This window comes from Lactuca sativa, chromosome 3, assembly GCF_002870075.4.
Source record: "Lactuca sativa cultivar Salinas chromosome 3, Lsat_Salinas_v11, whole genome shotgun sequence".
Lineage (NCBI taxonomy): Eukaryota > Viridiplantae > Streptophyta > Magnoliopsida > Asterales > Asteraceae > Lactuca > Lactuca sativa.
Genome location: NC_056625.2, coordinates 69,298,349 through 69,370,437, shown reverse-complemented (window position 1 = coordinate 69,370,437; position 72,089 = coordinate 69,298,349). Strand labels below are relative to the sequence as shown.

The 72,089-nt window shown below is 39.2% G+C and overlaps 3 protein-coding genes across 3 annotated transcripts; 2 read left to right on the top strand and 1 right to left on the bottom strand.

Annotated features, from left to right (window-relative positions):
• Nucleotides 1-26,819: 26,819 nt before the first annotated feature.
• LOC111888408 (protein NRT1/ PTR FAMILY 2.13) lies at nucleotides 26,820-30,348 on the top strand. Its single transcript, XM_023884589.2, has 4 exons — nucleotides 26,820-27,039; nucleotides 27,296-27,513; nucleotides 28,334-28,914; nucleotides 29,318-30,348. The coding sequence occupies exons 1-4, from the start codon at nucleotides 26,919-26,921 to the stop codon at nucleotides 30,192-30,194; spliced, it is 1,797 nt and encodes a 598-aa protein (XP_023740357.1). The 5' UTR covers nucleotides 26,820-26,918; the 3' UTR covers nucleotides 30,195-30,348.
• A 3,949-nt stretch (nucleotides 30,349-34,297) lies between these two features.
• Nucleotides 34,298-39,050, top strand: LOC111888369 (probable AMP deaminase). The gene is made up of 18 exons (XM_023884558.2): nucleotides 34,298-34,798; nucleotides 35,200-35,387; nucleotides 35,478-35,685; nucleotides 35,777-35,955; nucleotides 36,058-36,109; nucleotides 36,173-36,300; nucleotides 36,384-36,563; nucleotides 36,665-36,732; nucleotides 36,810-36,952; nucleotides 37,035-37,096; nucleotides 37,184-37,297; nucleotides 37,521-37,661; nucleotides 37,739-37,891; nucleotides 37,978-38,031; nucleotides 38,138-38,248; nucleotides 38,336-38,509; nucleotides 38,592-38,672; nucleotides 38,752-39,050. The coding sequence occupies exons 1-18, from the start codon at nucleotides 34,375-34,377 to the stop codon at nucleotides 38,917-38,919; spliced, it is 2,628 nt and encodes an 875-aa protein (XP_023740326.1). The 5' UTR covers nucleotides 34,298-34,374; the 3' UTR covers nucleotides 38,920-39,050.
• An 8,251-nt stretch (nucleotides 39,051-47,301) lies between these two features.
• On the bottom strand, nucleotides 47,302-53,885 carry LOC111888380 (uncharacterized). The gene is made up of 3 exons (XM_023884565.3): nucleotides 53,202-53,885; nucleotides 48,124-48,816; nucleotides 47,302-48,029 (listed from the first exon to the last, which is right to left on the bottom strand). The coding sequence occupies exons 1-3, from the start codon at nucleotides 53,817-53,819 to the stop codon at nucleotides 47,706-47,708; spliced, it is 1,635 nt and encodes a 544-aa protein (XP_023740333.1). The 5' UTR covers nucleotides 53,820-53,885; the 3' UTR covers nucleotides 47,302-47,705.
• Nucleotides 53,886-72,089: the final 18,204 nt, after the last annotated feature.

The following is a 72,089-nucleotide window of genomic DNA, read 5'->3' as shown; positions in this document are numbered from 1 at the left end:
TAGTGAGTCCAGAAAGCAGTCTTCTGTACATCCTCATCCCTGACTCTCATCTAGTGATAGCCTGAACGTAAGTCGATCTTAGAAAACCAAGATGTCCCCTGAAGCTGGTCGAAGAGATCGTCAATCCTCGGGAGTGGGTAACGGTTCTTCACCGTTACCGTATTCAACTCCCGGTATGCACATCCGATGTGATCCTTCTTCTTTACAAACCTAATCGGGGCTCCCCAAGGTGAACTGCTCGGCCTGGTAAATCCCTTGTCTAACAACTCCTGCAGCTGTGTAGACAACTCATGCATCTCGGGAGGAGCCAACCGATATGGTGCTTTGGCTATCGGAGCCGCACCCGAAACTAGGTCAATATTCACCTGTCTCTCTGGAGGTATGCCAGGCAACTCCTCCGGAAACACATTCGGGTACTCCCGCACAATTGGAACATCGCTCACGGTCACTTTACCTACCTCCCGGGTATCCATAACGTAGGCGACATAGCCTGCGCAACCCTACTAAAGGTAGCACCTAGCCCTCATTGCTGAACACAAAGCTGGCCCACGCTGCGGCCTCTCGCCCTGAATCACCAACTCTCCCCCACTTGGGTTCCTAACATGAACCAAATGCTGCTCACAGTCGATCACCACCCCATTAGGGCTCAACCAATCCATGCCTATGGTGACTTTATTCCCATGTAGAGGAATGGGAACCAAATCCACGAGGTAACGCTTGTCATACATCCTCAAGACACAATCTCTATAAACCTCTAATGCCCGGACGGATCGATCGTCCGCAATCTCGACCTCTAAAGGAAAATCCAACATGCCTAAAGACTCACCAAACCTCATGCTGAGTGCAAGAGATACGAATGATCGGGTTGCCCCTTAGTCAAATAACACCTGTACTGGGATGCCGTTCACATGGAACGATCCTAAACAAAACACATAGAATATAAATATCAAAACTGACATGTAATAAAGGTTAGGGAGAAGAAAACATACCCGTCACCACATCCGGTGTGGCATGCGCCTTCTCGGCGGTCAACTGGAAGGCTCGACTCCTCACCACTGGAGCATCTGTCTTGTCCTATCGGCCATCCGTGATCCGCAGGGTCACTGGAGCTGGCGTCGTCACTGGGGCTCCTGATGTCAATCTAGGGCAGTTAGCCTTTTTGTGGCCCCTTTGATTGCAATGTAATCAAATCAGTTATGATGTCTGAATGGTGGGGGTACGGGCTCTACAATCCTTGCTATAAGTGCGGCACTAAAGTGCCCAGTCTTGCCGCACTTATAGCAACCCGATCCCCCAACTCTGCACACTCCCTCGTGTGGCCTACCGCATTTCCCACAGCGGCTCTGACCCTGGTGGCCCTTCGACCTTGATTCGGATCCCTTGGGTTTCTTCACCAAAACCCCAGTCGTCTGCCCAGCCTCTGCCTTGCTCTTCCTAACGTGCTCTATGTCAATCTCCCTCTCTTGTGCCCTGGCTATCATGTCATCAAAATTCGGGCATGCCGAGTAACTGACATGTTTCTGAATGTCAACTCTCAACATGTCATGGTACATGGTTTTCTTCATCTCCTCATCACCCGCATACTGAGGCACCAAGAAGGCCCTTTCCCTAAACATGGCAGTAATCTCCGCCACCGTCTCAGTAGTCTGTCTCATATCCAAGAACTCCTTGGCTAGTTGCTGAATCTCCATAGCTAGTGCAAAATCGGCCCGAAATATGGTCACAAAGTCTGACCAGGTTATAGCCTCAATGACTGGGGCTCTCAACATGTAACATCCCAAAATTCAAGACTAAAAATTTCTTTTAATAAAACATTACTTAAAGCAAAATCATCAATCCAAAACATAATCAGAGTATTAATTTCCAAAACACATGTTCGTTATCAGAGTAAAACATTCCTAGGCTGTCTAATCTATGGTGTGTGCCATGCGATCACCCCGAGCTCTTCCCTCCGCTACCAGAAGTACCTGAAACCAAAACTGAAAACCGTAAGCACGAAGCTAAGTGAGTTCCCCACCTTACCACATACCATGCATAACCACATACTACACATATTGGGCCACGCCCGCTATTCTGGGCCTCACCCCCTATCTCGGGCCTCGCCCGCTACAACGGCCCCGCCGCTCCAGGCCTCGCCTGGCTTCGAACCCTGCTCAGATACAGATCTGTTTCACTTAGGCATCGCCTATCACTGGGCCTCGCCCGCTAAAACATAATAGCACATAAACATATCTCATCACATAAGCTAAACATATACTAAGGGATCCTGTCCTAAGGCCTCGCTTATCTTGGGCCTCGCCCTTGTCCTGCTACTGATGAGTCATGGAACCTCGTCGATGCTCCTACTAATAGTGAGATACGGGCCCAACCCACACTCACTCTTTCCCTAACTTGGGCCTCGCCCCTGATCTGCTGCTAATGAGATGTGGAACACCATCCACACTTTCCTATTGGTGAGATACAGGTCCTCGCCCACACTCACCTCCCTACCAGGCACATACGAGTATCACACAGAAAACAAGTATAAACTATCATATAAACCATTCCTTGGGCACCCGCCCGCTATCATTGGACCTCGTCCTGAATATCATACTAGCATACAGTTCCTAGGGCTAACCCCCAGGTCTTCTACTCATAACTACATGGGCCGACATTGTGGCCTTAGACCCATTCACACAAAGGGAAACTCATCTGCACTTGCTGAACTTGCTGATAACCCCTCTAGCTGCTGCCCGACAACTCTCTGAACTCCTGCTCCACTAGCTCCCCGAGCTACCAATATCAATGCAACACTTAGTTTAACAGTCCCCCAAAAGTCAACTAAGTCAACTCTGGTCAACGTCAAAGTCCTGGTCAAATTCAACCTTCCATGTCAACCCTACTCGCCGAGTCTGCCTACTGACTCGCTGAGTTCACCGATTTCCGAGTCCTGTCCTGTCCAACTCACCGAGTTCTCACTCAACTCACTGATCCGAGTCTTAACTCAAAGGTTTTAGGGTTTCGCGACTTGAATCGCGGAGTCCGAGAACATACTCGCCGAGTCCAAGGCAAACTTCAACAGACTCGCCGAGTTGTTCTTCCAACTCGCCGAGTTCCTGCCCAACTTCATCCAACTCGCCGAGTCGCTCCAGTTCTTAATCCATACAGTGGCTTTTCAAGCCATGCAGGGGCTCCAAATCATAGATCCATACTTCCAAAGCTCAATCCTCACGTAAAGTTACAAACTTTACGTATAACTAAAGAGATCTAGGCTCAAAACACTCTAGGGCAAGGTTTAAGGACAAAAGGGCTTCACCAACTACTCGTCTTCTGATGCTTTACGACATATTGGACCATCCCAACACTAGATCTGAAGTGGCAACAACATATCTAAGCCCCAAACTCGAATTGGGTCTCAAACAACCATAAAACCCCCAAATCTCATAACAAAAATAGATCTAGATGCAAAGGAGGGAAGATAGCAGCTTATTACCTCCAAGATGAACATAAACTGAAGTAGATCTCGAATCTACACCTCCCCTATGAGGCAACCTTCTTGATCTTCAAGTTCCTTTCCAAAGTTTCCTTCCTCCAAAGCTATTTCTCTCAAATGATGGAAGCTCACACGAAATCTAGGGTTAACAGGTTCTCTAGGATGATATGGAGGCTGAGGGAGGGACATAACACCCTTTATATAGGATACAACTCCCTGGATTAGGGTTTTCCTCGTTCACACCAGACTCGCCGAATCCCCTTAGCCAACTCTCCGAGTCGGTCACTTACTCCTTGACCCGGATCCCCTTCGGACTCGCCGAGTTCCTCCTTGGACTCGACGAGTCGGCCCTTTAGCTTAGGGTTTCCTATCCTTTCTTGGCCTTCCTGATTTTGGGTGTTACAACTCTCCCACACTTAAAGTAAACTTCGTCCTCGAAGTTTGCTATGGCCAACCGCCTACGATCTGCTTCCAATACTCTACTTATTAATCCAACACCCGCTGCCTACCTTCGCTGGCCTTTCGCCCGGTCTTCCTGACGACCATTAATCCTTGCGGATAATAATCTCGGGTCAACCCTGACCCTGAACATTCTGGAAACACAACTTACTCAACCAACAATCCTTCTGATACTCTCCGAGTATTGCAACTGAACCCATAGGGGTTCACCCCCTCTTTCCTTGTGCGTTTTCCTCGCCTTTCCAAGGCGATGCTCCATAACCAACTATTTCCTTTGTCACTGTGAAGGTCCTATCCTTCACCAAATCCATTACTCCCACTACCTCCAGTACGGGTCATTATTGCCAGTATCCACTGGGCATTCCTCTCTACTATAATTGGGTGTCGAGCACCCCACGATCAACTAAATGAATTCCACCATAGACCGCTTACCAGCACTGCTACTGGCTAGAAATTTCTGCTATTCCTTATCTGCCTTTCGGATGAATCGAGACCACCCTGGTCCCTACCAATCTATCAATATCTGGATTACCGGCTCCCACCGGTCGCTAGCCCCAACACAACTCCTAGTCGCTCCCAGCGACTTCCGAAGAAACTTCGACCACTTATAACTGCTCAATCTATTCTACCATTCAGGCACTACAATCCTGGGATCCTCGATCCCCTATCTTGACACTAAGGTCCTTACCAGGTCCTACCTGTGCTGCTAAAACTCACGGGCCTCGCCCACGGGTCTCACCCGCCTCTATCCTTCGAGTCCCACTTGTCTAACCATTCTCGCTCGGGCCTCGCCCACGGGTCTCACCCAACCATACTACTGAGCAACCCTACTCTCAGGTCTCACCTATACTGCTACTTTCATACGGGCCTCGCCCACGGGTCTCACCTAACTATATCCTGGAGCGGCCTCTCCCAAGGTCTCACCTCTCTAGGGCTATATAGGCAAACTCCCTACCATTATCGTCCATTACCCATTCCTGATCCCTATTTGACCACTAGGATATAAGGGCCTCGCCCCAACTCCACCAACGAAGCTACTATGGAATGTTATGGCTTACCCGCAGTCTTACATCACCTTCCATCATTGACTGCTAGTGGATGCTACGGCTGCCCCGTAGTCTTACAACACTTTCTACCACTGACCGCTAACATGAAAGAACCCCATGCTATCAGTTCTCAAGATCCTCCTTCCGACTCACTCGAGTCCTACAGGCGATCCTCTAACCTGAATTCCCAACCATGTACTAACCATCACCATTACATGCACTAACTGATGGGGAGTTTCTCAAACTCCCAACCCTGAACTCCTCGATCCATCAAACGCTGTACTACTTCTTTTCCTTCTCAGAGACCGCGTACTCATTCAGGATCTGCGTGCTTTCACCCTTGTACACTCAGAGGATTCTCCCCCACTTCGATCTTGCTTACACCTCGCCGCTCAATGCTCGAAAAGAAATCCTAATCCTTGCTACCATTCCATAATCAATCTATTGAGGAACCCCCAAGCTTACCATAGCTAGGGATCTAACCAGTCCATTTCTAAAACTATACGACTCCACACTAGCAAGACACACCAAGTCCCTCCCAGACATGCTACAGTTATTGCATCCTAAGTAACCTTCTCCAATAGAGCCCATCCCTTAACTACCATTCAAATATCCAAGGTATGCAGATGGCATATAACTCGATCACAATCAAGCCACACAAAAATAAAATACTCATATCGATAATGATGCAGAACCATAACAATATAATCATACACAAATAAAAGAACTGAAAACGGAAATCGCATACCTGCAACGTCCGATGCTGCTCGCGTCTCCAAGGTAGTCATCTGAAAAGCCCTGCCTCCTACCACAGGCGCCTCTGCTCGGCCCTGACGGCCGTCCATGATCCTCAAAGTTGCAGGGGGCAGGTGCCATCACCCGCCCTACCGGAAGCAAACTGGGGCACTGGGCCTTCTTGTGGCCCCGCTGATTGCAGTGAAAACATATTAGGTCGGATCCAGAAGTGGTGGTAACAGTACAATCCCTGCTAAAATGACCAGTCTGACCGCACTTGAAGCAGCCAGACTCACCACCGCTACCACTCCTGCATGCGCCCCCGTGTGCCCTGCCACACTTCCCGCACCGACTACGGTCCTGATAATCCCTCAATCTCGAATCCGAACCCCTGGGCCTTTTGCCCGAGCCTGTGGCTGCCTGAACCTCATCCGTCTTCCTCTTCCGAATCTGCTCCAAATCAATCTCTCCCTCTCTCTCTCTAGCTCGTGTGATCATATCCTCCAACGTTTTGCAGCTGGACCCGCTCACAAACTGCCTGATGTCATCCCTTAACATCTCATGGTATCGGGCCTTCTTCATCTCCTCATCCGCGACACACTGTAGTACAAGAAGAGCCCTCTCCCTGAACTTTGTGGTGATCTCCGCCGCAGTCTCAGTGGTCTGCGTCAAATCCTGAAACTCCCGTGCCAACTGCTGCACCTCAATAATTGGCGAAAACTCCGCCCTGAACCTGGTCGAGAAATCGCTCCAAGTCATCGCGTCCAACGCGACATCATCCCCCAAAGCATGATAGATCTCCTCCCACCAATCCCTCGCTCTGTCCTTCAGAAGACAGGAAGCGATTCTGACCTTGTCCCCCTCAGGACACCGACTCATACGGAATGCGTTGGCAACATCAACCAACCATCTGTTGCTAGCGATGGGGTCACTAGCCCCATGATAATCTGGTGCCCCGCAAGCCCTGGACTCTCGAAATGTTAAGGTACGCGCTCCCATCAAAGCCATCATCTCGGTATGGAAGGCTCCCAGCCTCTCATCCAAAATCTCCAATATACCCTCCTTGACCGTGCCAAAGATCACAGGAGTCTGATCTAGAATACTGCGCGTAACCTCAACTGATATCAACTCCCTCATTCGCTCCCTGAGCTGCTCGGCTCCTGAACCCGAGCCTGATCCCTCTCTGGCACCTGATCCGCCCACTGATCTCTCTCGCAACGTCACCATGCTGAAAATATCATACATCCACTATCAGAATACTTATCACTGCTGCGAGACCAAACACACGCACTACCAAGTTCCCGGTCTTGTCTCGGCCTTTCCCGAATCGAGTACGGACCCTCTGCTTTTAGTAGTGCGGGACCATACTACCTTCCACATCTATTAGTACTTTCCTCAGGAATTGCTTCGACTCCACCAGGTCCCTTTTCCACTACTACTGCTCCCAGCACTATCTCATCCTAGGATTACCCTAGGGAACCTCCGACTCAACTCAAACCAGTCCTCAGCTGCTGAAGGCCTCCTTGTGATGCCAATTAGCCATCACCTGAATACCATCACATGTGACGAGGCTCAGATAATCCTTCGAGTAAAAGACTCGTCCCTACAATGGTTGGACTCAGACAAGAGCTGCGTAATAGGGCCAAATCCAGTACTCTGAGATTATTCAACCCTGATCACATGTGACGTGACGTATTCACCTAATGGCTAACTCCCATCCCTCATAATCCCACAATGCACAAAGCAAGCAACATTCAGACAAGGGAAAATCTAACCATAACATACTCAAGAAATCATATCCACATAGCAAGAATCTGTACTAGCATGAAACACAAACTCATAACTCAGGCATAACCTAAACATGCTATCCTACTACTGTCTAACCAACATTATCATGCAGCTCAAAAGCACATATAACAGGCACATAAGGCATCCCCCCTAGATCCTTAGTACTAATCTAGCATGCTGTTCTACTAACTGATAATCAAATCATAAACTTGTATGGCTATTTTGGGGTACTAACTTGAGCTTGGTTGATTGCATGCACCACACCCTTTTTCTCCTTTCAAAATTCTTTTCTTTCTGAGTTCTTTTGCTTTTCTAAAACTGTTTTCTTTCTCAAACTCATTTTACAAAACTGTCTTTTCATTTTGAAAAATTGCATACCAATTCCTTAGTTTGAGTTCAGACACACCCAAGAGTACGTCCGAATCCCTCAAACCAAGGCTCTGATACCAACTTGTAATGTCCCAAAATTCAAGACTAAAAATTTCTTTTAATAAAACATTACTTAAAGAAAAATCATCAATCCAAAACATAATCAGAGTATTAATTTCCAAAACACATGTTCGTTATCAGAGTAAAGCATTCCCAGGCTGTCTAATCTATGGTGTGTGCCATGTGATCGCCCCGAGCTCTTCCCTCCGCTACTAGAAGTACCTGAAACCAAAACTTAAAACCGTAAGCACGAAGCTTAGTGAGTTCCCCACCCTACCACATACCATGCATAACCACATACTTCACATACTGGGCCATGCCCGCTATTCTGGGCCTCGCCCCCTACCTCGGGCCTCGCCTGGCTTCGAGCCCCGCTCGGATACATATTTGTTTCACTTAGGCCTCGCCTGTCACTGGGCCTCGCCCGCTAACATATAATAGCACATAAACATATCTCATCACATAAGCTAAACATATACTAAGGGATCCTGTCCTAAGGCCTCGCTTATCTTGGGCCTCGCCCTTGTCCTGCTACTGATGAGTCATGGAACCCCGTCCATGCTCCTACTGATAGTGAGATACGGGCCCAGCCTACACTCACTCATTCCCTAACTTGGGCCTCGTCCCTGATCTGGTGCTAATGAGATGTGGAACACCATCCACACTTTGTTATTAGTGAGATACGGGACCTCGCCCACACTCACCTCCCTACCAGGCACATACGAGTATCACACAGACAACAAGTATAAACTATCATATAAACCATTCCTTGGGCACCCGCCCGCTATCATTAGACCTCGTCCTGAATATCATACTAGCATACAGTGCCTAGGGCTAACCCCCAGGTCTTCTACTCATAACTACATGGGCCGGCATTGTGGCCTTAGACCCATTCACACAAAGGGAAACTCATCTGCACTTGCTGAACTTGCTGATAACCCCTCTAGTTGCTGCCCGACAACTCTCTGAACTCCTACTCCACTAGCTCCCCGAGCTACCAATATCAATGCAACACTTAGTTTAACAGTCCCTCAAAAGTCAACTAAGTCAACTCTGGTCAACGTTAAAGTCCTGGTCAAAGTCAACCTTCCATGTCAACCCAACTCGCCGAGTCTGCCTACTGACTCGCCGAGTTCACCGATTTTCGAGTCCTGTCCTGTCCAACTCATCGAGTTCCCACTCAACTCACTGATCCGAGTCTTAACTCAAAGGGTTTAGGGTTTTGCGACTTGAATCGCCGAGTCCAAGAACAGACTCGCCGAGTTGTTCTTCCAACTCGCCGAGTTCCTGCCCAACTTCATCCAACTCGCCGAGTCCACCCATATGACTCGCCGAGTCGCTCCAGTTCTTAATCCATACAGTGGCTTTTCGAGCCATGCAGGGGCTCCAAATCATAGATCCATACTTCCAAAGCTCAATCCTCACGTAAAGTTGCAAACTTTACGTATAACTAAAGAGATCTAGGCTCAAAACACTCTAGGACTAGGTTTAAGGACAAAAGGGCTTCACCAACTACTCATCTTCTGATGCTTTACGACATATTGGACCATCCCAACACTAGATCTGAAGTGGCAACAACATATCTAAGCCCCAAACTTGAATTGGGTCTCAAACAACCATAAAACCCCTAAATCTCATAACAAAAATAGATCTAGATGCAAAGGAGGGAAGATAGCAGCTTATTACCTCCAAGATGAACACAAACTGAAGTAGATCTCGGATCTACACCTCCCCTATGAGGCAACCTTCTTGATCTTCAAGTTCCTTTCCAAAGTTTCCTTCCTCCAAAGCTATTTCTCTCAAATGATGGAAGCTCACACGAAATCTAGGGTTTACAGGTTCTCTAGGATGATATGGAGGCTGAGGGAGGGACATAACACCCTTTATATAGGATACAACTCCCGGGATTAGGATTTTCCTCGTTCAGACCAGACTCGCCGAGTCCCCTTAGCCGACTCACCGAGTCGGTCACTTACTCCTTGACCCGGATCCTCCTCGGACTCGCCGAGTTCCTCCTTGGACTCGACGAGTCGGCCCTTTAACTTAGGGTTTCCTATCCTTTCTTGGCCTTCCTGATTTTGGGTGTTACACAACATATCACTGACTTCCTCCCACTAGTCTCTAGCACACTCTCTCTAACAACCAGCAACATACCTGACCTTCGACCCCTCAGGGAAGAAGCTCGTCAACTGTGCAGACTCGATGTCTGCAATCCATCTCCTGGCCATAATGGGGTCCTTCACCCCGTAGAAGTCTGGCGCTCCACATACCCTGAAGTCCTTGAATGAGAGTGTGCGAGTCCCTGACTAGCCTGGTGCCATGTCACTCCTAAGTGCCCTGAGGCGATCCTCCATCAGCTCAATGGTACCTTCCTTGATCGACCCAGAAATCATCGGGTTCGACTCAAGGATGCCTCTCGTAATCTCGGATGCGATGAAATCGCGCAATCCGTCATCAACTGGATCAGAACCTATACCCGAACTTGACCCAGACCCTGAACCTCCTACTCCATGACGTGTCATCACCATTCTGAAACAAACCACGCAATCATCAGAGTCATACATAATATTGAGAGACCTCATACCCACTACAAGTTCCCTGGTTTAATCTCAGCTTTCCTTGATTTGAGTACGGATCCTCTGCTTTCAGTAGTACGGGCCCATAATACCTTCCACATCTATCCGTACTTTCCTCAAGAATTACCTTGACTCCATTAAGTCCCTTTTCACTACTACTGATCGCTGCCTAATCTCATCCTAGGCTTTCCCTATGGTACTCTCCAACCCATACTCCGCCATCAGCTGCATAAGAAGTCCCTGCTACCTTTCCCTAGCTAGCTCGCGAATACTATTACATATTACTAATACTAAATAATTCTTCGAATGAGAGGTCTCTCCCCACAACGGTTATACTCAGACAAGAGCTGCGAAATAGGGCTAAACCTAACCTTCTGAAATTATTTAGTGCTCACAATATGTAACTTAACATATTCGTTTACTAGTTAGTTAAAGGTAACTAGAACTCCTAAGAGCACAAAGCAAGCAACATTCGGGCATTGAGTAACCGAAACCAAGCATATCCTAATCAGGCTATCATATCACTGACTAGTCAGTACTATCATGCAACTCTATAAGCACATACAACAAGCACATAAGGCATCTTCCTAGATCCTTTACCATAATCTAGCATGCAGTTCTCATACACATACAATAGGCATATAAGGCATCTTTCCTAGACCCTTAGCCTTAATCTAGTATGCAGTTCTCATAATCATATCATATATCATAGTGAAGATATATGGGTATCTTGGGGAAAACTTACTTGAGCTCGGCTGATTGCACGCATCACACACATTGTTCTTTCATAAAACGCTTAATTTTTATTTTTTGAAAATTTGTTTTCTTTGTATTTTTTTCCAAACCCTCGATTTGAGTTCAGAAACCCCCGAAGGTGTGTCCGAATCCCTCAAACCAAGGCTTTGATACCAACTTGTAACATCCCAAAATTCAAGACCAAAAATTTTGTTTTTCATTTAACAACTCATAAAACAGATTACTGAAAACATCATCAATGTTATCTCATATCATACTAAAACCCATGTGTCAAATATCTCAAAACATATCATAGAAAACTAATGTCAGAGTACATCTCCCAAGATCTCATGTGCGGAAAATCATGTGTGATGCGTTGCTATCATGCCGACTCCTTTCCCTTCGAAGAAGAAGGACCTGAAACCAAAACTGAAAACTGTAAGCACAAAGCTTAGCGAGTTCCCCCAACATACCACATAAACACATACTGCTAGGCATATCTGGGTGCCCGACCTACCCTGTCAGACATATCTGGGGTGCCCGACCTACCCATGTTAAGCATATCTAGGTGCTCAACCTACCCTGTCAGGCATATCTAGGGTGCCCAACCTACCCATGTCAAGCGTATATGGGTGCTCAACCTACCTTGTCAGGCATATCTGGGTGCCCGACCTACCCTCCGGTTTATCTCAAACGACTACAGGGACTATTTCACCCTACCACTACCACATAATACATAGCATAAACATACTGTCAGACATATCTGGGTGCCAGACCTACCATCCGGTTTATCTTAACCGGCTACGAGGTCTAACCTACCCCTCCTACCACTATCATATAATATCATAACATACTAACGCACAAAGCATAACATATAGTGGCATACCAGACAATTATCATAAAGACAATCATCTCAACTATAATCAACTACTAGTGGGCCGACATTGGTGCCATCGACCCACTTCTACTGGAAGGTAACTCACCTCAAATGTCATGAAGTAGCTGGACTGTCCTCGGCTCTGAAATCGACCCCACTCAAACTCCTACACATAAAAGATGTCCTTTAATTCCTCTTTCATACTCATAACCCCTTACAGGTCAACTTTGGTCAAAGTCAAAGTCAAGTCAACATTATGGATTGACTCAACTCGCCGAGTTGACCCATCAACTCGACGAGTTCCATAAATCAGAAAACCCTGAAATCGCGATCCAACTTGCCGAGTTCTTTCACAGCTCGTCGAGTTTCTCCTATTAACAGAATCGGAACACTTCAACCCAACTTGTCGAGTTCTTCTATGAACTTGCCGAGTTCTTCAGTCTGTTAAGATAGCTTAATAAATTAAGCCCTTATCCTTCAGATCCAAGCTCCATACTTCATACGCATACTAAAAATGTCCTTTTAAGGGTAACGTTTCCACCTTTACCCGTTAATACTCCTCCTTAATGGATTTAGCTCAAACCCTAACTCTTTAAGACTTAGATCTTGATCCAAAATCCATAATACTTCAAGTTATGGCATACAAACTGAGATCTAGACCCTAGACACTATATGAACACGTAAAGTCTTTGACTTTCTCTCCATGCATGGCCTTTTGGAGCTTAAAAGGCCAAAATGGCATCCTAAAGCTTGCATGAGGCTTCAATGGCCATAAAGTTTGCACTATTATGCCATGAAAGCCCTTTAAGGTCATAGATTTGAAAGTATACTCACTTGGGACGTCTATTTCCCAAGGATCAAGATATTTGGACCAAAGACTCAATAAAAGTGAAGATGAAGAGATCTAAGTAATCATTAAGCAAGTTTGAGACTTGCTTACCGGAAAGTGCTGCAAATGAATTGAAGTTCCTGGATCTACTCACTTCTTCTTGAGTCCTCAAGCTTCTTCTTCTTCGACAAGCTTCAAATTCACAAGTTTTCTCTAAAAAATGACTCACAAGCTCACACAAGGCATTAGGGTTTTGAGATTTAGGGTTTGGGACTTGGAAGCTGTAAATGAGGCAAGCATTTGGGGGTTAAGGTGTTTAAATAGGGTGCAAAACCCTGATAATTAGGGTTTCATTTTGCCAGTCCTACTCGTCGAGTTGAGGCTCTCAACTAGTCGAGTAGACTTCACAACCCGCGTCCAAATTCCATCCCTACTCGAAGAGTTTGGGGCCTCCAACTCGTCGAGTTTCTATACATAAATGAATAAATTTTGAATTACATACATACTAAGAAACAGGCGTTACAAGATTAAATTACTTTCTTGGAGTTCGAATTACAAAGACAGCTAACGGTCTAACTTTATCATAAGGGAAATATATTAATGATATTCTTATTCGTAGCAAAATGCTTGACTCCAAATTAGTCACTACTCCTACAGATCCCTCCATTTGCCTTGAGCTCCATGGTGATCCTTTTTCTGATCCAAAGCTATATCGACATACAGTAGGCTCACTCTAAAATGCAACCATTCCAAGACTAGATATTTCCTTTGTTGTCAATCATGTTTGTTAATTCATGCATGAGCCAACAACTCTCCATTGGCAAGCCATCAAAAGTATCTTATGTTATCTCAATGGTACTTTGCATCATTGTCTACATTTCAAACCACACAAGGCTACTTCTCTTCTTCAATATTTTGATTCGGGATGGATTTCAGACAAATATAATAGCATATCTTAATATGTTTTTTCTATATTTCATGGCACTAACATAATAAGTTGGTCGTCTCACAAACCACGAGTTGTTGCTCGTTCAAGCACTGAAGGTGAAGACAATGTCCTTGTCTACACCACTACTAAACTTATATGGATTCAACATTTACTTTGTGTTCTTTATGTTCATCTTCCAAAGCCTTGTGTTCTACTATGTGATAATGTTGGACCTACCTTTATGTGTAAAAATCCAGTGATCACTACAAGATCCAAACATATTGCACTAGATTTTCATTTTGTTAGGGAATATATTGGAACAGGAGCTCTTCAAATTTCTCAAGTCTCATCTGTTGATCAACCAGCTGACATTTTTACTAAAGCCTTAGGGAAAGATCGCATAACTCAGCTGTGTTTCAAGCTTCAAGTCCGTCATGCACTTGAGCTTGCAGGGGGTGATAACGGATACATGTATTCATACTCTGTTCAATATACAAATACTTTTATTACCATTCTCTGTTTATCTTTACCATTACCAGTTAACTGGTTCACAATCACAACAATTGCCTAAACTATTCTAATTTCATATTATAGGTTTCACCCCTAGACTGATATACATATATGAAATTCTGAATTATAAATCTCCTTAGTTTCCAACTTTCCATCATTTACATTCTACACAATCTGAGTCTAAAACACTAAAACATTAGAGTAATTGCAATCTTGAAGCTGACAACAAAGTTGAGTACAAACCCGAGAGAGTAGAGATCAGAAGGGGTGAGAATGAGATACCTGGTTCAAGACTTCAAATAATCGCAACCTTTGACCTTAAATTCCGTCGAGTTTGAAGAAGGCTTCAGGGCTTCAAGCATCTACAATGTACAATATTCGACTTTGTGTTTGTGAGTCCGGTGAAGAGGAGAGAAAAAATAGGGCTAAGGTTCGTCGTTCCCGTTCACCATCGTCGATCTGTAGGATTTTAAGTTAGGGTCAAACAAACGGACAAACAGTTAAGGTCAAACAAATGGTCAACACACATAGAATCGGATCATATACGACTTTACAACTTTACGATTGGATTCCGCGATTTCACTGCGATTCTACCTAAAACAAGTTTACTAAGATCGGAATCGAAATACACATGTAAGATCGTAGAATCACACAATTATACGATTAAAATCATGTTTTTTATAACCACAGTCTAATTCACATTAACTTTATGGTTACTGTTCAAACAAAAAAGTTATAAACGACTAAAAAATAACATGTTTTTCATATTTTTGTATTTTAATATTATAGAATTTTGATACCTACAAAGGACCCATCACACTGTACCAATAATGACGTCGAGCGAGACCCACCATATTAGATATTATATTTTTTGTTTTCATAAAACCCTTAACATATGATCAAGTTCCAAATGTTAGACAAAAACTTGTGGTTGTCATCTCATCATCGCTTTAGAGATTGAATATAAACCAAACTTCATTTAATACTTTTGGACGTGAAGTTCATATACACGCCTCAAAATTCCACCCATTATAAATTATAAAAAGTACATGTCAATCATTGTAACTTTTGGCAGTCGATATTAGACCATCTCAACATTTTATCATATATCCCACCTTACAAAGTGCATCATCCTTTGAATCTCCACAATATTTAGAAAGGTTTATATGCTTTTAGGTCGACCACTCTATATATTTTTCATCTTGATGATTGATTTTCTAATTGGTGTCCATAAACATTCTATGTACTACAAGATTATATACATATACATATACCTATGTATATACATCGATAATCTTTATATAAATGACCATTATAAACGTTTGTATTCTATGTATTTTTGTTGGAAAGGTAAACCAAGTTAAGCTTTCATTTGCGATGACTAAGTTGAGTAGTCATGGTACCACAAAAAAAGCACTAGCTCATGATGTATTTTGGGTCACATGAAGTGCTCAAGTTTCCTAGGCCAAGTCAACTGGATTTTGTTCACACATATATTGTTTTGTTTTCTTTGTCTTGTTTTCTTGCGTTATTCCTCTTTAACTCGTTTGTGTGAATTTTTAGGACATGACATTTTTGTACTGTTTTGGAATTCTAGTCCCTTTTGGACTCCCCCACTACAGCTAATGCATTCAAAAAAGTACAATAACAAAGCAAAAAAGCAAACAATTATGTAGAGGTAAGATATATAAATTTACAGCAATTTTCAATGGAGTTATGTGCACATGAATAATGAAAGCTTGGCCTAAAAAGGGTAATTTATAAAGAGCACTACACACGAAATATGAAAGGTGAAAGCTAATATTATTAACCTTTCTTGAAGGCTATATATATGTCGACTTTAATGTACTATTCAAAATTTCAGGATATCATAAATTCATATACGAATTTATTAAAAAGATGGTTTAAGTCATCACTTTAGTTTTGAAAAAAAAGATTATCTTATTTCTAATTTTTGATACAGATCATAAGATGAAAGATTTTTGAAGTTTTAGTGCTCTAGATTTCGCTGAATTAAAATCGATCTTCGTAATCAATGACGCTAAAAGATAAAACTTTTCGTTTTGGGGACAAATTTGATGGTTACTTCCAATACAAAGACATCAATTCAGCAAAGCACATGTTGTAGATCGTATGAGGTCATCTTTCACTGTAGCAAATTAGATGTAGACAAGTTTCTTTTTGCGTTGAATAAGATATAAAACAAACTCATGGTGGTTATGATATTTAAAGAAAGACAAATTTATGTACGAATAAATATGTTATTTAACAAAAACTAGAAATCCTAAGAGTTTGTTAAAATAAAATAAAAAAAGTGTTTGCCCCAAATTGATAGTATGAGAAATTACATAGTGAAGTACATGCCCAATAAAAGAAATCTCATACTTTGTTTTTTTAGTGCCTGAATCAAATTTAATTCGTTTTTTTTTTTTTTTTTTTCATTTCGAACCTCCTGACTCCGACGATTTCGGACCTTCTGGGATCGGCAGGATCAAATGCCGATCATAATTCTTTGTTGTTCGCTTGGTGAAGTTTATTGGATTATTTGGGTGGTAGTTGTTCGTCGATCAGAATGTGGAACTCAACAGATCAACGGAAGAGTTCTCATAAACCCTACTTGGACCCTAAGTCACATTTTGGGAATGATAGGAATTTTTCTAACGTGAGCCATTATGTTTCTTCTTTCTACATTACGAACTTCCCTGATTATATTATTTAGAATGATTTAAGATGTGCATGTGAACATATTGGAAAAGTTTATGAAGTTTTTATTTCCAAGAAGTTGTCTCGGTTGGGAAAACAATTTGGGTTTGTTAGATTCTTGGGCAAAGTTAACGTGGGGGATACGATTAAGAAGTTATGTGACATTTGGTTTGGTTATCATAAGCTGTTTGTTTCTTTTCCTAGAGAAAATTCGATTAAACCACCATTGAACAAAGCTCCTATAGAGAATTTTAAGGTTGAGAAGGTTGCATCCCCGACTCTTTCTTATGCTAATGTGGTTAAAGACTCTTCCAACGTTAATTGTGATAAACCACATATGGATGAGGTCCTTGTTCTTCAATCCGATGACTATATTGTTGAGAAGAGAAAAAGAGCTTGCATTGTAATAGTTAGAGAGTTTATTACTTTACCAAATATTCGCATGCTTTGTTATGATGAATGTTTTGTTGATTTTGATGTTCGGTATGTTGGTGGATTGTGGGTTATGTTGGAATTTAAAGGTAATGAAGATTGCAAAAATTTCATGACTAATGATGCGTTGAATCATTGGTTAGTGGAGAAAAGAGAATGGGATAGAAAATTTGTTCCATTAGATAGGCTTGTTTGGGTTGATGTTGAAGGTGTTCCACTTTGTGCTTGGAGAAAAGATGCTTTTCGAAAGATTTTAGCTAAATGGGGAATAGTTGCACATCTTGAAGGCGATCTTGGTGAAGATGTTTATAAGAATTGGGTTTGCATTTTGACAAATTTCCAAGGGATTATTTTGGAAGAGGTCAAAATTAAAGTTGATGATAATGTTTATACGATCCGGGTCAAAGAAGGTTCGGGGTGGATTCCTTCTTTCTCTTCCGATTTCCCTCAAACTACATTAGAACATCGGGAGACTCATGGCCCGTTTGAGGAGGAGGAGGAGTGTTCTCAAGATGATAATGATAAAGATGTAGTATCAGAGGATATTTTGGGTATTTATGAAACTTTGAATAATATGCATGAAGAAGTATTAGGAAATGGTATTCAATCTGGGATACGTGAGGAAGGTGTTAATACAAGTACCCCGCCCAAAACAACCCATGCAGTCGATCATTTCACAACAGCTTCCCCGACTGTCCGTCCCACTGATCGGCTTCGGTCTTCTGCTGTTCGCTATCCTGATATTGCAGCAGCTCCTGTTGCGCCACATGTTGTCTATATTGCTGCTGTGTAATGACTCAAAATTTCAAATAAATTTTTTCATTTTTAATTAACCAAACATTCCCATAAAGTGTGAAGTAACATCAACCATTGTTTTCAAAATTCATAACATTAACATTTTATTCAAAACATCAGAGTGTCCCATTAAAACAATTGTTAGAGAGTGCACGCCGTGCCATCAAGCCTTGCCCTTGCCCTTAGGCTCAAATGTACCTGAAACAAATCAACAAGCTGTAAGCTAATGCTTAGTGAGTTCCCCAAAGCATACCCCACACACAATCCACATAACACATATCATATTAGCTATAAAAGCTACATATATCACATAAGCCATGCATACAAACATATAAGGATGTCGTGGCCTCCTCCCAATGTCTTACTCCAGGATGTCATGGGCTCCCCACATGGTCTTACACCTACGTGCCATGGGCTCCCCCGTGGTATTTAGCTGGAAAGTCATGGGCTCCCCCACATGGTCGTACATCCAAGTGACATGGACTCCTCCAATGGTCTTTGCTTGAAAAGCCATGGGCTTCCCTACATGGTCTTACATTCAAGTGTCATGAGCTCCTCCCATGGTCTTCCCTGCAAATATCACACATATAGCTAGCATAACTAACTATCATACCACATATCTCTACCACAACAAGTGTACCACATATCACAAAATGGGCCGACCTTGGTGCCTTAGACCGATTGGTATGGTGAGGAGACTCACCTCTCGAGTGCTGAAGTGACAAGCTAATATCAGATATACCCCACACACTGCTCCTCCTCAACTGCCTATAATCAACATATGATTAACTTGTCATAATCTCGTAAATACCCTTAAAGTCAACCAAGGTCAAAGTCAAGGACAACGGTCAAGGTCAACGGTCAAGTTCAACAGTCAATGTTGACCTCAACTCATCGAGTGCATCCTAACAACTCATCGAGTTCCTCCCGAGTTCATTCCACTAAATCCCAAGTCAACTCGCCGAGTCACCTTAGTGACTCGTCGAGTTCATCAAATGTCCAAAAAACCTAAAGTCCATTCAGACCAAAACCCTAATCCTTCACTGCACTCAATAAAAAACTAAAAAACGGGCAAACCCTATCCCGACTCGTCGAGTAAACTAAGGGACTCGACTAGTTCCTTCAGTCCATTTTATGTTCAACCCTTTTTAGTGGGATCTAAGGTCCCAAAATTCAGATCCAACCTCCCCTAGTGTAGGTACCACGTAAATTTGCAAACTTTACGTGCATGCAAGGCCCTCCAAGGCTATAAAATCAAAACTAAGCTTCCTACAAGGTTGTAGTGCATGGAAAGGGCCTAAGCTAGATAAAGTGAGCAAATTTATGTTATTGGGGACCTAGAGAGGTACATATCTGGAACCATATCCTTGTGATAAGTCCATATCCGAGTATGACCCTATTTTGCACCCAAAAGTGACCATATGCTTCCATGAAATGAGATCTAAGCAAATAGAGATCAAGGTGGTAACTTTTTACCTATAAATGGATGCTCACAACCAGTAGATGCTGGATCCCAATCCTTCTCCTCTCTTTAAGCTCCTCAACCTTCAAGTTTCCTTCTCAAAAGCACAAGTTGTAACGTCCCAAAAATACCGGTTGAAAATTTCATTTTTAATTTAGGTTAATACATAGAAACATCATTTCATAACAATAATCCATGTCTGAAAACTGGTAATATCATAGTAATAATTCAGAGTACATCCCAGAAATCCATAGTGCAGAAAACAAGAGTGTGTGATATGCCGCTACCATGCCGGCTCCTTTCCCCTAGCTGAAGAGGTACCTGAAACAACAACTGAAAAACGTAAGCACAAAGCTTAGTGAGTTCCCCCATCATACCACATACCATACAAACACATAACATACATACTGCCAGGCTATTCTGGGGTGCCTGACTACCCGGTACGGCCATTCTGGGATGCCGACTACCCGTGCGGCCATTCTGGGGTGCCATCTACCCGTGTCAAGCTATTATGGGGTGCTGACTACCCGTCGTTCCTGACAACCGATCCTCGGGGACTATTTCACCCCCTACTGCTACTTACACATATATCATAACATAACAAATTATCAGACATATCTGGGGTGTCTGAACTACCCTTCGATCCTAACAACCGAACTCTACTTCTATATAACATTTCATGCTCGTATATAACATATCGTGTAGTAGCAAACCTAGATGATATCACAAAGAAATTCATCTAACGTACAACCCCTACTGGTGGGCCGGTATTGTGGCCGTAGACCCGCCGCTATTGGAAGGTAACTCACCTCAAAGTAGCTGCTGATCTGATCGGGAACTGACTGTCTACTGCTGCTGCTGCTCCGGACGTCCTCCGGCTATAATTCCCACAAAAGGATCAGTCAAACACTGCTAGATGTACTTAGGGTAAAATGACCCTTTTACCCTTGACCAAGTCGAAATCCAAGTCAAAGTCAACTTCCAGTTGACTGGACTCGCCGAGTCCTTCCCTTACTAATCCGGTCCTACTCGCCAAGTCCCTCTCCCTCTCACTGAGTCACCCTTGACTCACCACTCGGGACTATGGGGCCGACTCGAGTCCTGACTCGCCGAGTCCGCGAGCAACTCGCCGAGTTCCTCGAGCGGATCCCCTACTCGCTTCCAATCCACACCAGAACACCCCATACGAGGGTTTGGGGTTTTGGGACTACGTTACACGGTTAATTCCGTGTGCAGGTATGAATGGTTGAACCTTCAATGCTTAAACCCCTCTTGCTCTGTGAAAGTTCATATGACTCGCCGAGTTTGAAGAACAACTCGGCGAGCTCCAGGCAATCTTCATAGGACTCGCCGAGTTGTTCATCCAACTCGCCGAGTCTAGGACCATCTTCATAGAACTCGCCGAGTTCCCCTTTGGGACTCGCCGAGTCCCTCGACCCATTTCCCGAGTAGGCCAGATCTGAGACATGCAACGCTTCAAAACCACAGATCTGTGATCCTAGGGCATGTTTACCACGTAAAGTTTGCGCCATGTAAAGTTGCAAACTTTACGTGCATGCATGGCCCTATGAGCTCAAACATGCAATTCCAAGCTCTTTAAGAGGTCCTACACTCAATAGGGACCTCAATCACCTCAACCACAGTGACTTTATGCTACTAGGATGTCCAAAAGGTCCAAATCCGAAGTCCTTGCAGAACCTTAACCATAAACACATAGAGATTTATGTTCTTAGGGCTTAAAACCACTTTTTAGGGACAAAAAGGGGATTTAATGAACTAAAGATCAAGGTAGGAACTTTTCTACCTGAATAGAAGCCCTTCACTGAGTAGATTCCGGATCTTCTTCCCTTCTTGCACTCTTCAACCTTCTCCTTCTTCTCCCAAGCTCCAAACCACCTTCACAAAGCTAAAAATCACCCACAAGGACACAAAGGGGGCTAGGGTTTTGTTCTACATATCTCTGGGAGTGCTAGGGGAAATGGAGGCTGGGTTAGATCGTTTAAATAGGGTGCAAACACCCGGGTTAGGGTTTTAGTCCAGACAGGGTCTACTCACTGAGTCCCACGAGCCTACTCGCCGAGTAGACAGAGTAGATCCCGCGTCTAGTCCCGCTTCTACTCGGCGAGTTAGTCCTTCAACTCGCCGAGTCCAAGGTTAAAATGCAATATATAAGGAGAGTTAATAACCAAGAATACATACCAGGAACCAGGTGCTACACAAGTTTTACTCTCTAAGACTCTCACACACTCAAGGAAGCTCAAATATGCGGCTAGGGTTTCTTTCTGGGTTGTAATAACGATGAGGGAGGCTAAAAATGATCCATAAATCCTTTAAATAGGGTACAAACCCTTGAAAATTAGGGTTTCTCGCTATAGAGCCTAGTTGCCGAGTCGGGTCCTTCCGACTCGTTGAGTAGGATTTAAATCCCGCATCCTCCTAATAGTCTCTACTCGACGAGTTGGAGCTCTTCAACTCGCCAAGTCCATGCACAAAACCCTAAAAAAAGTAGATAAATTAAATAATACCTGGAAAACGTGTTACATGCTGTTGACGAGGCTGGAGCAGCCTCAGGTTTCTCTAAAAATGCTCATTCGGTAGCTAATGGCGTGCGGGCTGGTCCGGTGGGTTTTGGTAGAATGTCGGGTGTGTGTATGACTGAAGAGTCACTTTCTCATCCTCCCACTTTTTCTAATTATATGGGGTTTGAAGAAAATAGGAATGCTCTTTCTACGAAACATTCTTTCCTTGTTGAAATCCAAAAAACTTTGGATATTAGTAGAGCTATGGGGTTTAATATGGATGATTGTTTTGATCGTGTGAAAGAAGTTGTGCAAGGTCATAGGGTTACTCAAGTAGTAACATGAATTGTTTGTCCATCAATATTCAAAGAGCGGGATTAAGAGACAAAAAGGTATGGATTCGGTCTCTTTGTCAAAAATTTAAGGTGAATTTTTTGGGTATTCAAGAATCAAAATGGGAAGTTGTGGATTTATTTGCTGCTCGTTCCTTTTGGGATAACCCTTCTTTTCATCACGCTTTCTCTCCATCTCGTGGAGCTTCGGGTGGTATTATTGCTATTTGGAATCCGAATGTCATTTCTCAAAAGAATGTTATTATTTCTGATTATTTTGTTGTGGTAGAGGCTAATTAGATGAGATCGGGATTAGAATTGATTTTTATTGTTGTTTATGCTCCACAAGATGCTGATATTAAAAGAGCTCTTTGGATGCAAATTCTTTAGTTGGTGTCTTCTTTTTCTGAAGAATGCATTATTATGGGAGACTTTAATGTTTTCAGGGAGGAGTCGAGGAGATTGGGGTCATAGTTTAACCCAACGACTGCTTCTGTTTTTAATCTTTTCATTGAGCAGGCTGATTTGGTTGATATTCATCTAGGGGTCCTAGATTTACTTGGAGTGATAAGTGGGGTTCTAAATTCATTAAAATGGATAGATTTTTAGTCACGGATGGAGTTTTGGATTACTTCCCTCATATAGATGGTTTGGTTCTTGAAAAGAAAATCCCTGATCATGCGCCTATTCTTCTTATGGAGCATAAAGTTGATTTTGGCCCTCTTCCTTTTCGGTTTTTCCATTCATGGCTTGACATGGAAGATTTTGATGATGTTGTCAGACATTCTTGGGCGATTGGTGTGGAGTCTAACAACCCATGGGTTAGATTTAAGAAGAAGCTTCAACTTCTTAGATCTAATATCCGGGTCTGGAATTTTGATTCCTGTATTTAGTGTGGGTCCAAAAGGAAGATGTTACAAGATTCTTTAGAATCTATTGATGATCAGATTATGGAGGGTGATGGGTCGGCCTCTCTTAGGGAGCTTCGGGTAATGACTCTTAAGGAGCTTAATGAGCTAGATCATCTTTCTAATGTTAAGCTTGCGCAAAAAGCTAAGGTTAAATGGGGAATTGAGGGGGACGAAAATTCAGGTTACTTTCATGGTGTGGTTAATCGGAAGAGGCACCACCTTGCTATTCGTGGGATTTTTATTAATGGTGTCTAGGTAGATGATCCGGATTGGGTGAAAGAAGAATTCCGGTCTTTTTACCAAAATCTTTTTTCTAAGCAGCCAGGGCTTAAACCTAAGGTTGATGAGGCTCATTTCTCATCTCTTAATGAGAGTCAAATTCTTTCTATTCAGTCTCTTTTTTCCCGGGAGGAGATCAAGAGGGCGGTTTGGGATTGTGGATCCTCCAAAGCTTCGGGTTCGGATGGTTTTTCTTTTGGTTTCATCAAAATATATTGGGATCTTCTAGAATATGATGTTATGTATTTTGTTTTGCACTTTTATCACCGTTCAAGTATCACTAACGGTTGTAATGCTTCATTCTTCACAGTTATTCCCAAAGTGTGTGATCCTAAAATAGTCTGGGACTTTAGACCTATTAGTTTAATTGGTTTCCAATATATCATAATTGGGAAACTCTTAGCTAATAGATTGGCGGATGTTATTGGGTATGTGGTGAGTCTGGAGTAGTTTGCTTTTATTAAGGGCAAACAGATACTTGATGGTCCTTTCCTCCTAAATGAGGTGGTTGCTTGGTGTAAGGCTTCTAAAAATCCACTTTTAATCTTTAAAGTGGATTTCGAAAAGGCTTATGATTCCCTCTCGTGGGATTACCTTCTTGAAATTATGGGCATTATGGGATTCGGTCAGAAGTGGTGTGGATGGGTTATGGAATTGCTTAGATCCGCTAGGGCTTCAGTGTTGGTTAACAGTTCTCCTACGCAAGAATTCCAGATTCAGAGAGGGTTAAGACAAAGAGATCATCTTTCTCCTTATCATTTTATCTTGGCTATGCAAGGGCTTCATGTTGCTCTTAAAAGGTCTTGGATGGCGAATGTTTTTAGAGGTATATCTATTTTTGATGTAGAGATTTCGCACCTCCTTTATGCGGATGATGTTATTGTGCTTTCCCTTTGGAGTCTTGATAATGATTCCCAACTTATTCGTATTTTTTGATGTTTCTTTTTGGCTTCGGGGCTCAAAATCAATATGCTTAAAAGTAAATTGATTGGGTTAGGGGTTCCCTATTCGATGGTTATGGATGTGCTAGATATGTGGGGTGTGGGGCGGATATCCTTCCTTTTGTCCATTTTGGAGTGCCGGTGGGTGATAATATGGGTCGGGTGAAGGCTTGGTCAACCATTATTGATAGATTTCGTGGTAAACTTGCAGTGTGGAAAGCCAAATCTCTTTCTTTTGGGGGTCGGTTTACTTTGATCAAGTCTGTTCTTAGCTCGGTGGGAAGTTACCTTATGTCCATTTTTCATACTCATGTTACCGTTCTTCACATGTTGGAAGTTATGAGAGCTAATTTCTTTTGGGGGCTGATTTGGAGGAGAGGCAGATGCATTGGGTGAAGTGGAACAAAATTCTAGCTTCTAAACAGGATGGTGGTCTTGGTGTAGGGAGTCTCTTTGCTTTTAATAGAGCTATGATGTTTAAATGGCGTTGGAGATTCTTTCATGATTCTCAACTTCTTTGGGTGAGAGTGGTTAAAAACATTTATGGGTTTGATGGTGGTCTTGCTACTTTGTCTCCTCATCAGTCTTATTCAAAACCGTGGAGTAGTCTCATTCGTATGATTGCTAATCTCCATGATTGGGGGATAAATCTCCTCAGCCTTTGTCCGACTAGAGTTGTAGATGGTGCTCTTACTAGTTTTTGGCATGATAAGTGGATCTCTGATAGCTCTCTTTTAGCGACTTTCCATAGAGTCTTCGCGTTGGATGTGCATAGAGGGAAATCTGTGAAATAAAGATTTTTTATAGGATGGGATCTGGGTAATCTCTGTCGGTTACCTAGGTGTGGTATTGAGCAGAGTCAATGGGTGTGTTTATAGAAGTGGTTCAGAATGTTTGTCTCCTTGATAGATCTGACAGATTGGGTTGGCCTGCCGATGTGTCGGATATGTTTTCTGTTTCCTCGGCTAGTACCTTTATTGATTCTACTACTCTTGCTGATACTGATATTCAGTGTGATACTCGTTGGAAAAAATTGGGTTCCAATAAAACTCAATATCCTGATGTGGAGGATCAAACTTGGAGGTATTCCAATTAGGGAAAGATTGTCCCATCGTGGTGTGGAGGTGCAATCAATCATGTGTCCGTTATGTAGTGCTGCAGTGGAGACCATTGATCACCTATTTGTTGGATGTAGAGAATTGTTGGAGATTTGGAGCCGTATTGCTATTTGGTGGGATGTTCGTCTTCCGGATTGGTTTGTTGTTGATGATATCATGAGGTGGGCCGATTCTATAAGTTTGAGGGCTGACCAAAGAAAAGCCTTTGCTGCAGTGATTATCTCGGCTTTTTGGTGTCTTTGGAATTTTAGAAATAATTTTGTTTTTGGTCCGACTATTCCTAGGAAATCCGATCTCTTTGATGCTATTATAGAGAAGACATTTTTTTTGGATTTCTAATAGGTCTACTAAATCTAGGGTCGGATGGACTTTTTGACTTCATAATCCGGTTCTAGCTTCTATTTTGATGTAATTGTTGTTTTCTTTTTCTAGCTTCTTGTTAGTTTTTTATAAAATCTTCCGCCGTTCTAACAAAAAAAATTAATTTGTTTTTCTTTTATTGCTTAAGATGTAGAAATATGTTAGTCAAATTAATTAGGATTGTTAGTGTAATAAACGGTGATTTGGTAGTTTAGTTACTGAAAATCATAATTTTTCATTTACAATTCGGATGCATGTAAGTTGTTATTTTATAGAAATAAAGTAACTTTCGGCAAAATGGATGCTAAATATAAGTAGAAAGTTATAACTTTTTTTTTTTGTTTATAAATGTTCGATTAATATAATTATAAGTTTTTGAATATATAAAATAACATAAAAGGTATAAGATATTAGTTTGATTCAATCTAGATGCAAAATTCCAAGATGACTTCTAACAATAATAATACATATATATTAATAATAAATATGTATGTGTTTGAAATATAAAAATACTAACTATTTTATCTTACTTTTCGTCCATAAAAACCAATAATTGTTTATATGAGGTATAAATACGTGAAATAGGAGGGGTAGGATAGTTGTGACTTGTGAGCACATGCCTTTAGAAAACAACTAAAATCTTATTCTTTGCAAGTGCTTCTCCATCACTTCTTCAAGATCAATGCCACCACCATCTTTGCCGGAAAATGACGTCGAAAAATCTCATCACCACCACTCTCCTCCACCGGTGAAGCCCACAAAGCGAAAGCCTGGCGGTTGGAAGTCCATGCCTTATATTTTGGGTACAAATATATTTACTTTTTCAGTTATTTTATCATTAAAACGTGATATTTTATCGGCTAGCAGTCTCAACTAATCTGTCAAACATCATTTTTATTCATTTGTTACAACCAACACCGTCCTAAATCTTTCTTATCTTCCCGACATTTCCATTGCACATATGACTTGTTTTCCATTCTATCATTACCTATACATATATCACAAGACTTGTTATAATTTGAATTTTCTTTAAAATAATGTTTACTTCTTTTTTTGTAGGAAATGAATCTTTTGAGAGATTAGCCTCAATTGGACTGGTCGCGAACTTCACGGTGTTTCTAATGACAGTGTTTCATATGGACCAAGTATCATCATCGAACCTTATCAACATTTGGTCAGGAGTTTCCAATTTTGCCCCTCTCATTGGAGCTTTCATCTCCGATGCCTATGTCGGCAAGTTCTGGGTCATCGCATTCTCCTCCTTTGCTACTCTTTCGGTAAATAAGTTAACACTTTACATATACCAGGGGTAGTTTTGTCTTTCTGCGGCTAATATTATGGTCATGGGTCTCAAAAACTTAAAACTAACACTTTACATATACCACGGGTTGTTTTGGGTTTTATCATGTTATAAAAATCGAGCACTTCACGTTTTTTATTTGGATAATTATATTTTCATTAATAAATAATAATATGTTTACAATTCTACATGGCATATTAATACTATTTATTAGTTTTATTATCATTTTGGCTAATTTAATAAACATATTTATTATCTTTTTCTTTATAATGACGACGATAATGAAGTAATACCATGTAAAAGTTGTTTTAATCATTTTCGAAACGAGTATTAATATTTGTTCTTAAATTGTATCAAAACACACACACACATACAAACACACGTGGTGCACGCACAAAGATAGAAGATAAAATGGACATATAAAAAGGTAAAGATGATGTATGTGTAACAAGATTAAAAGGTACTTTCATAATTGGGAGGGTTCAAACGGAGTAAAATAATTAGAAACGTCTGGATTTTGTCATCCCACTATGTCCCATACATTCAAATGTCTTTGTCTCATGATTAAAGTTCTACATTAAACGGCACATTGGTTTCCCTAAAAGGATGAAAGAACGTTCACAAACATTACATGGCCATAATCCCACGACATGCACTATGAATTAGCATTGTTCAAATTATATTTCAAACTTACAATTTAAATGTCATAATCGCAATTTAGATATTAAATATTTTACAAATGTCAGCCATTATGCACAAATTATACAACGTATATAAAAGTTTCTTGATTTATGTAGGGAATGGTGACCATGACCTTAATTGTGGGACTACCAAAATTGCATCCACCATCATGCACCACTCAACAAGCCCGACTCAACCAGTGTCAAGCTCCAACCAATAGACAGTTTGGTATCTTGGTCTTAGCCCTCGGGTTCTTATCTATAGGGACAGGTGGGATAAGACCATGTAGTCTTCCATTCGGAGTTGATCAGTTTGACCCAACCACAGATGAAGGTAGAAAAGGGATCAACAGTTTCTTTAATTGGTACTACACCACCTTCACTATTATCGTACTCACTGCCTTGACCCTTGTGGTCTACATCCAAGACTCGGTGAGTTGGGTTTGGGGATTCGGTATCCCAACGATGCTTATGGCATTTTCCATTGTGTTGTTCTTTATTGGTACCCATGTATATATTTATGTAAAACCCGAGGGAAGTATTTTCTCTGGAATTGCTCAGACACTTGTTGCGGCTTACAAGAAACGTAAACTTGAAGTTCCTAGAGGTGAAAAGGAAATGACTAGAGGGAAATTATATGATCCACCTATGAAGGGAATGTATGAAGTCCCAAAGTTGCTTCTAACCGATCGGTTCAGGTAATTTATCTCTTTGGAAATATGTTTAATCGTAGAACATCTACAATCCATGACTTAATGGAATGGTTGAATACAGGTTGACATTAAGTGAATTAAGTTCAGCCATAGTAGGATTTCAAATTGACATTCAGTTGATTTTGGATTCGAATGACATTAAATCTTCAATACGTAAAAAAAAACAAACTTTTTATTATTTTTTAAAAAATATGTTTGGTTGAACTTTATAGAGTTTAAAGAATTTATAAATTAAATGATAAGATTGTATGAAAAATAAAATGATAATATAACAATCCATTAAACGTAAAGGAGTTGGATACTCATGCATGTAACTAATGATTTGTGAAGATATATCTTTTAAAAGTTGTTTAGTAAATAACATTAATTTTGTTATGTATCAATTTAGGTTTCTAAACAAAGGAGCTATTGTATTAGATGGTGACATAAACCCTAATGGATCTAGAACAAGTGCTTGGAAGTTGGCTAGTATACAACAAATCGAGGAAGTAAAATGTTTGATAAAAGTTATTCCGATAGTAGCTTCTGGCATTATTTGTTTCACCGCGATACTCCAACAAGGGACTTTCACTGTGTCCCAGGCACTAAAGATGAATCGTCATTTGGGTCCAAACTTTCAAATCCCAGCAGGCTCCATTGGTGTCATATCCATGATCACCATTGGGATATGGCTCCCTATATATGATAGGATTCTTATTCCCTTAATAAGAAAGATCACGAAAATCGAGACAGGAATCACACTCCTTCAACGTATCGGAATTGGAATTGTGTTTTCTATTTTATCAATGATTGTTGCCGCATTTATTGAGAAAATGAGACGTGATTCTGCAAATTACCACAATCGGGTAGATGGGGTTGCACCCATGTCAGTCATGTGGCTCGCACCACAACTGATCTTGATGGGGTTTGCTGAGGCGTTTAGTATTCTTGGTCAACTAGAATTTTACTATAAGGAGTTCCCTGATAATATGAAAAGTGTTGCAAATGCGATGTTCTTTGTGACTGCTGGAGTGGCGAATTATGTGAGTAGTGCGTTGGTTTCAATGGTGCATAATGTCACTGGAAAACATGGGCAACCCGATTGGTTGACGGCTAATATAAATGAAGCTAAGGTTGATTACTTTTACTATGTGCTTGCTGGATTAGGGGTCTTGAATTTGGTTTATTATCTTGTAGTTGCTTCTCGATATAGATATAAGGAAAACACTCGAGATATTGAAGAGGAACCACAATTCGATGTTGAGTTATATGGTGTTAAAAAATAGATTAGTTTGTATTAAAGACATGCAACAGTATTTTCTTTTGTAGTACCATGAAAATGAGTGATGACGGTTGTAGTTATTACTAATAAAAGAGTCATTAATGTAGTTTCAATATTTAAGACAAATGAAGTTTATATGTGAATAGTATTCAAAACGATGTTCTTTGTTGTTTCTTGAAAAAATGTTCAAGGTTACAATTAAAACGATTGGATCGTTCTTTAATTCACAAATATAGTATAACATTAGAATAAAATTGTGAAGTTGTGTTCGTTGTGCATCTTTTAAGTATTGATGAAACAATACGTATATGATATTGGGCAATAATTCAGAGAAAGAAACTAGTGTTTACAATAGTTGTTGCCATTGAGAATACTTAGGTAAAAAATACCTTAGTGTTTTTGAAGCCCATGTTCATAAAAGTCACGATTTTGATGGATACTAACGTATTTAATGGGTTTCAATATTCATTTTAAGTTACATAGTATTTTTTTTTTTTTTAACCGGCAAATCTAATCTATTCCTAAACTAACAACACCTATTACATCTATGTCCACGACGGGACTTGAACCTTTGACTTCAAAGAGGGAAGGCACCACCTGATACCGCTCGACCTCAAAGGATATCTCTTATTGGTCCATGTTTCATGAAACAAACTGTATTAAAAAGATAACTAATAATTTAAAGAAGGAACATACATGTTAAAAAGATAATATGTAAGAAATCATACTTTTCGAAAATCAACATGTTAACTGTTAGATTAGATTATTTTTGTTAAGAGTATAATGGTACATTCAAAATGTACGTTCCTTCTTTAAATTATTAGTTATCTTTTTAATACAGTTTGTTTCATGAAACATGGACCAATAAGAGATACCCTTTTAGATATTTATTTACTTTTGACTTTTAAGCGTTGTATTCATGTGACCCGATCTTTGTTTTATACATACCTTTTTCAGCCACTATCTTACCATATTATTTGCATGCTTTATTATCTTCTGGAATAATTAAATATTATATGATGTAAAAGAACGTAGACTCTCACCAAAAATAATGTACCATCAAAATTCAACACGTTGTAATACACTTTATAATATGAGTTTTATTTAGGCCTGACAATCGTGTCGTGTTCAGGTTGGCGTGTTGCGGGTTGGCGGGTCAAAATATGTCAATCCAAACACGACCAATTTAAATATACAGGTCACGGGTTAGCGGGTCACGGGTTGGCGGGTTTGGAACAAAATCCATATATGACCCACCAACCCATTTATTTAAACGGGTTCACAAGTTGGTGGGTTCGTGGGTCAGATTTGGGTTCATGGGTCCGAATTTTACATATTTAAGTCTAAAACATCCAAATAAAAATTAAAAATTTCATAGAAACATGTTACAAACTTAGCTTTATAGGTTACGACTTATGACATTACACCATTCACCGCGAGTCATAATGTCAAAACAGTCAAATGGTCTATGAATAAATGGTATATTTTTGTAATAATTATTAAATATTAATACTTGATATATAAATACATTTAAAAATAAAATAATTTTTTTATTAAGAATATAAAAGGGTTGGCAGGTCAACCCGTTTATTTTTTGAGAAACCCATATATGACCCGTTTAATAAACGGGTTGGCGGGTTGAAAAATTCAACCCAAACTCATTTATTTCGTGTCGTGTCGCGGATCATGTCGAGAATTGTCAGTCCTAGTTTTATTGAAATTATAAATTTATAAAAAAAAAATAAAAAAATAAAAAAATAAAAAAAAAAACATCATCGTGTGATGCAGCGGGAGCGGAAACTAGGAAGGATTAAATGAGAAAAATAGCAGCCTTTCAATTGATATTATGACATTTATTAGAATATTGATTGAAATCCCGATTGTGATTTGTGATTATTTTATTTGTTCATATTAAATTGTTTATTATTTTATATAGATAAATGTAAATTTATCGAATTTTTGTATTTTGATGATATTTTATGTTGAGACAAAGGGTTAATGATTTAACAGGTAACTAACATTGATTTGGTAATCATGTTTTTGGTGTATAATATATATGTTTGACAAGTAAACTTGTTTGATAAGTTTAAAATAGTGTAATATCATTGATAATTAATGGTGATATTACCATATTATGAATATGACAAAAAAAATTACTGGTCAAACGTATACGAAAAATACATGTTTATCTAAATGTTAACAAAAAAATAAAAATCGTTACCCATTTATGTCATTAACCCTGTAAAAAATGACAATACTCTTCCAACTGACCCATTCCGAACTCAACTTAGTTTGAACCTCCATATATAAATCAAAGTCCAAAAATAGGAAAAAAAAAATACTAAAGAAATTTGATGAGACGAAGAATGAATTTTTTCCTTGGCTGAGCATACTATGAACCATGTTATTTTTATATATTTTGTTGTGCGGTTTGTAATCAAATAGGCAAAAATTTAGCTCTTGAATGCAAAGACTTATGAAATATATGCACTTTATGTGTACTTTGTTTTTTGTATTTACGTTCTTAGTGTGCTTTTATGGGTGATGATGTTAGGTCCATTGACATGACATACTACTTGACAACATCACATGATTGCACCATATGACATCATGCACCGCCCGACAACATTACTTGACAACACAACCTAACCCCTGACTAGCTGAACCTAAACCCGGTTGACCCAAGTCTAACCTAATTGTTCATTGACCTGACTCTATAAATAGAACATCTCCTCCTTCATCAAGGTGATCTCTCATTCTCATATATGAGCCTCCACTATATACATATAGTTATCCCACCAAGATGGTTCTCTCAATCTAAGAGGAACCATCTCCTTATGCACATTGATCTAACTTGATCATCATAATTTGCTCATGAGGTATAATCCCAAGGGCTTTAACAACTTTGTCCTTCAATGACAACTAGGAATCAAATTGGAAACTCGGTAACGACACCTACTCCAGATCTATAATTCAGATCCGACACCAAAACCCGATGACCTGTTTATATGTCACATTAGTGAGTCTTATGACTATTTACACCTACCCTAAAGAACCCACTATTACAAAAATTATGTCCGAATATGAAGAACATGTATAGAATAGTATGTATATTTATGTTTGACGAAGTGTCATTAGTTTTGTAATGAAACTATTGATTTGTATATTTTTTTGTCCAAATTTAAATAACTATGTTTTTTCGTACACATTTATACCAATTCATAATATGGTAATATCACCAATAATCACGGTGATATTATCCAATTAACCTTAAGATAGATTACTAACAACATAGCAATGAACTTGATCATTTGTGATATTTATAGTAGTGTAATTAGTTTTGAAAATCATATGATATTTAGGATATCATATTCAATGAAAAATGACATATAATTTATTAATTTAATATGTATTTGAATGTCCGTAAAACATCATATTTAAGTAGTACAATATAAAGAAAAAACACTTTGTAGTAATAAAGTAAAACCTAATTTGATACCGAAAATATATCATATGATCCTCTTTAATAAATGAAGGTTTTTTTTTGTCACATATCAATCTCTCATGAGTTTTGACACTTGTCATTTTGTGATATTTTTGAAATAAATATTATCCACTTGTCAATTTTTGATTTGTTTCACTTTTTAAATTTAAAGTCATATACTTATATATGTAAAGTATTAAATATCATATATATGATATTAAATTGCAATAAATATTTTTCTTGCTTTCTTATTTTAAAGTTGTATATTAAAAATATTTTCTATTTACACTTTAATTAATGTTTTTTTTAAATCAACCCATGTAATAGATGAGTTTTACACCTAGTATATATTAGATGAACAACAAATTTATATCGGTATGTATATAAATATATAAATCCAAAACAAACTCTAAGTACTCAACCACCTATTAGCTTTCAACTATAGCAATTAGCATGATTTCTAACTTCCAACTAATTTTTCTTCTTCCAAAATTTGTTTTATATTCAAAGAACATCAAAACATATACTGTTTTATGCTATGTACTTATGTAGTATTTAGGCCCACAGCAAAGGCCCATATTCTCCCCTGATCATTACACTATAAATTGCTTCCTTCTTCCTTGCGTCTGCTCACAAGCGAAGCTTTCACTGGTAAAACCCTCTTTCAAAACCCAAAGAAAAGCTCCAAAACGCATAGAAAATGGAATCATCGGCATCATCTCCATTGTCTCCGATTCATTTTGCATTAGCAACTTTATTTGGCGCTTCAGTAATGGCAATCTCAGCCTTTTATATACACAAGCGCAGTGTTGATCAAGTCATCGACCGACTCATCAAGCTCCGTCGACGGCCCGATCGTCTTTTAACCGACCAAGAAGATTTCTCTGGATACGAAGATGGAGATATTGATACTGATGATAGAGTTTATCTTGATGACGACGACGACGATGATGGTGATGATTATGTGAGGAATACTCATGCTTATGGTATGTCGTGCTCGTTGCCGAATGTAGGGCTGGCTAATGAATGGACGAGTGAGAATGCGAGTAAACCGGTGTCGTTTGGTTCATTGGAGAAACTTATTTCGGATAACTTGCCACCTCTTCGAATGAATCAGAGACAAGGTACGTTTCTTTTTCTTTCTGTATATTCGCACTTGTAATTTCATTACAGTATTAGGTTATAACATTTGTGATCAATGGAACTTCATCTGTACTTAATTCGCAAATTTCTGACACTGTAGTAATACAAGTAGTACTTCTTTTGGATAATTTTTCCGATGGAAAAGAAGATGAAACGAATCTATTATTTATTTCTTCATATTGTCCAGTAGAACCGATTGAAATTGAACCTAAGCTGAGCTGCAAGCCCTTAGGTTCCATGGGTTTTTCAGGATGAAATTAAGAAAACAGAAGATGAAGGATAAACAAATTGGGGATTTATTATAGACGTGCACAAAAACTAGTATATTGTGTGTTGAATCTGCTCAGAAAGATCAAAGTAAAGTTTCAGTTCTGTTATGCAGGAGATCATCACCATGATAATCAATCTAACCCTAAGATGAGAGTTGGTTCTTATGGTAGAATTCATACACCAAGATCACCAGCTAGCTATGCATATGATGGTGCTGACAACTCTGATGATGATGGAACTGAGACTGTTGTTGGGGAGGACACTGAGTATTTTGATGAGGGCATAAACTCTTCAGCAAATGTAATTTCACAAGTATTTAATCTTTTTAATAAAATATATTCTTACTTTACTATCCATTCATTCCATATTTTCTACTTTATCTTATTTCAGGATATATACTCAAACATTCAAAGTATGTCATTGGTTCCTACACAACCTGAACATGCAAACAATGATCTAAGTAATTTACATAGGAAAGTTGCTAAAGAAGTCAACTCAACTGTTGACCATGGCAATGAGAAGGTGGAACTTTTTTCAGAGAACAACATCCCAGTTAATGATGGCAACAACATTTTACCTGAAGCAACAATGATGAAAGGTAACTAACTTTCTTCCCTTTGTTACTTTAATCTTTGATCTTTTAAACAAATATAATCATTATTAACTTCATCTTTATTTTCTTTATCAAGAGTCATTGAATCATGAAGAGGAAGAAGTTCGGAAAATGATACGCGAATGTTTAGACTTACGCGATAAATATGTTTTTAGGGAAAAGAATATTCCATGGACACATATGGAAGACTCTTCTTTATCTATTAAACATGACAAAAATGACCCCTTTCGATTTATACCAGTTGAATCAACTAAAGTAAGTTTCCCTAACCCTAATTTCCAATAAATTCAACAAATCAAATCAGTTACTTTAACATTTCTTGATTTTCTTACCCTTTTGTTCAAAATTTTCAATCAGCACCATTTCAAGATGGAAGATGGAGTTATACATGTTTATGCAAGTGAAAACGGTAAGTCTGTTAATTAAATTACGATTTTACCCTTATACTAATGATCACTTTTCCAATTCTCAGATTCTGTTGATCTCTTTCCTGTTGCAAGTGCAACGACTTTTTTCACTGACATGCATCACATTCTCAAAATTATCTCTGTTGGAAATGTTCGTTCTGCATGTTATCATCGATTAAGATTTCTTGAAGAGGTAAAGTTTTCTTATATTCTTTAAAACTTCATTCGTTTGATATGATTTGTGTGAAATTACGATTTTGCCCTTATCCAATGCAGAAATTCCGTCTTCATCTGTTAGTGAATGCAGATAGTGAGTTTTTAGCTCAAAAAGGTGCCCCTCATCGTGACTTTTACAACATCAGAAAAGTTGACACTCATGTTCATCATTCTGCTTGCATGAATCAAAAACACCTTTTGCGATTCATTAAATCTAAATTAAGAAAAGAACCTGATGAGGTATGATATTTATAAACCATTTATTATCCAATTCTTATCAATTTGAGTTTAAATATCTATATTTTATTATTTTGTAAATTATAATGGATAATGTTTTGTAGGTTGTTATATTTCGTGATGGACAATATCTGACTCTAAAAGAAGTCTTTGAGAGTTTGGATTTAACAGGGTTGGTAGTTAAGTTTATTAATTTATTACTATTTTTTATAAATATTTTTTGTTTAATTACTAGAATTTGATTTTCAGGTATGACCTTAATGTTGACTTATTGGATGTTCATGCGGATAAGAGTACATTTCATCGATTTGACAAATTTAACCTCAAGTATAATCCCTGTGGACAGAGTAGACTCAGAGAAATCTTTTTAAAGCAAGACAATTTAATTCAAGGTTATAAAAAAATTAATGTAATTTTAATTTCCTTATTGTTAACAACAATATAATATTTGTGTTTAACTGATTATATTTATAGGTCGTTTCTTGGGAGAGTTGACAAAGCAAGTTTTATCAGATCTTGATGCAAGTAAATACCAGGTGTGGTTACTTACTTAAATGCTTAAATTACTTAAATTCTGAAATGAACTAAAGTGTAAAATGACCATAATGCCCTTTTCATTCCAGGTGGCGGAGTATAGGGTTTCCATATATGGAAGGAAGCAAAGTGAATGGGATCAGTTAGCAAGTTGGTTCATCAACAATTCAATTTACAGTGAGAATGCTGTTTGGCTTATTCAAGTATGTTTTCATTCCTCGTTTTCTCAAATTCATTAAAAAATAGTAATCGCAAAAAGCTCAATGGAAGGGTATTTTGGTCTTTTTACAAAGTTTGCAAACCAAACACAAAACAAGAAAGAATCTCATTCGATTTCATTCTTTCCAAAAACACTAACCCAACCAAACACCCCCTTTAGTGTCAATTCATTATTCATGCATATTTGACCATTTTACCCTTGGTCAGCTTCCACGGCTCTACAACATATACAAAAGCATGGGAACAGTGACATCCTTCCAGAACATTCTAGACAACGTCTTCATTCCACTTTTCGAAGTCTCAGTTGACCCAAAATCCCACCCTCAACTCCACATTTTCCTTATGCAGGTAAATAAATATAATATAATATCTGAAATATTAATTTCCATAATTTAATTAAATAAAAAATATAATATATTTTATAGGTAGTTGGGCTTGACCTTGTGGATGATGAAAGCAAACCCGAAAGGAGGCCTACTAAACACATGCCAACACCATCTGAATGGACAAATGACTTCAATCCTTCATACTCATATTATGCATATTATTGCTATGCTAATCTCTATACATTAAATAAAGTAAGATATAATATTTTGATATTTTTCTTATTTTATTACCCATTTTTCTATTTGATTGTTTAACATTTATATTTTAATTATCTCAGCTCCGTGAATCTAAAGGACTGCCAACAATTAAATTGCGTCCTCATTGTGGAGAGGTTATTTGATTATTAGTATTATTCTTTTAATAATTTAACTTTTTTTTTTTTTTTTTTTTTTTTAAATATTCTTTGGATTTTTAATCGACGATTAAAATAATTTTAGGCGGGTGATATTGACCATTTAGCAGCTGGGTTTCTTCTATGCCATAATATTTCACACGGGATCAATTTACGAAAATCTCCCGTATTGCAGTATTTATATTATCTTGCTCAGGTTACTTACCTCAATTACTATTTTACAAAATTCAAAACATTTCATTTTATATTTAATTTAATAATTAAAAAAATTTTAATTTTCCAGATTGGATTGGCTATGTCTCCATTAAGCAACAACTCCCTTTTTCTAGACTACCACCGAAACCCATTTCCTATGTTTTTTCAACGAGGGTTAAATGTGTCACTTTCCACGGATGACCCGTTACAAATCCATTTAACAAAAGAGCCATTGGTCGAAGAGTATGGTGTTGCAGCCAAGGTAGGTGGTACTGTTTAAAATTTTAATTTTTGTAATCTGTGAAATTACTATTTTACCCCTGATATATGGGTTATGGTTGTAGGTTTGGAAGCTGAGTTCGTGTGACCTCTGTGAGATTGCAAGGAACTCTGTATACCAGTCTGGATTCTCACATGCAGCGAAGGTATTATTTTTTTTGTTTTTGTTTGATGTAGGAAAGGGTAAAATGGGAATTTGTGATTTATGGTTTGTAAAAAATGTAGGCACATTGGTTGGGAGGGAAGTATTTCAAGAGAGGGCCGGAAGGGAATGATATACAAAAGACGAATGTACCCAAAATGAGGATTAGTTTTCGACACCAGACATGGACTGAAGAAATGCAGTATGTGTATTCAGGACGTGCCAAATTACCCCAAGAAGTTGATTTTTAACTGCGTGCAACTGCCAAATGGAATTTCAATCACATTATATAATATATTATTATATGTTATAACTTATTATATTTCAGTTAAAAATCTTATAAAAAATAGTTGATAAAAAGTAACTCCTCATTTTTCCACAATTTAAAGAGTCCTTATTGTTCCCATAATAATGAGACGTCTATTAACCTACAAATTTCATATTACTTGTCCCACTACCTGTACTTATATGTATGTTTTGCAAGACCTCATTTCCTAGTATAAGTGCAAACAAATTGGGTCCTGTTATTCCCCCCCGCCCCCCGCCCCCTAAAACCCTATATTCACGCGTTTTTTGCATCTGGTTTTTTTTTTTTTTTTGGGACCCTTTACTTTTAAAATTTGTCAAAATTAAAACTTTCCATTGTTATTTTTTTTCTTTTTATATTGTTTATTTTTATTTTATTTTCTCTTATATTAACATTTTTCACACGTAATGCTATTTTATTTTTAAACCTTATATCTACATAAAAATCTTATATTATAGTTGAAATTTATTAATTTTTTCTTTAATATTTTTGTCATCGTGTTTTTTCAAATTTATATAATTTTGTTATAGATCAAGTTAAATTTTATTCATGCTTTGTAATGTTTATATCCTTTTACTCTAAGTCAAGTTCATTTTTTCATAAGTGGCATAATCATTTTATTTACTAGTATTTTTTGTTAATAAAACCATAAGATTTAAGTTCATTAAAAATAATACTATATATTTTTTCATAAAATAAGTTAAAACTAAAAAATTTCAATATATATATATATATATATATATATATATATATATATATATATATATATATATATATATATATATATATATATATATATATATATATATATATATCAAATCAAAAAGGGGGAAGGGATATTAAATGGATTGAGGGGGCTTAATACCTTCACCCAAACAAATTTTATTAACAAAACATTATAAAGGAATTGAAAGAATAGGGTTTATAGACAAGCTTCCTGACTAATGCTAATCTTCTTATTCCGAGACACAAACCATTTATAAGAATAGTCAATCAAACTATCACTTAGCATTTCTAAAGTTCTATATAATCCACCATTCAATCATAATCGATTCCAAAGCAAGCCTCTTTGTCATTGAAAGGTTAACTGCATCAATCCAATGCACCCACATCTTCACACCATTTCTCAACATACGCCTACAGATCATTGGTGACTTTACACGAAATAAGATGTTTGAGATCTCCCATATATGAATTACAAACACCATTGAACATCCTGTTTCCTATCTTTTCATATTTCAGGGCTGTGAGCCGGAAGTTGATTTAAGGAGACAGAGTTTAGACTTTTTGGAAGGATGTAATGATTGTTAAGAGATTTAACCATTGAATTGTGTTTTAGGCCGAAGGATAGTAAATGAAAAGTCATAGGCTGGGTTCTTGCATAAAATATGGATTTTTGTTCGAGAAGTTTTTAGTCCAAGATATTTAGATAATATTTTGGGGCTCTTCGATACAATTGGATATAAAGATTGCCGAAAACGGAGTTGGAACGGAGAAGTTATGATCATTAGAAGTTAGCAAGGTTTTGGGTTTAGTCTAGTACATTGGGCGTACAGGGTGTATGTTGTGCATACTAGGCATGGCTGATCGCAGAAGTTCAACCTGGTACGTTGGGCGTACACGCTCAGAACCCAAACCCTAATTTTGGGGTTTTGAGCCCTATTTAAGCTTCTTAAGTTCCCTAAACCCTTTCCATTCTCAGCCTCCGCCTCTCCAACGTCCTCCCTTGAAACCCTAACCCTAGTTTGAGCCTTGTGAGCAAAAGAATGTGTTTTAAGTGGCTTGGAGTGTTCTTGGTGCATCTTGGAGAAGAAGGAGCTCATTGGAGAAGTGTTGGTTGCATTGGAGCTTGTAGATTTGGACCTTGTTCACCTTGATCTGTCTTTTGGAGGTATAAAGTTTGAATCTTGATGATGCATTTGTTAGATCTAGCTAGCTTTGAGTATTATGAGCTTTTGGTCACTTAGTGCAGAAAGTTTAGATCATGAAAGTTTGTGACCTTGTTATGGATAAAGTTGGAAAATTTATCCATCTAAACATCATATTGATTCAGATTTGAAGGTTGGAGATTTAGACTTAATGGATTAAGTTAAGAAAGATACACGTTTGGTCCCTTTGAGACTTAAAGACTAGATCTTGGTTGTTTAATGAATAAAGTTGGAAACTTTATTCATTATGAAGCTATTAGGAACCATAAAATGTGATTTTAGTCCTTCTATCCCTTCCATGCAAGATTTAATGGATTAATAAATTGGGTTTTAGCTTTTGGACCTTTTTCTAGCCATGGAAAGTCATAAAGGTGGGAACTTTATGACTCATGTTGATGTTTTAAATCTAGATATGAGCCCTGGACAAAATACCTTAAGGGATTAGGTGCTTAATGAAGGAGTGTGATCAAGTCGTGTATGTTGGGCGCACACAGCAGGCTTACCCTTTGACTTTTGTTGACTTCCGTTAACTGTTGACTTCTGACCAAGTTTGAATTTGGGTCAAACTTGAGGATTTTGGGCTATTAATTAAGATTCTACCTGGTTATGATGATTAGCAGATTCGCGGGAGCAAGCAATGTAGAAGGGAGTGTATCACAATGTTTCAAGGTTTTTCGATTCATGTTAGTTTTGCCTCATTGTACCCGTGGGTCAAAGACACCAATGTCGGCCCACTATTTTTGGTTATCTTTTAGTGGAGGGATGCCATAGGAACTATATATAGTCATGTAGGATAGACTGATGACTCTTGATCTAGGCTATCTTGCCCGTTTCTTGTTTGGTTGTGTCTCTAGAGTAGAATCACCTGTCTGGGTGTCTATCTCACCTCTGAGTATATACGGTAATAGTATGTACTGTACTGTAGTGAAATGTTAGATATGTATCCTAGTATATAGGTTGTTGTTGTGTTGTAGTGATCTGTTAGATATGTATAGGATGTTGCAATGTTGTAGATGATCTTTTAGATCTGTATCCTGGTATATCGGATGTTGCTATGTGGTAGTGATCTGTAGAATTATATGTCTACCTGTACTTGTTGGTCATCATCTAGTGGAGTCCCCTAGGGGTAGTATGTAGTCGTGTAGGATAGCCTAAGAACTCTTGATCTAGGCTTTCTTGCATGTTCCTTGTTTGGCTGTGCCTCTAGCATATGATCATTTGTTTTGCTGGCTATCTCACCTCTGGTTACTTATGGTTATGCATTTCATGGATGTTAGATAATAGCAGGATGGTGCGCGGTGTGAGGACTAGTAGGCGGTAGTGAGCTGTATGATTGTTGTTTGCCTGTATTATGTGTCTACTTAATCTTTGATTGTTTATATGTCGACATATGGAGGTAGTGGGTTGAGGCGGTTCTGCTTTGTGTTGTAGGCCGAGATACCAGGTGCGGGTCAGTTGTAAGCCATAAGTACGGAGGCTCGGGACCCATTGAAGGTGACCCTCCCACAAATGTTCAAAAGAGAAACGGAGCTTGAGGGGTTCGATCTAGAAGCGTTGTTTGAGCCAGACATCTGAAAAAGAAAAGAGACAAAGTTTTGATTAGATAATCAATTCTTAATATAACACCCAAATGAAATATTAAGGCTAGGACCCAACACTATAATCCACAATTCGGAAGGGGGATGTCGTAATCCAATTGCAATTTATATGAAGGTATGTAAATGACGATTTGCCAATTTCCACCATGAAAAACGAAATGAACATTTAGGTTTTAAATGAAATGAAATTCCTAGATTCTTTTGAGATTCATTGAACTTTTCAATGACATGTTTAATCTCGATTATGCCCTTCAAGTTTGTGACTGGGATACCGAGGATCACAAACAAGGTGTGAATAACGATGTAAATTAGCTTGGTACTCTCGAGTCGTTTACCACCTAATCAATGTGCCGGTTAACTACACACGCTCCATTGATCTATGATAAATTATCGAGCTACACTTCGCTACCCTTGTTAGTCCAAGTTAGTGTGACGGTTAACCACACACGCTCTACTAACGACTTTGACAAGGTGCAAAGTGCAATTTCATGGAATAACATCATTTTCATATTTTTCCTAAAGTAACTAAGATTGAGAATTTATAAAAAACATTTAGTTACTTTATAATAATCATTATACTTATTAATGAGGAATTAATGTCATATCCTACCTGTTCAGCTAACGACCATCCACTAGTCAAGACTACGGTGTGTGAGAGTGGATACCCAATGACATACATTTTATAGCCACTTCCTTAAACACCCCTTATAGATCAGCTTCGTGAATGAGGCCTACTAACGGTAAGACTGACTCATCTTATATATATATATATATATATATATATATATATATATATATATATATATATATATATATATATAAGTATTAATCTTTTAATATTATCATAGTATAAAAGTTGTATTTTAAACTTTTAAAACACTAAGGGTTTAGAATTTAATATTTCAAAATTAAAACTTTTTTAATCAAATTTTAAACTCCAAAACTTGAGGGCAAGTATTGAAATTTTTCAAAACTTCTAGATCAAATTTTAAAATAATTTAAATTAATCATATAATTTTATCGTTATCAAAATTTGACCTAATTTAATTAATTTGGCAAGATAAATACAAATCAAACTTTACAAATAATTAATTTATCACATAATCTTGTAATTATCTTAAAATTTGACGATTATCTTTTAATTAGATGAGGATAATCGTTACCATAATAGAAAAATCGAATTTTATCAGTCAAAACAACTTTGGTAATTATCCTTATCTAATTTAGGTTTAAAATCCAAAAATTGTGCAGTCAGACGAGTCAACTCGTCGAGTTGCCTCAACTCGTCAAGTCCCATATTGGACTCGTCGAGTTCATCTGGCAGAGTCCAGATTTCGACTGCTTTCAACTTTCAACAATTAACCATGACATCAAATATAACAGAAAAACACCCTAAACTCTGATACTACTGATAGGTTTTGAGCACTACAACATTCCTATGGTGTACATGCAACCCTAATGATTTGGATCTAGGTTTTTCTCAAGTTATACATGCAATTCTAATCATCCAAAGCATGAACCCTATCTAACATATAATTTGCGAGATTTATAACATAAAACAAAGTTAGATGAATACCTTTTCCTTGTAGCTTGTAACTCAATTGTTGCACCTCTAATGAGGCACAAACACCAAGTAGCAATTGGAAGAATATGAGAGAGGTTGGGAGGCTCTAAAAATCGACTAGGGTTCTTTTGCTCATAGCATTGACCAATTTTAGGGATCAAAGGGGTTCCTTATATAATTGAGCTACTAGGGTTTCAGGTAAAACCCTAATTTGATTTCTTAAGCCTTAAGCAGTCTAGTAGATCCTTCCAGAAGGCCCCCTTGGACGAAATCTATGTGGGGTTCAAGACATGCAATGGACATGTATGTATAAAAAGCACCAACATTTGGGATGGTTTTGGTGTTAGAATCACTTCTGGAAAGGATGGACTTTGGAATTTAAGGATTAAGTGTTTATTGGTTAAGCCCTTGCATTATTAAACTTTATGGATTTTGTTTTGGACCTTATTGGGTAGTCCCAATGGATAAAGTTGGAAACTTTATCCTTTTGGATCACATTTTGGACTAGATCTGAGCTTTAGAGCTCTTAGAATCAAATAAACGACTTAATGTATTAAGTTGTTGGAACTTCGGCAAACACAATGTATTTCTAAGTCAACACGACGTGTTGGTCGGGATCTTCCTGACTGTTTGGATGCAAGCGGAGCACGACATGTTTCTAAGTCAACACGGTGTGTTGGAGTCAACATGGACTATTGACTTTGACTTTTGAATTTGACCAAGTTTGACCTAAGGGGTATTTGAGGTATTTTGAGTGGTATCTAAGGATTGGTCACTGTTTGATGAATAGGTGTTGGTTGGAGCTGAGATTCGGTGTCGGGACTTCATTAGTTATGGATCAGATCGAGAGGTGAGTTTTCCTCATTGTACTTCTGGGTCAAAGGCACCGAGGCCTGTCGTATGGATTATTATCTTGGTTTATCGTATGATTGTGTTCAGTAGTGATCTGTTAGATCTGTATCTTGGTAGATAGGATGATGCTATGCTTAGTGATCTGTAGATCTGCCTGTTTGCCTGTTGACTAATTATATGTTTATCTGTTATATGTTGGGTTGAGGTTGTACTGCTTTGTGTTGTAGCCAACAAACCCTGGGACATTCCAGATATGAGCTGAGGGTCGGGTGGGGCATGCCAAACTCATACTGAGGGCAGGTGCATTCCAGATGCGAGCTAAGGACCAGGTGGTATGATAGATTCGTACTGAGGGCTTGAGGGTATTAGAGCATTCCAGATATGAACTGAGGGTCGGGTAGGGAATGCCAGACTTATACTGAGGGCTCAATAACATTCCAGATATGAGCTGAGGACCGGTTGGTATGCCAGACTCGTACTGAGGATTGAACATTTGTATTCTAATTTGTTGACTGATTGGACTATGGAGCAAGCCAAACATAAGTTGTAGGCCCCAAGGGTAAGCCATACTTATTCTGTAGGCTCAGGACCAAGCCAGATATGAGTTGTGGGCCCGAAAGGCAAGCCAGACTCATACTATGGGCTCAAAGGGGTAATGTAGTCTTTTAGCTGTGGACCCAATACATGCTATTATTTAAATATCTTATTTGTTCGTGTGTTAGTATTTTTAGGGAAACTCACTAAGCTTCGTGCTTACCGTTTGGTTTATGGTTTCAGGTACCTTAGTGGTCAGTAGCATGACAAAGGCGTGAACGTACACATCCTTGGTTTTACAACTGACTGGATCTTGGGAGACACTAATTTTAAATAATGTTTTGGAAATGATTGTTTGTAAACATTTTTATAAGGAAATGGGTCGCTTCTGAAAGGTTTAAATTTGTTGAAATTTTTGGGCTGTTACGTTAAACTTTTAAAAACCAACCCAAAATCAGAAACTGTTTACAATATAGTTTCCAAAACATGTTCTATATTAAAGTACAAGGCCAAAGGGGTACACTCGGTTCCACTCCATTATAAAAATGCACAACAACACTTTGTCAACTTGCATATGACATCTCTATCGATGATTTGGACGAGGGTTGTGGGATGTCCGATAAGACCACACAAGATAGTCTACACAAAATATGAAAATTTGTGATTAAGAGTTACGGTCCATAATATTTACGTACACCATGGTCGATATACGTGAAGTGATCATGGTCACTCGACAGTCATACTTGAAGCGGTGACCTCACATGATCATTGGATTTCGCATGCCTTTTTTGATTATCATGGTTTGGTTAACGATATCAACGTTCTTAATTGGTCACCATTATTCAACAACATAATGATGAGTGTGAAACCATTTCTAAGACAAAACCAATAGAGATTGGTAACGATTACACTGAAAGAAGATTAGAGATACGTAACAATGAAAGTGACGCCTCACAATCTTTGCATGGACTTCGTGGAACAAAATTACAGGTTCAAAACATTGATCTTAACATGAAACACATAGTTCATAGATGATTCGGAAGACGAGTTCTCGGATAAAGACGTCATTTAACATGTTTTAGTTACTTATTTTTGCACTTTTTTTGTGTGTGTGTTTAAGTTATTTAATTTCCTACCATGTATTTTTTTATTTCATTTAACAAAATTTTAAGTTTTTTGTTTGAATTAAATTGTTAAAAGAAAAGTAGTGTGACATGCTTGATGGCCACTCCTTGTATGTGGCAAAAAAAACCATGAATTTGTGGAGTTTGTGCTAGGGAAAAAATATGATAAGATTGGCACCATACGCTCTAGTTTTATATGCGAGACCAAGGTTGTTAAAATCTCGATTTTGATCTTAAGATCTTACGATTTTAAATCCTACAAGTGAAACGATTCTGATCACACTATGATCTCGATCTTACCTCTTTAGTTTTATGATATATAAAGTATCAAAAATTTATATATTCAACTTGAAATTAAACGGCACAACATGCAAAAGTCTTGTAAAACATCACCATTTTATCAATTCATCTTGAATCAAGAAGAACACACTCGTAAGTCGTAATAATCCTTTTGTGATCTTATGTCTTTAGTTGTACATGATCAAAATGATTTTTTTTAATAATTAAGTTGCTTTCTTCTTAATTTTTACATTTTGTAACAACAAAAAGTTTTTGGTAATATATTATTGTAAAACGATCTTACATGAGATATCGATTTTGTCAACCTTGTGCTAGACAAAAAAAAAAGTATATAACTTGGGGGCTATATTCCAATAGACAATGATTTAGGAGATTTCGAGGCGTTCAACATCCATCCATCCAAAAATTTCGATCAAAATTCATTGATAAAAAAAAAAAGACACATCTCATTGCATAACTTCAAATGTTCACTTACAACAAGCCATCTAGTTACAAATAGGTGGCCACTTGCACAACTTAAAAGTTAAAGCCCACTTATTTCTTTCAGACACCTGAGAACCAGATCTAAATGTGGATTTCAAACTCAGAAACTTCAGTTTCAACCTACAACCTTCATAAGATTATTCTTGTTATATATATTAAACCCTGAAAAACCCTCTTTTTGAGAACTCTATACAACATCATACTACTATCATCATCATCATCTCCCTCACACACTCACAGACATCACAACCAATTCCAATCAAATTCATTGTAAATAACCTGTTAGATACTCACAACAAATTTGATTGGTTTATTGTTGTATTCAGTCGGAAACTTGAGGAGTAAATTCAACGCCTTAAGCGAAGTCGTTTCTCTTTCTCACCTTGGAATGGATTTTGAACGACGACAACTTTCATGGTGGCGTTGTTAGGAGGAAGCTGCAATTGAAGTGGGTAAAGCTTACCATCTAATGGACTTTGAGAACACACTGTTATGTTGTGTAGTCGTGTCTCTTGCTCCAATGTCCGAGTCAACTCGTTCACTTCTTTCCCTTTGAAACTGATGCAAAACCCTTGTGTGTTTTCGTTCTCCTCGGTTTCACCCAAATCCTCGGAGATCACATGGTAGTATATCGCTCGCCCTTCTTCTCTCTTCAATGGCCAATCAATCGTCTGAAGAAAAATTGAAATTAGATACTCAGATGATCTGAATTTAAGTTAGGAACGTAATTTTGTTATCAATTTATCACATCGACCTTATACATACCTCTTGATTCCAGAATGATGTGGATTTTGACCAGATTGTTGACGGCGAGTTGGGTTCAGAGGAAGGAATGGGATCGGAATGAGGAACGACCTGCGTCGTCGACGATGTCGGCGCCGGCAACTGGAGTGGGACATCGACGATTTCGATTTGCCAGTTGATCCAACCCTGAGTGGCACTCCGGTGAGGGATGTCATGCGTGACTGAATTCCTCCACGGCGGAAGTCCGCCGTTAGCACGTAAGTAATGTCCGTATCTGGTTTTGAGCTTCACTTGTTTCCCATGCCCCATGGGCTCCCACTCCACCGACGAGTCAAGGCGGTTGGGAACCGTCTGGAGGACTTTTTTCCCGGTCATTCCGAGCAGGAAATGGTGGTTGGAAGCTGTTAGGTATTTGTCATAGCATGATTTCAGGCGAATAATGGTGACGTTGTCGGGAGTATTGCTGACGAACTCGATGGTCCAGATGTTGTTGTGGGCGGTGGCGCTGCGGTTTTGGGAAACGGATTCCTGGTCGTCGTCGGCGTGGAGGAACTTGCCGTGGTGGCTTCTTAGCCGGACTGCTTTGGCGTTGCGGAGGAGATCCATTATGGATGGTCCGGAATATTCCTGTTCTTGTTTTTGTTGTTGTTGTTGCATCAACTGCCTCGGTTTGATCAACTTAATGGAGAAGTTCAATCGGAAATGTGGAAGTTTCTGTGAAGAACAATGCAAAATCAAGATATATTATAGGTGATAAAATTGGGTATTCGTCACTGTCATCCTACTTGATTAAAGCTTCACTGTGTGTGTAAATGGCGACGCGTATTAGAAACGGAAATCATGACGTGTGTCGATCGCAGGGTTGATCACCAATAAGATTATGATGTTATATAAAAATAATACAATCTTCTCAAATAAAAGGTTTTTTTCCACTATCAAACTTCCATTTATTTTGTTTGTAGTTATTTTAAATTAATTTTTATTTCAGATGTAATTTTATGGTTTTTTTATCTTATTAAATTTATGGTTTTTTTAATTTATTAAATTTCATATGGTATTTAAATTTAATAATAAATGCATATCAATTTCATTAATGTACTTTCCTTATAACTTCAAATTTTTAAAATAAAATCACATTAACTTGCTTTGATTATTTTATCTAAATGATTTGTTTAAATTTAAAAGAGAAAAAAAAAACACTTTAATTTTAGTAATTCAATATTTTTCTCATTTTTCTTATAAATTCAAATTTCTCAAATGTTTATACATATTTAATTGTTTTAAATACACTTATGTAATATATGGGGCTCACACCTAGTTTAAACAATATTATAAGTTTGTTTATTTTTTACCAGGTGTGAGACCCGTGTACTACACAGGTTTATTAAAAATAAAAATTTAATATTAATATTTAAATATTAAATATTTTATAAAATAACACTTTAGATAACATAATTTAATCTTTTGGAACATTTATAAAAAAATAAAATACTTTAAAACATTTATAAGACTTTATTATCAAATTAATAAAATGATTCTCTTTCCTTATAAAGCTTATTAGAAATTTATGGAATTTTATTTTAAAAAAATAGAAATTCCCAAAACATAACAAGTAGAAAATAATAATTCTAAAATTCTCATAAAATTACATGTGCCAAAATTTTTGAAAATTTGACAAATGGCAAAAAAAAAAAAAAAATCATTTACTAGAGGGATTAAAAAATATTAATGAGTCACATTTCATATGTATTTCATATGTTATGAGTACAAAAATAGGGGTAAATAAGTAAATTGGTTTCTATTTAAGTTAGAATTAGGAGTTCCAAATAAGTTAGAAGAAATAATTTTATTTAAACCAATAAACATTTTTGTTTTCGTTCCACTAAACACTAACAATGACAAACTTACAATAAACTAATAAACAACCCCAAACATTGTTTTGTATTTTTTATACATAAAATGTTGTGCAACTTTTTCGAACTATAAAAAGTAGACTTTTTCTCGGATTTTCAATTAGATTCCCTCGTCGTTGGAAACGGAAACGGAAACGCAACGAATAAACCGACTCACAGCCTTCGCACTGACCGATGTGGAATATATGTTTTTTAAATAAAATATAATAGCTTCCTATATGTTTTAAAAAAACACCTTCAATATATTTAAATGAACAGAATCGTCCTTCAACTATTAATACATTTTGTTCTACCCCCTTTACTCAGACTTTAACTTCTCGAAATCGGAACATCTTTTTTTCACAATATACCAAAACATCAAAGATATTTCTTTGCATTTGATAATGTGTAATTTGTTTTAAATTATTAATTCTTACAATTTTATCATTTAGTATTTTATAACAATGACAACATAAATTAAAATTTTCAAAGTCAATTAATCGATATAAACCGTGATTTTTTTTTTTCATTTTTTTTTTGTGTCGACAAGATAGTATATTAAAAGAACCTTCATATTTATTTATAGTTATTTTTTAGTATTAAAATTTGGTGTGTCTTTTAGTAGTTCTAACTTCTTAGGTATTTTGAATTAGATTCTCATTAGATTTTGAATGATTGAAAACATTTCTCGTGATACAAGAATCTAATAAATAAATTTAAAATCATCAAAAAAATATTCTTTGTTGTACCAAATTCAGGATTTTTATGATTAGACAAAACCTTAACAAAAATTTAACCCAATCCCATTATTCAATAAAGAGAAATTAAATATCCTCCTACCTTTTGATCCTACCAATCGTCCTACCCATTTAAATAATGACATATATCATATTAATATCCTAAAATATCATTAAATGTTACACATGTCACCATTTCATTGGATAAAAGATATATAGAAACGAAAAGTAAAAGGATATTTAATTCTCATTCAATCAAATTGTGGTATGACACGTTATTAAGTGGATACAAAAATTAGTGATCATTGATCTCTTCTATATAAAAATATAATATTTTTAAAACATCTAAGACAAAACAGTAATTAATTTATGACTCTAACCAAACTATAACCCAATTAACTTATTAAAATTCGACGGCCAATATTCATACCAAGATAATACTTGTTGTGACACTATTCAATAGTAATAAAATGACATGAATACCCCTACTCTAATCCAAGTTGGCCTCTTGGAGAAAAGCATAGCCGCAAATAGTGTTGTCATATTTAAAAGTAGAGCATTTTTAGAGATGTGGATTTTACTTGTCCACTAACGATAAAATGACAGATTTACCCTCCACTGCATTTGGAATTTGACATCTTAGTGGCCAATATCTCAGTGTCCACTGTCCACACACATTGGGTGGTCCATTAGTTTCCCATCCACATCTTTTGTGCTTTTGCACTTTTAATCTTACGTTATTTTTGTTAAAATAGTTTTATAACACTCGACTCATTTTACTAGTTTTTATTAAAAAGAATTGCTTATATGATATTATGATTATTAGAAAAAAGACCATCATCATTGACATTTAATTATAAGTGTAGTTTTTTATGATATCTTTGACAAATTACACACCTTATTTTATTTGCTTAGATACTACGGGACTTATATATAATTTAAAAATTCCTTAACTCAATATATAAATTATTTAGTCAACCAAAAAAAAAAGGGTAACTTATTTACTTAGTAAACCAAAGGTCGCATGTATACTTGTGGGGTTGGCTTTTCGATCACTTTTTTAGGTTTATTATAATTTTGTTGTTTTTTTTAGAGTCAAAATATAATATTATAGTAGTATATTAGAGTAAACGATTTTTCTATTCATAATATTTAAAGTTATTGCAATTGAATGATTACCAATTGTATTGTAATAAATACCAAACCTAGTTTTGTAATTACACTACAAGTATGGCAGTTAAAGAAAACTTAAATAGCTTTCTTTTGATCAATTTTTTTAAGGTGACATTATTAATATGTATCTTATTTTACTATTTATGTTTCATTAAATAAAAACATTTCCTATTCTAGCTACCACAAGTTTTGTACCATTTAGAAAATAATCACACATATACTGGTTGTTATAATTATAAATTAATATTTTTATGTCGACTAAGGTAAAAAAAAAAAACATTTACTATTATTATATCGAATAGACAAATATGCAAGTTATTAAATTCAAAACAAGTAGTTTATCTTCTCTAATAAATGAAGGTTTTTTTTGCCACTTATGTACTCTCATTCATTTTGCAACATGTCATTTTGTGATTATTTTGAATTAATTTTTATTCCATATGTAATTTTGTGGTTTTTCTATTTTATTAAATTTCATATGATATTTAAATTTAATAATAAATGCATATTAATTTCATTAATTGACTTTCCTTGTAATTTCAAAATTTTAAAATAAAATCTCATTAATTTGCTTTGATTATTTTATCTAAATGATTTGTTTAAATTTAAAAGAGAAAAAACATTTTACTTTTAGTAATTCAATATGTTTCTTATTTTTCTTATAAATTCAAAATTTTCAAATGTTTATACATATTTAATTGTTTTAAATACACTCATGTAATACATGAGGCTCACACCTAGTTCGGAATAAAGATAAATGATCATCCTTCTTAATAAATTAAGGTTTTTTTTGCCACATGTCAATATCTCATGAGTTTTAACACTTGTTATTTTGTGATATTTTTGAAATAAATATTATCCACTTGTCAATTTTTGATTTGTTTCAATTTTTAAAATTAAAATTATATACCTATACATGTAAAATATTAAATATCATATACATGATATTAAATTGCAATAAATACATTTCTAATTTTTTTTATTTTACAGTTATATATTAAAAAGTATTTTTTGTTTACACTTTTAATTTTTTTCAAAATCAATCACACCTAGTTTGCACCCATAAATGAATTACGTTTTAACCATGTATAGCATTTGAAATTTTGTTATAAATTAACTATATTATACTTATAAAATATATTTTAATTTCTAAATTACTATCAATTTCTTACTAATTTTCATAACGAAAATACAAGATGATGATTAATGAATGAATAGCCACAAAAATAATATCTAACAGTTATTGCCAAAATAAATGAATAAAAAATCTGTAAAAAGTAAGAAGAAGAAAACGTACTCTCATCAGTGATAGGGCATGATGATGATGGTGCCGACGATAGAATCTGGGAGATTGGACCGGTATCGGCGATCCGAGCTCCAGGCCGGAAAGTTCATCGGCGACCGCTGAAACATAAGGAACAATCGATAGATGATTATTATTATCCTCTTCTTCATCCTCCGTTACATCTACAGCCTCCACATCCCATAATATCCAATTATTCGCTGAACTCGTAAAACTTCCGTCATGCGACACGGTGTTCCTCCACGGCGGCACCGCTCCGTTGGCCCTCAAATACGTTCCGGCGAACGACTTCAGCTTGAACTGAAACCCGTCCCTCACCGGCTGCCACTCAATCGCTAGATCTCTGGTGTTGTTCGTCAACGATTGGACGACTTTGTTTCCCGTCGTGCCGAAGAAGAAAGGCGTATTGGTCGCCGTTAAGTAACGACCGTAACAGCTCTTAAGACGGATGACATGATCGTTTGATTCGACGTGCTCCACCAGCCACCGTGCAGCACGTGTTGAGCCGGAGCTGCGGCTTTGACGGACGGTTTCGAGGTCGTCGCCGGCGACGAGATATTTGTCGAGATGGCTTTTCAGTCTAACAGCCACTGCTTTTTCGAAGAATTCCATTTTGATCGAGAGAGAGAGAGAGAGAGAGAGAGAGAGAGAGAGAGAGAGAGAGAAAAAAAAGAAGAAGTAACAATTTTATTTTCACAATAGATATTCTTGGCTTTATATGGCTTTATATAAAACAAATTAGCGTAAATTACAAAAACCACCCTCGAGTATTATAAAACTACAATAACAAACATAAAAAAGAAGTTGTTCCCTTTGCTTATTTTCGTCTCTTACGTTGATTCCATTACACTAATTATAACACGTGTTAATGTCCTTGTCACGTGCCTTGGTTTGAAAAGCTAAAATTTAATCTATTTTATATATATATATATATATATATATATATATATATATATATATATATATATATATATATATATATATATATATATATATATATATATATCATGATGCTTTACTGATTTTCATTTGTCAACAACTCAAATTATACTTTGGTTTGGAATGTGAATATATGATACACTTCATGCTGCATCACTTTAGGGAATGTGCAAACCTGTGGTACATTTCATGCTGCTTCATTGATATACATTTGTCATGTGTATCAGTGTATTTATAAGGTTTGTATTTGTAGTTACTTATAAAAAACTAGTCCAAGACTAATGTTTTACACTTCTCTTATAAAGCAAATTATAATATAATTTGATGCTTACGTCAAAAAATAACTTAAATACATATATAAAGTCCATTAATTTACAGAAAACATCTCTACGAGTTTTTCGAGAGAAATCAATATTTACACTTTAATATATATTTCTAATGAAAGTAAATACCTTATTGAAAGTGGTAGATGATTTGGATGGAAAACTCAAATAGATTTATAGGCCTAACATATATGAATGTTGTTTCCTTTATATGATTATGGTTGATCATGAGGAGGATTCATTTTCGCAAATTTGGCTTCGTACTCATCTTTAGGATGTTAATTGTATTTTTCCCAAAATAATAGTTTCTGATAGACATGAGCTCGTGTTTCAAGAGAAATGAAATGGTGTTTGTGTCTAGTGCATCTAGAATCTCTCTTAGACTAAATAAATGGGCTTTTTAAAAGAAAATAATTAAAGTAATGGACTAAATTGTAGTCTTTTATGTTTACATATATTATCTATGATTATGGATTTTTTTTATCAATAATTATGAAATTTGTATTTATACACTATATATGCAAATATAATTATGGCCCCTGAAAATATTGGGTCTTGAGTCTTGACATGAGGTGTTGCTCACCTAAATAACTAAATTATTCAAAGGCATGTAAGAATATGTCCGCCAAGTTACTACAATTGGAAAGGGATTCCATTCGTCTTTGGAAAGGGATCCCGTGATTAAGAAGTGCAAGTACCTATCCGTCTTTTGTTTTTTTCTCGCATAACCTACCATATGAAATCTTATCACAAAATCATAATGCATCCGATGCACAACATTGTTATTTTATAGAAACCTAAACCTAGGACTTGAAATAAAAAAATCTAAAATGATTAAAATCTTATCACAATAATCAACATGCTCGACAATGCTCTTTGTGTTGGTTGATGCGATAAAAGTATTGGCACCAATATTGGCCAAACTTTCACGATGACATATGTGTTTGCTTTGGTGCTTGGAAAGCTTCATGTTGAAAGAGTGATGTTTAAATAACGATTAAGTGGGTTTTAATCATTTAAAAATACAACATAAGATAGTTGATAAAGAATAACTATTCACTTATTATAGACGCAAACAATTATTACAACAAAACTTCATTAAATAAAACTGTTGAGTTGTAGAGTCTAATCTTCAAATCTCATTGTCATTACGGAGACCAAGCATGGAGTATGATGTTCGAGCATTTCATAGAACAATAATCCAAGGATTTGAGCGAAGCTTCGACAACAAATTTCCATGTATTATTGTAACCCTACTGCTTAAAGTGCATCATTGATTATCAATAAAATCTTTTTCTAGTTTGCATGTAGATGTAACTTGATTTCTCTGATCAAGTGAACCACCTTAAATCCTTATGTTATTATTTCTTTAGCATCTTCATTATTGTGATTATGTTTGTCGAAATCCTCAATCCTAACAAAAACGTAATCTACACTTATATATATATATATATATATATATATATATATATATATATATATATATATATATATATATATATATATATAGAGAGAGAGAGAGAGAGAGAGAGAGAAAGAGTTAGGTTCAAATATTTTTATTATCTATTGTGTGCTTGTAGGATTGATTCTGGACCAATCATTTTAGTTATTTTAAGAAAGTAATTACTGCATATTAAATGTTAAAGTTCTAATTAATGCTCATTATATCTTTAACATCTAATATGCATTAATTACTTTCTTAAAATAACTAAAATGATTGGTCCAGAATCAATCCTACATGCACATATTAGATAGTTAGAACAATATAACATAACCCTATATATATATATATATATATATATATATATATATATATATATATATATATATATATATATATATGAGAATTCCTTCAAATCTGGGATTAATAGACATAAAAGTTTAAACAAAATAAGATAAGACTTGATGATATGATAAAGATAAATCGTGAATCGTTATCATCCTTATTACTCCCCTTTAAGCTGGAGTGTGGAGATCGCAAGCACCAAGCTTGCTTAACAGAAAATGAAGCTGTTTATCGTTGAGAGGTTCAATGAAGATGTTTGAAACCTTGTCGTTAGTGTGAATGCACAAAGGCTTTATTTCCTGCAATTCAACTCGTTCATGGACAAAATAACAATCAATTTCAACATGCTTTGTCCGCTCATGGTGAAAGGTCTAGTATGCCCAAGAGTCATATTAAAGTGATATTGCTAATTAACATGTAATGCCCGTAGATCTTGGCTAGTCAATTTAGAGATAATAGGGGTCGAAAACGACTTTTCGACAAAAGATTATTTAGAATAAATAATCTTAACCAAGTTGTAGTACATGTTACAAGGGTTCCGTACATATAAAAAACGTTGAAGTCTGAGTTATAATGAAGAAGCTATGACTCGTCGTAGTTTCGCGACGGAACCGGCACGGCACCGGGAAGCGTAAATAGTGAATTTACGATAGAGCAATATTCAGCCTTAGAGATCTGAATGAAAGCCATAAAATTCGTTAAATCGAGAGCCTCCATAAAAAGAACGCCCAAATCTGACTTCGTATGAGGAAGTTATGATTTTTCGAAGTTTCGGCTTAGCAGTGTACAGCCCGAAATTCGAATATTAGATCTAGCAGTTCTTAGCCAACACAACCTAAACAAGAATCGAAGATCTCGTTATTTGTAGCGTAACAATAAAAAGACAGATGAAAACGGACGTCGGATGAAAAAGTTATGAATTTTTAACGGACCAATCCTGTCCCGGCCTGTTAATAATATAACTTTTAAAATAAAGTCAAAATTAGCCAACAGATTCTAAAAGAAAATTGTGGAGTACGTTCCCGCCTACGCGTGTATATAAAGAACGTCAAAAACGGAGCTCGTATGCGAAAGATACGAATTTTTAAAGTTTGTAGTCGAATTTACAAAGCCCGGTGAGGAGCTGGTGACGTAGCAGCATTTGGGCCACCCATCGCTGATGAAGAAATGTGCTTCGGATCACGCCATGTAGCCCTCGCTATTACGCCCCACGTCCGAGGTTGGTACGCCCAACGTACCTTCGCTTCTTATCCTTCCGAGTCTGAGTGCGAGCCAACTGTATGCGAGCTGGCACCCTTATTCGATCTACGCTCAGCTTAGCCAAGGATTACGCCCAGCGTAGTCCGAGGCCTCGCAGGCTATAAAAGGGGGCCGAAAGTTCTGAGTTTTTCATACCATTCTCCTTCTCTCTCTAAACTACTTTCTCTCTCTATAGGTTTTAACCCCCCCCCCCCCCTAAACCCTAGGGAACCTCCCTAGCACCCGAAGGAAGCCCCGAGGCTCCCAGAGTCTCGAGAAAAAAGGTCTTTCGGTTCGGACACACTACTCCAAGCAAAGCCCGTTTTTTTTAAAATCCGTTGTAAGTGAGCTACGCCTATGAAGTTTTTAATATAGCTTTTAAATAATTATAGTAATGTTATTAGGTCCTTAAAATAATTATTTGGGCTACTATTATGAGTTATATAGAGTGTTGTTTAACGCTTATATAATAATAATAATAGCTAGACTATTAATTAGTCGCGGTTAACGTAGACTAAACCCTAGTGGTATTGATACTAGGTTTTGTTGAGGTAAAATTGTCTTGAGATAACGAAGTGCTGTCCTAGTACCGAGTCACCACCTAATCAGGTGAGTGCATAGTTACTTTCATCTTACACATAAATATGAAGTATTTTATATAAACTACGTGCTATGTGTGCATATTATCTGAGTACTTGCTGACTATGCTGGATGAACGATTTTATACACGTTTTAAATGATTTAAACTGTATATGTATTTAGATCTACGAAAATGTTGGGGTAAAACGTGAATAGATGTAATAGATGAAATATGAGTTGAATGATGAGTTGAGAGGTGATATACACCATGAGATGACGGTGAGAGGTGATATACACCATGAGATGACGGTGAGAGGTGAACGATGTGATAAGCCTTTCCCAAATGATGACCCCGTCATTCAGCAAAGTATGGATGACAACCACGGACGATTCTAGACAGTCCAGTGGAACACTAGCAGACTCGCAACCTGTAGGTGTTGTGAACGATGTGTTCACCGGTGTAGTCTAAAAACCCATTGACATGTATTACGAGTGGATTCTCGGAAAGGATACTGCCGATAAATGAGATAACCCTGGCAGCTGCGCCTAAAGGACAATACTGGCAGATGCGCCTCGTAGAGAATGTCACAATTTTGGCAGCTGCGTCTAAGTGAAAGAACTAGCAGATGTGCTTGACAGATGTGTCATTGACAACGATGGAATTCGTACCTATTCCTTAGGATAATCCTTAGGAATGAATGAACAAGAAATAGCTGATTCTTAAGGTAGATCCTTAATAATAAAGAAGATAATGGGGATGGGTAATTGGGTTAACTGTTTGATGATTAAACATAATAATTATATTATTGTGGGTTGAAAACCCTATGTACTCACTAGGTTTCCCAACCTGACCCACTCAGTTTATTTGTATCACATGTGTCGATATGAAGTAACATTACACTGAGAGATTAAGGAGATATAAATCACCAGTGTAAATGAATGTAAGTTCTGTTTATGCTTATATTTCTGTATTGACGATGACATCCCAAATGTTTTAAAATGAATAAAATACATTTCTTCAGAAATGCTTTGATAACATATTTATCGTGTTTTTCTGGGAACAAATTCCACAACATTTTTTTTTAAAAGAGGTACTCTGATTTTCAAAAAGCATAAACCCAATCGGTCTTTTCTGGCCATGAAAATGGGGATGTCACAGTTGGTATCAGAGCATTAGTTTAAGCGAACTAGGAATATGGATTTATTTCTAGACTTAAACTTAGAATGTTAAGCGATGATCGTGAGGAGTGGGTCTAATAAAATTTAGGTAGTACACCTGAATAGACACAAGCACTAGCTAATTTAGGGAAAATGCCTAAAATGCTCTTATGTGCTATATGCCATTATTTGTTCGGATCTATGGTATGTTGCCGACCGGATCTAGAAACCTTATGTGTTTAGGATTCTAAATGTACGACTACGATATTAGAACTAGCATGTAAACGTTTCGGGGTGATAAGGATGATTTAAAACGTCAATCCTAAATTAAGATCTAGATTCACCTTATTCGGTGTATAAATCAAAATGGCAAGAATACGCAGTGGAGCTGGGAATGCAAATGGGAATAGGAATCAACCCCTGGTGATTCAGAAATACCTGTTGTAGTAGAAGATGTACCCGAGCCAATCACCATGGCTGGAGTATAAGCCGTGATTCGGGCTATGTTAGTTGAACAAAGGGAAGAAATGAAGCATATATTGAATAGGGACGAACCTACCATACCCGTTGAGCAACCGGAGCTGATTCCCGAGCAATCGGAGGAAGGGAACTATAGCCGCCAAGTGAGTCAAGTTGGGACTCAAGGAGAATGAAGGAATGGCCCGGAAAAGGGAAACGACAAGGATGGGCGAATGTATAAGAATTTCTTAGGTGCCAAGCCACCAAGTCTTTCTGGAAGCCCGAAGCCGGTTGCAATTATGGATTGGATCTCCGAGATGGAGATGGTGTTTGAAAGCTGCAGTTGTAGCAAGAAACAGAAGACTGTCTTCGCAGTAAGACAACTGAAAACTAGAATCTTGAGCTGGTGGAAACTATTGGCAAATACGATGCCATGAGGAGAAGCCCTAAGGATGTCATGGGAAGAGTTCTTGGAACAGTTGAAAATGCAGTACTGCTCAGAGATAGATCTCATAGACCTAAACAACGAGTTTCAGAACCTGAAGAAAGGGAAGATGAGTGTTGATGAGTATGCCACCGCATTCACCGAGAGGATAAAGCTATTTACCTACTTGGTTCCTACTGGGCTCTCCAAGATTGATAGGTTTGCTAATGGACTGCCACAGACTTTGGCCCAATGGTCAAAATGGCAACTACCTTGAAAACAGCTGTTAGAGCAGCTAAGAATGTAGAGACCCAGATAAGAGAAATGGGTCTAGAAAAAGACAAGGTAGGAGAAAAGAGGAAGTGTAGCACCTGGTTCCTGGTACGTAAATCTTATTTGAGTATTTCTCTTCTTTTAGCCTTGGACTCGGCGGGTCACAGGTCCGACTCGCCGAGAAAATGCGGGACCCGGGACACGTTTAAGTTGTCGACTCGGCGAGTCCATATCCTGGACACGGCGAGTCACAGCTGTTGGATGAAACCCAAAGTTTCAGGGGTTTGCACCCTATTTAAACAACATATCCTCCCTAACCTCGCCCCCATTCACCCTCAGAGCCCTGTATCTCTCTCTAGCCGTCCTACCTTGTGAGTTTGAAGTGTTTTTGTGGTATTCTTGAAGTTTTTGATGGAAAAAGAAGAGGGAATCAAGAAGAGGAGAAGGAGGCCAAGCATCTCTGTGTCATTCCAATGTTTCCCCTAAGGTATAGCTCGTTTCCCCTCTGTTTTTAAGCTTATTGTCCCTTATAGCTCCATTAAAGTCCTTTTTGAGCCATTTCCAAGATTGTGTATGCTTGAGGGTTCATAATAAGTTGATTGGCCTCTAGATCTAGGCAAGATTGAGCTCCAGGAGCTCAGATCTGTTAGCTTTATGGACCCATGTTGCTTGTTCACCCTAGATCTACCCTTTTGAGGCATTTTGAACCCTAAAATCCATATTGGTGAATATCTACACGTAAAGTTGGAAACTTTACGTGTGATTCGTGTCCTAGAAGTCCAGATCTGTGAATGGCATGGACTGGAATCGAGCAAATCTGTGTATTTAGTGGGTGCATGGCAACGACTCGGCGAGTCGTTCATGTGACTCGACGAGTCTGTTCGCGAGTCTCTGAGTTTGTCCCCTTTTCGTAGTGTCGAGTGAGCAGTGAGTCATGGGGTGTGACTCAGTGAGTCGAAAGCTGAACTCATCTATGGAGGTACTCGGCGAGTCAATGCCCTGACTCGGCGAGTTCAAGGCAATCTCCTTAGATCAAGAACAGACTCGACGAGTTGTTCATACAACTCGGCGAGTCTTAGCATAAGTGTTCGTCGGATGAAGATGAACTCGACGAGTTGTTCATATAACTCGGCGAGTAGGATGAAGGACTTGAATATCGGTTTAGAAGGTGAACTCGTCGAGTCGTCGCCTAACTCGACGAGTAGGAACGAGATTCAGGGCAATCGTTTGGGTAGGGACTCGGCGAGTTGGAAAGCCAACTCGGCGAGTCGGGTCAGCTGAAAGTTGACTCTGAATTTGTTTGATGACATGATCAGGGGTAAAATGGTTATTTTACCCAAAGGACAGTTAGCAGTGTTGATTGAGTATGTTGTGGGAATTGCAGCCGGAGGATTTCCGGAGCAGCAACAGCAGCAGTAGACAGTCAGTTCCCGATCAGATTAGCAACTACTTCGAGGTGAGTTACCTTCCAGTAGCGGTGGGTCTACGACCACAATGCCGGCCCACCAGTAGGAGTTATATGAAGATGTTTGTCTCTGTGATATTCATCTAGGAATTACTACTACCTGTGTTATGCTATGTGCTAGTGATAGTAGGGGGAGATTGTCCCCGAGGTATCTGGTCGGTAGGACCGAAGGGGAGGCCAGCACCCAGATATGCTAGGCAGTATCCGGTCGAGAGGACCGAAGGGGAGGCCAGCACCCAGATATGCTAGGCAGTATCTGGTCGAGAGGACCGAAGGGGAGGCCACCACCCAGATATGCTAGGCAATGTCCGGTCGAGAGGGCCGAAGGGGTAGGTCGGGCACCTAGATATGCCTGACAATATATGTATGTTATGAGATTATATGGTATGTGGTACGGTGGGGGAACTCACTAAGCTTTGTGCTTACAGTTTTCAGTTTTGGTTTCAGGTACCTCCTCAGCTAGGGGAAAGGAGTCGGCGCGGTAGCTGCATGTCACACACACTCTCTGGTTTCCGCATTTACGAGATTCTCTGGGATTTATACTCTGATATTTTGATTGGTTGTATGATTTGGCTTTTAGACATGGTTTACGTTGTGTCATGGTTTGATCAAACAATGTTTTTAATTAATGTTTTCTAAAGTAATGTTTTAAAACGAAATTTTTGGACGTGAAAATTGGGTCGTTACAAGTTGGTATCAGAGCCCTGGTTTGAGGGATTCGGACACACCTTCGGGGGTGTCTGAACTCAAATCGAGGGATTAAAAGATTTTCTAAAAAGAAAATGTTTTCAAAAAAAAATTGAGAAAAGAGTTTCGAGAAAGAACGAAGTGTGTGATGTGCGCGATCGGCCGAGCTCAAGTAAGTATTCCCCAAAGTACCCATACAAGTTTATGTTATGTTTATCAACTTTTGTAGAACAGCATGCTAGAATAGGACTAAGGATCTAAGAGTGATGCCTTATGTGCCTGCTTTATGTGTTTCAGTTGTATGAGAATTGCATGCTAGTTATTGAGTAGACAGCAAGTAGGATAGCCTGATTAGGTTATACCTGATAATATGAGCTTAGCACTTTATGCTAGTACAGTTCCTGAAAGCAGATAGAGTTGATTGAGATTGTTACCCTTGTCTGAATGCTGCTTGCTTCGTGCTATGTGGGACTCTGAATAATGGGAGTTAGCCATTAGGCGAATGCGTCACGTCACATGTGATCAGGGTGGAATAATCTTAGAGTGCCGGATTTGATCCTACTGCGCAGCTCTTGTTTGAGTCCAACCGTTGTAGGGACGAGTCGGGTACTCAAAGGATTATCTGAGCCTCGTCACATGTGATGGTATTCGGGTAATGGCTAATTGGCATTACAAGGAGGCCTGCAGCAGCTGAGGACTGGATAGAGTAGAATCAGAGATTTCCCTAGGGCAAGCCTAGGATGAGTATAGCAGTGATCAACAGTAGTGAAAGGGATCTGGTGGAGTCGAGGCATTCCTTGAAGAAGGTACGGATAGATGTGGAAGGTAGTATGGGCCTGTACTACTGAAATTAGAGGATCCGTACCCGAACCAAGGAAGGCCAAGATAAGACCAGGGAACTTGTAAGTAGCAGTGATCCCTCAGGAAGTATCAATATCTCTAATGTTTGATGTGATGTATTGCAGAATGGTGGTACTTCGATCGAGGTCGGTAGATGGCGGTTTAGGAGAGGGGTCAGGTTCGGGATCAGGTTCCGAGTCGGTTGATGAGGGACTACGCGAGTTCATCGCGTCAGAGATCACCAGAGGCATCCTTGAGTCGACCCCCATTCTCTTTGGGTCGATCAAGGAAGGGATCATGGAGTTGATGGAGGATCGCCTTCGGGCATTCCGGAGTGATATGGCATCTAGCCAGTCGGGATCTCGCACACTGTCCTTCAAGGACTTCAGGGGCAGTGGTGCGCCGGATTTCCATGGGGTGAAGGACCCCATTGCTGCCAGGCGATGGATTGCAGACATCGAGTCTGCACAGTTGACTAGCTTCTACCCCGAGGGGTCGAAGGTGAGGTATGCAGCAGGGTGTTTACGGGACCGAGCCCGGGATTGGTGGGAGTCAGTGGGTGACTCGTTGGGAGCCTCAGCTATCGAGGCTATGACCTGGTCGGACTTTGTGACCAGGTTCAGGGCAGAGTTTGCGCCGGCTGTCGAGCTTCAGCAGCTGGCCAGGGAGTTTCTAGACATGAGACAGACGACGGAGACTGTGGCGGAGATCACCGCCAAGTTCCAGGAGAGGGCCTTGTTGGTGCCCCAGTATGCTGGTGACGAGGACATGAGGAGGACTCGTTATCATGATATGCTACGAGCTGACATCCGGGAGCATGTTAGCTTTTCGGCTTGCCCTAACCTGGACTCCATGATTGCCAGGGCGAGGGAAAGGGAGATAGATTTGGAGCACATCCGGAAACGGAAGGCAGAAGAGGGTCAGTCAGGAGGGGCCTCGGGGAAGAAGCCCAAGGGATCAGATGCGGGGCCGAAAGGCCAACAGGGACGGGGACGCTGCAGGAAATGCGGCAAGGCACACGAGGGAGCATGCAGGATGGGATCATCAGGCTGCTACAAGTGCGGCAAGTCTGGGCACATCAGCAGGGATTGCACTGCTCCGGCAGCAGTTATTACATCAGAGTTGCTATGTTTCCACTGCAACCAGAGGGGCTACAAGAAGGCCAATTGCCCCCAGTTGACAGTTTCAGCGCCGGTGAAGGCGCCAGCTCCAGTGACCCTGCGGATCACGGATGGCCGGCAGAGCAAGGCAGAGGCTCCAGTGGTGAGGAGCCAAGCATTTCAGCTGACTACCGAGGAGGCACGCGCCGCACCCGATGTGGTGTCGGGTATGATTCTTTCCCTCTATCTTATTTTTATGATGTTATGTTATTGATATGTGCTCCGTATGTATATGTATGCATTAGGATCGTTCCATGTAAACGACCTTCCAGTTCAGGTGTTGTTCGACTCGGGTGCGTCCCGATCATTTGTTTCCCTTGTGCTTAGCAAGAAGTTTCATGAGTCATTGGGCGAGTTAGATTGCCCTTTGGAGGTGGAGATTGCTGATGATCGATCGGTGCGAGCATCGATGGTATTTCGAGATTGCGTGATGCGTTTGTTTGAGGAGCGCTACTTGGTAGATTTGGTTCCCATTCCGTTGCGTGGGAACAAGGTGATTATAGGTATGGATTGGCTGAGCCCTAATGGGGCGGTGATAGATTGCACGCAACAGCTAGTGCGGGTCAGGACCCCAGGCGGGGGAGAGTTAGTAATTCATGGCGAGAGGCCGCAGTATGGACCCGCAATATGTTCAGCAGCGAGGGCGAGGCGCTACCTTCAGCAGGGATGCGCAGGATATGTCGCGTATGTGATGGATACCCGGGAGGCGGGTAAGGCGACAGTGAGCGAGGTTCCGGTGGTTCGAGACTTTGCATATGTTTTCCCAAAGGAGCTTCCTGGGATACCTCCGGAGCGACAGGTGGAGTTCAGGATTAACCTTGTTCTTGGTGCGACTCCGATAGCCAAGGCGCCGTATCGGTTGGCTCCTCCCGAGATGCAGGAGTTGTCTACGCAGCTGCAGGAGCTGCTAGACAAGGGATTTATTCGCCCGAGCAGTTCGCCCTGGGGAGCCCCGATTCTGTTTGTGAAGAAGAAGGACGGGTCGCATCGGATGTGTATAGATTACCGGGAGCTGAACAAGGTAACGGTGAAGAACCGTTACCCGCTCCTGAGGATTGATGACCTCTTTGACCAGCTTCAGGGAGCATCTTGGTTCTCCAAGATTGATTTGCGTTCGGGTTATCATCAGATGAGGGTCAGGGAGGAGGATATGCAAAAGACCGTGTTTCGGACGCGCTATGGCCATTATGAGTTTGTGGTGATGCCGTATGGGCTCACCAATGCTCTTGCCGTGTTCATGGACCTCATGAACCGCGTATGCAGACCGATGCTGGATCGGTCTGTGATAGTCTTTATCGATGACATCTTGGTTTATTCCAAGATTCGGGAGGAACATGAGGAGCATCTGAGAGAGGTGTTGGAGACCCTGAGGAGGGAGAGCTTGTATGCCAAGTTCTCCAAGTGTGAGTTTTGGTTGCGCGAGGTGCAATTTCTCGGACACCTTGTCAACCAGGACGGGATTCTGGTCGATCTGGCCAAGGTCGAGGCCGTGATGAGATGGGAGGTTCCGAAGTCTCCATCTGAGATTCGGAGTTTCCTGGGATTAGCAGGCTACTATCGGAGATTTATTCAGGATTTCTCCAAGATAGTCGTACCCCTGACGCGGCTGACGAAGAAAGCCATGGTCTTTCGGTGGGGACCCGAGCAGCAGGCTGCGTTTGAGACGCTGAGACAGAAACTGTGCGAGGCGTCGATCTTAGCCCTGCCAGAGGGCGTAGAGGATTTTGTGGTATACTGCGACGCGTCCATTTCTGGGTTGGGCGTGGTACTGATGCAGAGGCGGCATGTCATTGCCTACGCTTCGAGGCAGCTCAAGCCTCACGAGGCAAACTACCCGACGCATGATTTGGAGTTGGGGCGGTGGTTTTTGCCCTCAAGATTTGGCGGCATTACCTCTACGGGGTTCGATGTACCATCTACACGGACCACAAGAGTTTGAGGTACCTCATGGATCAGCCGAATCTGAATATGAGGCAGCGTCGGTGGTTGGACGCGGTAAAGGATTATGATTGCGAGATCCTCTACCACCCGGGGAAGGCTAATGTGGTGGCCGATGCGCTTAGCCGTAAGGCGGCGCCGATCAGGGATGTTTGCATGAGGATGACTGTGGTGACTCCCCTGTTGGAGCGAATTCGGGAGGCTCAACAGGAGGCTATCAAGGAGGAGCATCGGAAGAGTGAGCGTGTGGTGGGTCAAGTTTCCTCCTTTGATTATGATAGCCGAGGACTATTGACACTACAGCGTAGGGTGTGGGTGCCGTATCACAGAGGCGTGCGCCAGATTTTGATGGAGGAGGCGCATAAGTCCCGATTCTCTATTCATCCCGGGGCGACGAAGATGTATAGGGATCTTCGTCTAGATTATTGGTGGCCCTGCATGAAGCGGGATGTAGCATGGTACGTTGAGCGCTGCTTGACCTGTAGGAAGGTCAAGGCCGAGCATCAAAGGCCGCATTGTAAGATGCAGCCGTTGGATATTCCACTATGTAATGGGAAGATATCACGATGGATTTTATCACGAAGCTTCCCAGGACCGTGCGTGGAGTGGATTCAATTTGGGTCATCGTGGATCGATTGACCAAGAGTGCTCACTTTATCCCGATTCAGGAGAGCATATCGGCCGAAAAATTGGCCGACATCTATATCAGGGAGATTGTGGCACAGCACGGGGTGCCAGTATCGGTTATCTCGGACAGGGATGTGCGTTTTACTTCCAGATTTTGGAAGAGATTTTATGACGAGTTGGGCACTCGTTTGCATTTTAGCACCGCTTTTCACCCGCAGACGGATGGTCAGAGCGAGCGGACCATCCAGACTCTGGAGGATATGTTGCGGGTGTGCGTGCTAGATTTCGGAGGTAGCTGGGATACCTATCTTCCACTGGCCGAGTTCTCCTACAACAACAGCTATCACGCGAGTATCGACCGCCCTCCCTTCGAGATGTTGTACGGACGGAGGTGCAGGACCCCGATATGCTGGGGTGAAGTTGGCCAGAGAGTCATGGGGAGCACCGAAGTGGTGCTCAAGACGATCGAGAGGATCCAACAGGTCCAGAGCAGGCTTCAGACTGCTCAGAGTCGGCAGAAAAGTTATGCCGACAAGCGTCGATCCGACTTGGAGTTCCAATTCGGGGATATGGTTCTCCTGAAGGTGTCGCCTTGGAAAGGCGTCATTCGATTCAGGAAGCGGGGCAAGTTGGGCCCGCGATTCATCGGACCGTTCAGGGTCGTAGCCCGGGTGGGCAAGGTGGCGTATAGGTTGGATCTGCCAGCCGAGCTCAGCCAGATCCACAACACTTTCCATGTTTCTCAGCTGCGAAAGTGCCTAGTGGAAGATTCAGCGGTTGTGCCGTTAGATGACATTCAGGTTGATGACAGCCTAAATTACATTGAGCGCCCAGTCGCAATCCTCGAAAAGAAGTCGAAGGATTTGTGGAACAAGAGGGTGGAGCTAGTGAAGGTGCAATGGCAGCACCGCAAGGGTTCAGAATGGACTTGGGAGCCGGTGGATGAGATGATGGAGCATTATCCCGAGCTGTTTCAGGATTGAGCAACAGACTTCGAGGACGAAGTCTAAAATAAGTGGGGGAGATTTGTAGCACCTGGTTCCTGGTACGTAAATCTTATTTGAGTATTTCTCTTCTTTTAGCCTTGGACTCGGCGGGTCACAGGTCCGACTCGCCGAGAAAATGCGGGACCCGGGACACGTTTAAGTTGTCGACTCGGCGAGTCCATATCCTGGACACGGCGAGTCACAGCTGTTGGATGAAACCCAAAGTTTCAGGGGTTTGCACCCTATTTAAACAACATATCCCCCCCAACCTCGCCCCCATTCACCCTCAGAGCCTTGTATCTCTCTCTAGCCATGCTACCTTGTGAGTTTGAAGTGTTTTTGTGGTATTCTTGAAGTTTTTGAGGGAAAAAGAAGAGGGAATCAAGAAGAGGAGAAGGAGGCCAAGCATCTCTATGTCATTCCAACGTTTCCCCTAAGGTATAGCTCGTTTCCCCTCTGTTTTTAAGCTTATTGTCCCTTATAGCTCCATTAAAGTCCTTTTTGAGCCATTTCCAAGATTGTGTATGCTTGAGGGTTCATAATAAGTTGATTGGCCTCTAGATCTAGGCAAGATTGAGCTCCAGGAGCTCAGATCTGTTAGCTTTATGGACCCATGTTGCTTGTTCACCCTAGATCTACCCTTTCGAGGCATTTTGAACCCTAAAATCCATATTGGTGAATATCTACACGTAAAGTTGGAAACTTTACGTGTGATTCGTGTCCTAGAAGTCCAGATCTGTGAATGGCATGGACTGGAATCGAGCAAATCTGTGTATTTAGTGGGTGCATGACAACGACTCGGCGAGTAGTTCATGTGACTCGACGAGTTTGTTCGCGAGTCTCTGAGTTTGTCCCCTTTTCGTAGTGTCGAGTGAGCAGTGAGTCATGGGGTGTGACTCAGTGAGTCGGAAGCTGAACTCATCTATGGAGGTACTCGGCGAGTCAATGCCCTGACTCGGCGAGTTCAAGGCAATCTCCTTAGATCAAGAATAGGCTCGACGAGTTGTTCATACAACTCGGCGAGTCTTAGCATAAGTGTTCGTCGGATGAAGATGAACTCGACGAGTTGTTCATATAACTCGGCGAGTAGGATGAAGGACTTGAATATCAGTTTAGAAGGTGAACTCGTCGAGTCGTCGCCTAACTCGACGAGTAGGAACGAGATTCAGGGCAATCGTTTGGGTAGGGACTCGGCGAGTTGGAAAGCCAACTCGGCGAGTCGGGTCAGCTGAAAGTTGACTCTGAATTTGTTTGATGACATGATCAGGGGTAAAATGGTTATTTTACCCAAAGGACAGTTAGCAGTGTTGATTGAGTATGTTGTGGGAATTGCAGCCGGAGGATTTCCGGAGCAGCAACAGCAGCAGTAGACAGTCAGTTCCCGATCAGATTAGCAACTACTTCGAGGTGAGTTACCTTCCAGTAGCGGTGGGTCTACGACCACAATGCCGGCCCACCAGTAGGAGTTATATGAAGATGTTTGTCTCTGTGATATTCATCTAGGAATTACTACTACCTGTGTTATGCTATGTGCTAGTGATAGTAGGGGGAGATTGTCCCCGAGGTATCTGGTCGGTAGGACCGAAGGGGAGGCCAGCACCCAGATATGCTAGGCAGTATCCGGTCGAGAGGACCGAAGGGGAGGCCAGCACCCAGATATGCTAGGCAGTATCTGGTCGAGAGGACCGAAGGGGAGGCCACCACCCAGATATGCTAGGCAATGTCCGGTCGAGAGGGCCGAAGGGGTAGGTCGGGCACCTAGATATGCCTGACAATATATGTATGTTATGAGATTATATGGTATGTGGTACGGTGGGGGAACTCACTAAGCTTTGTACTTATAGTTTTCAGTTTTGGTTTCAGGTACCTCCTCAGCTAGGGGAAAGGAGCCGGCGCGGTAGCAGCATGTCACACACACACTCTCTGGTTTCCGCATTTACGAGATTCTCTGGGATTTATACTCTGATATTTTGATTGGTTGTATGATTTGGCTTTTAGACATGGTTTACGTTGTGTCATGGTTTGATCAAACAATGTTTTTAATTAATGTTTTCTAAAGTAATGTTTTAAAACGAAATTTTTGGACGTGAAAATTGGGTCGTTACAGGAAGCTTGAAAGATCTTCAAGGTCCAACAAGGAGACCAAATTCCTGAAGTCTGGAGGAGGAAGAGGAAGTGAAGCAAGATGGTGCGAGAAGTGAAAAAATAAACACTCTGGAAAATGCGGTGAGGATGTGACTTGTTTCAAGTGTGGAAAGCATGGGCATTACGCCAACGAGTGTACATTCAACAAAAGGGTTTGTTACGAATGTAAAGAGGAAGGCCACTACAAACAAGGCTGCCCAAAGAGAAAAGGGGCTATTGAGCCAAATGTGCCGCCAAGGCCGAAAGCAAGAACATTCCATATGTTCCTTGATGAGGCAACTGACAATGCAAGGAATTAGGAATGAGGACAGATATCCGAAGAGCAAGTCGTGAAGTAGTTGGGTAGATAGTACCACGAGGTGTAGCCTATTAGAGGCATAGTATAGGGTGAACTTAAGCACCTATGTAATCATTTCAAGAAATATTATAAAACCTTCGTTTTGATATCTGGTGTGTTATATGATTTTCTTGTATGGTAACTTGGAAAACTGCGAGGCAATACTTGGGACGAGTATAGTATGTGTGAATGGTAGTAGATGCATATGCTACCGGAAGCACATGACTCGCACTTGGATCAAGGAAAGTCACAAGGTTACCAAGAAGCTAGTAATTGATTATGTTTTGTTCGTGTATGTTGTTACCATCGTTTCGGTAATAACTAAGAAGGTTGTTGTTATTCCAACCCTAGTGGTCATATCGAATTGAGCCCGAGTACGGTAAGGATGATACGTGGTTCAGAGAACCAAGTCTGATGTAGCATTTGACTTAAGCTCGAAGCTAGAAGTGAAAGACAATCAAAGCAATCAATAGAGGTATCGTGATAGTTGCTTTTAGCTAGGAGTACTACCCTCTAAGATGTGATATTATCACATTAGAACATGAAGGAAGATATAGTTTGTTATGGAATTTGACTCTAAGAGACCTAAGTCTAAGCATTGCAACATACGATGATAGGTCATGACACATCGTTCCATTGTAGCAATAAAAGAACTTATCTTAAGTTTGTATCCAGTGAGGATCGAGATTGTGACTTGAAGGTCATAATTTGGAGTCTAACGTGAAATAGAGAGCAGGTGCAAGATTGTGACATCCCCAAAATCACGGCCAAAAAAGACCGATTTTGTTTATGCTTTATAAAAATCAGAGTACTTCTTTTTATAAAAATGTTGCGGAATTTGTTCCCAGAAAAATACGATAAATACATTATTAAAACATTTTCGAAGAAACGTATTTATTTCATTTTAAAACGTTTGGGATGTCATCGTTAATACAGAAACATAAGCATAAACAGAACTTACAATTATTTACACTAGTGATCTACATCTCTTTAAATCTCTCAGTGTAATGTCACTTCATATCGTCACCTGTGATATAAATAAACTGAGTGGTCAGGTTGGGAAACCTGGTGAGTACATAGGGTTTTCAACCCACAATAATATAATTATTATGTTCGATCATCAAACAATTAACCCAATTACCCATCCCCATTATCTTCTTTATTCTTAAGGATCTACCCTAAGAATCAGCTATTTCTCATTCATTCATTCCTAAGGATCATCCTAAGGAAACAACATGAAGTCCATTGTTGCCAATGACACATTGGTTAAGCGCAGCTGCTAATCTTGTCACTTAGGCACAACTGCCAGAATTGTGACATTTTCTATGAGGTGCTTCTGCCGATATTGACCTTTAAATGCTATTGTCATGGTCACAAGGCTCCCCATTAGGCGCAGCTGCCGATACTGTCCTTAGAGCGCAGCTGCTAGGACGTTTACCGTAGATCTAAAACATCAACGGGTTGTGGCGCAGCTGCCAGTGCTCATCTATAGGGTATTAGGTCCAATGCTGCCAATG

Bases quoted from the DNA above. Each gene is read 5' to 3' on its own strand.
- LOC111888408 (XM_023884589.2), top strand. From the start codon at position 26,919: ATGCCACCACCATCTTTGCCGGAAAATGACGTCGAAAAATCTCATCAC. The intron at 27,040-27,295 runs GTACAAATATAT...CTTTTTTTGTAG, and splicing joins GTCCATGCCTTATATTTTGG to GAAATGAATCTTTTGAGAGA. The intron at 27,514-28,333 runs GTAAATAAGTTA...TGATTTATGTAG, and splicing joins CCTCCTTTGCTACTCTTTCG to GGAATGGTGACCATGACCTT.
- LOC111888369 (XM_023884558.2), top strand. From the start codon at position 34,375: ATGGAATCATCGGCATCATCTCCATTGTCTCCGATTCATTTTGCATTA. The intron at 36,110-36,172 runs GTAAGTCTGTTA...TCCAATTCTCAG, and splicing joins TGTTTATGCAAGTGAAAACG to ATTCTGTTGATCTCTTTCCT. The intron at 36,564-36,664 runs GTATGATATTTA...AATGTTTTGTAG, and splicing joins TAAGAAAAGAACCTGATGAG to GTTGTTATATTTCGTGATGG.
- LOC111888380 (XM_023884565.3), bottom strand. From the start codon at position 53,819: ATGGAATTCTTCGAAAAAGCAGTGGCTGTTAGACTGAAAAGCCATCTC. The intron at 48,817-53,201 runs GTACGTTTTCTT...TGTTCTTCACAG, and splicing joins ATGCCCTATCACTGATGAGA to AAACTTCCACATTTCCGATT. The intron at 48,030-48,123 runs GTATGTATAAGG...ATTTTTCTTCAG, and splicing joins CATCATTCTGGAATCAAGAG to ACGATTGATTGGCCATTGAA.